The following is a 72089-nucleotide window of genomic DNA, read 5'->3' as shown; positions in this document are numbered from 1 at the left end:
AGGACACGGGGGTCGAGTATTGGGTCTCATTAAGATAAGAGAGACCTATGGCGAGAGAGAAGTCTTATCTCTTCTTGTAGGAGCCTACATCAAATACCCTATAATAATGTGGACTTTGTCAGAGTCATAGGGCGCGTTTTGGAAAATACCTTACCGGAGCGCATGCACTCGCCTATTAGTTTGCATCTGAACGCAACTCGCCCGTATCGTAAAACTGGCGAGTAGTGCATATTTGCATAATCCATACCATCTCGGTCCTACAGCGCTCGCTCCTCGTTTTGTGTTCATTAAGTTCAGATACCTATAAGAGCTACATCTGGATACATCAGGACATTACCAGAACAGATACATGCCCTTTTTACGGACAATTGGACTTATACTTTCCTGAACCAGACTGAACATATTCTACCCACCTGCCTCCACCCAAACCAAGCGGGGTTGTCATTTATCCACAAACACTGAATTAACACCACACTCCTGCAAGGCGTCCTGCTACATATGTGCCGTTCAGTAAGTTGCATTTTTTATATAAAGTTTTTATATAAACGCACCTTCCATTCAATGGCTTTTCTTTATTTGCATATTATATTTTCTATGCGTAAATTGAAAGTCCTACTGAACACATCAAAAGTATGAAAGAACATATCTCTCAGAAACCAACTATATGTCCAAAAATCTGCATTTTTTTTATTATTATGAGGAAAACAGACATTTAATATATTCCAACGTTCAGTGCTAAAAACACATATTTTTTAACATATGTTTATTGATTTTTCTTTACAACATAGTAATTTCAAAGCAATTATTCACATATATTCCCCCCCCCCCCCCCCCCCCCACATCCCCATGGCAGCACAAATACAAAATCAGGAAATGTCCATAAATACAGAACAAATTAATTTTTTTTACTAAAAGTAAAAACACAAATCGTTAATCGCAATCGTACTGTGAGTCTGTGACAATTAAATGTGTATTCATTAAAGTGGAGAAGACTAAAAAGTTGTGGAGAAGACTAAAAACGTTGTTTTGTCCATCATTGATTAGAATGATCTTTCAGATCTGAAACATATATTCATATGTTTAAGGCGGGAACCCCTTTTGGTGCTTGTAGCAGATCTACAAGCTCACAGCGCGCCACCGAGTGGCGCGCTACGAGCTTGTAGGTCTGCTATTTTTGAAAAATCGTGAAAATATTTATTTAAAAGTTTTTTTTTTAATTTTGAGGTCAGGCCTACTAAATGGGTTAAAGTGGAGAAGACTAAAAAGTTGTGGAGAAGACTATAAACCATCATTGATTAGAATGATCTTTCAGATCCGAACACATATTAATATGTTTAAACTTCCATGGCCCGCGATGATGAATTAGAATCAGCATGTTGTGTAATCAGATGATCGCATGTGCATTTTGTTTGTTTGGTCGTGACCCAAAAATGAATAATAATAATCATAAAATAATCACATTTGAACTGGGGACCCCCCCCCCCCCCCCACCCTGACAAGCCCTTGGAATTCAGGAGTTGAGCTGGTGCGACATTACATTTTGCTTTACTCGGTCCCATGAAAATAGCAGATCTACAAGCTCACAACGCCTCGCAGTACTAATTAGTTTGTTGCATTATTGCTGGCGGTTACTACTTTTTCTGTACAATAATTGTTCTCTATTGATGTTACAGGATGTGTGGGTGCTCTGTTTATCCTGAGGTCCGGGGGCATAATACACACACAGAGATTACCCACTACCCAAAGCTTTGATCTTCTAAATCATTCCACCGTACAATGAAAGGCAGAACTCAGTGTTACCGATTAGCCCTAGACTGGCGTATATTTATTGATTACACGGGGGCATTCCCCTGAAACGAATAAGAACAGCATTTGAATATGAGTAACATATATACGACCTGTTATATCGCGAATCAGATTCGCTCCATATCAGCTCGTCAGTCGGGGCCCCTGGAAGCAGGACAGAAGGCTTGGTCTGTCATGGAGAATTCTGACGTGTCTTCACTTTTTCAGACACTGTATAGAAATCTCTCTGTCCCTCTGTGACCTTGCTTGAGCACAGCTAGGGTGTACACTCTTATAAGTAACGGTACTTACTTATAAAGGTCACTTTTATCCCACCACTATCCACAGTGGCGTGCACAGACATTTAGAGGGGCAGGTGCTCAAGTTAAAAAAGGGCACCTTGTGCAGCGCGTGGAACCGGCCGGTTGCCTTAATCCATTTTGGGCGGGAACCCCTTTTGGTGTTAGCATTATGTTATGCTTTAGCTATTGAAAAATAGCAGATCTACAAGCTCATAGCGCGCCACCGAGTGGCGCGCTACGAACTTGTAGGTCTGCTATTTTTGAAAAATCAAAAAAAAAGAAGAAAAAAAAAAGTTTTTTTTTTCTTTTTTTTTCAAAAGGGCACATTGCCAAAAGGGCAGGGGGTGCTCTAGCACCCCCTAGTGTCTATCTGTGCACGCCACTGACTATCCATACGTGTATGCATGCAGTGGTGGAAAAGTAAAAGTATCAATATTGCATTGTATTGTCACAATTTGTGACAATACAATGCAATATTGATACTTTTACTTGTGAGCCAGTTGAGTAATTTCTTTACAGCATAACATGTGTTTTAGGACATAATGACCTCTCAGATTGGCCTCACATGCAGGACACAGTGTGAACAAGACAACACATCACTCTAATGTACATCATTGATCGTCACATTTCTGTGCCGATGAGACACAGACGATTTTCAAACAATTGTGGAATAAAAATGTATAAAATACGTTCTCCCTGTAATGATATGGCAGTTGGTCACCCTGAGATATCCTACACCAGGGGTGCCCAAAAGGTAGATCGTGATCTACCAGTAGATCACAAAGGCTGTGCAGGTAGACCACATGACATGCCCCTGGCCTAAAATATAAATAATTTAAATGAAATTTAAAAAACCCCACAATGCAATACTTTGTTTTCGACAAACTACGAGCGCCACGTGCTGAAATTTAAAGTGTACAGTATGTACACCACCACCACCACCACACAATCTGGATTGTTATACCGCAGCAGCCTTGCATCTTTATTGAGGGCATGTCTTAAAAATAGGGGAACATTCGGCAAAAACCAACATTAATCTACCTATTTTCACTATTATGCATGATTTAAGTGGTTAATGGAAGCCAGTCATCCAAAATGGAACAACAAGAAACCGGCATTGAAGGAAATGAAGGACACATGAAGTGCAACTATGCAAATATTAATATTCCATTGCGGGCGTTGTGTTGTCTGCACCATTCAGAATATCAAAGCATTCCAGTCTTGCAAACCGTACGTTATTCAAATCTTTATTCAAAGTGAGTGGCATATTCAAAGAGGGTGTACACTCACGCACACACACTAACTGATCTAACCTAAGCCCTAATGGATAGATGTAGATGTTAAACCTAACCCTAAGCATAAAACCTTGGGGACACCAATTTGTGTGTTCATATTTGACATGCACTCTGGCCTGTGTAAGGTACACACACAAAGACACGCACGCACGCACGCACGCACGCACGCACACACACACACACACACACACACACACACACACACTCCAAAGCCCCCACAGGTAGATTTTTAAACTATTTTCAGCAATGGGATAATATAATTTTTGGTGGGTAGATCTTGTTGAGCTGGTCATTTAGCAAGTAGCTCTCAAGTCAAAAAAGTGTGGGCACCCCTGCTATAAACCATCATTGATTAGAATGATCTTTCAGATCCGAAACACATATTCATATGTTTAAACTTCCATGGCCCGCGATGATGAATTCAGGAGTTGAGCTGGTGCGACATTACATTTTGTTTTACTCGGTCCCATGAAAATAGCAGATCTACAAGCTCACTACGCCTCGCAGTACTAATATAGTTTGTTGCATTATTGCTGGCGGTTACTACTTTTTCTGTACAATAATTGTTCTCTATCCATACCTGTATGCATGTAGTGGTGGAAAAGTAACAGTATCAATATTGCATTGTATTGTCACAATTTGTGACAATACAATGCAATATTGATACTTTTACTTGTGAGCCAGTTGAGTAATTTCTTTACAGCATAACATGTGTTTTAGGACATAATGACCTCTCAGATTGGCCTCACATGCAGGACACAGTGTGAACAAGACAACACATCACTCTAATGTACATCATTGATCGTCACATTTCTGTGCCGATGAGACACAGACGATTTTCAAACAATTGTGGAATAAAAATGTATAAAATACGTTCTCCCTGTAATGATATGGCAGTTGGTCACCCTGAGATATCCTACACCCTTAGATATTTTAGGTTTTCTCAGCTATTTCCTTTTTGAGCTCACGTCAGATACGAGGTGCGGAAACCAAAGAAGATGGTCAAATAGATAAGTAGCCTACCACTTCTGGTCTGCCATTTATAGCTTATGACAGTTGGGGGGGGGGGGGGGGTATTTACCCTAATATAAGCCCTCAATGGGTTTTTGTGCTAATTCACTTATTTCTATCGAAATTAGAAAGTGTGCCGCTTGGGATACTATTTACATTATGAAGAGAATATATATGTATACAAAAATCGATGGAAATAGGCGAACACCCCAATGCCCCATTCAATTCATTGAGGGCTTATGTTAGGGGTAATAGCCAATAATGTGCTTTTGCACAAAATAACAACTCTTTGGTGGGGACGTAACGACTACAAATAAAGGTAAGAAAGCCTTCTAGCATGGAATTCTCCTTTAAAGACGTTTACGCTGTGGACAAAGCCAACTCGGATCGTGACAAATCATGACAACAAACGTATTATATTTTATAAAATATTTTGGGCCGAACAAATAATTACAAAGAAGAAAAACAACAAAAAAAGTGTTGTACCCTGCCCTTTTTTTCTTCTTTCTAATTATTTGTTCGGCCCAAATGTTTTTATTTGTTATGATTTGCATTAATAATTGCGCTTTGGGCTTTAACGTATGTTCCTTAATTTGTGTCTGTAGCGGCTCTTAAAGAGCCTGAGATCTGCTACGTGTTGGATGCCATCTTACTTATCTACGGAGTCATCCTGACAGCCCTCTACAGCAGACTCAAGGTACGTCAAGCGGTGTTCATTTCGTCGACTAAAACTAAGACAAAATGTTCGACTACCTTTTTCCACTGACGAAAACTAAATGGAAACTAAATAAAAACTAAGCTATGATGACTAAAACTAAGACTAAATATACTGACAAAACGTTAGGAAGGGACTAGTGGACAAGAGATCCAGTATAAGTCATTGTACACTTGGTTGCATGCTGAAAATAGCCGATCTACGCGTTGTGAGCTTGTAGATCAGCTATTTTCGTCATTACGACAGCATTTTATTACATTTTAGTGGGCATTTGCAAACCGTTATCAGTCACAGCTAAATCCTATGGATACGTTTATGTTTGAATCTATTTGGAATTGAAGTGGGTGAAAGTTTGAAGTTAGAACTGCCAGTTCTAACCTGTGGAAACGGCCCTTTAACTGAATAAACTGCCAGTTCTAACCTGTGGAAACGGCCCTTTAACTGAATAAACTGCCAGTTCTAACCTGTGGAAACGGCCCTTTAACTGAATAAACTGACAGTTCTAAGCTGTGGAAACGGCCCTTTGACTGAATAAACTGACAGTTCTAAGCTGTGGAAACGGCCCTTTAACTGAATAAACTGCCAGTTCTAACCTGTGGAAACGGCCCTTTAACTGAATAAACTGACAGTTCTAAGCTGTGGAAACGGCCCTTTGACTGAATAAACTGACAGTTCTAAGCTGTGGAAACGGCCCTTTGACTGAATAAACTGACAGTTCTAAGCTGTGGAAACGGCCCTTTGACTGAATAAACTGCCAGTTCTAACCTGTGGAAACGGCCCTTTAACTGAATAAACTGCCAGTTCTAACCTGTGGAAACGGCCCTTTAACTGAATAAACTGACAGTTCTAAGCTGTGGAAACGGCCCTTTGACTGAATAAACTGACAGTTCTAAGCTGTGGAAACGGCCCTTTGACTGAATAAACTGACAGTTCTAAGCTGTGGAAACGGCCCTTTGACTGAATAAACTGCCAGTTCTAACCTGTGGAAACGGCCCTTTGACTGAATAAACTGACAGTTCTAAGCTGTGGAAACGGCCCTTTAACTGAATAAACTGACAGTTCTAAGCTGTGGAAACGGCCCTTTGACTGAATAAACTGACAGTTCTAAGCTGTGGAAACGGCCCTTTGACTGAATAAGGAACAGAAAAGGATGCTAAAACTGAACGAAAAGGAAACTTCCACTTTCTGAAAGTTCTGTGTAAAACAAAGAAAGGAATAAAAAAGCACCTTTAATCTTGTCAATATGCAGTTTTTTCTTTGAATTTGGACACTGGCCTACTTGGAACGATGCAAGTTGGAAATGAATGCCCCACCCAGTTATAATGTCCCTTTTATGCCCATATATGGAGTTCTTTGTCAGGCATGCCCAAATATGGAGTCAGTCTGTCAGAACATCATTGTGATGTCAGAACAGGCCAGCTCCATATACATTATGGAGCCTGGTCAGGGGCCCTGCCCAGAGCCCGGGCAGAGGCCCTTTGTGGGGAGGTTCTGGACAACCGTGTGTCCAAACCAACTCAAGGCCGGGCACTGTGGGGGTGTGGAACGGAACGCGTGTGTCGAATCATTTATTGTATTTGTGACTCACAAATACAATAAATGATTCACAATGTACTTGAGTAAAAGTACAAAAGTATTGTCATATAAATGTACTTAACATACCTAAAGTAAAAGTACTCATTATGCAGACTGTAGACAAGTTTTCAAATGTATAAAAATAATTTTCAAATTTAATGTATGTTTTGTAATAATAATCAGATTCAAAACATTTTGGCTTTTCTGCCTTTAGTATCAAGTGGAGATGGACAGGAAAGAGGTAGGCCTCACTCAGACCTTTACTGCATTGCTGTATGCTTGTTGGATGAATGTTGTTTAGTGCCATGGCCGCCCCAATGCATTTCCAATGGGAGTCACATGGTTTGACACAACATTTGTGTTGTATGAGGGGGAGGGGCGCAGTCGAAACACAGCCAAAAGCCATACAACAGCTTGTAGTCCAAAATGTGGACTACAAACCATGTGACTTCCATTGGAAATGCATTGGGGCGGCCATGAAACTACACAACATTCATCCAACAAGCATACAGCAATGCAGTAAAGGTCTGAGTGAGGCCTAGAGAGAGAGAGGGGGAGGGACATGCAGCAAAGGTCGTCATGAACGGGACTCGAACACGCGACACGCTGGAAGGCCAGAGCCTATATGTGGCATGATGCGCCTGGACCGCTAGGCCAGCAGGCGCCCTCATAATAATCTAATTCAACATCTACTAAAGTAACTAGTAATTAAAGTTTTCAAATATATATAGTGGAGTAGAAGTACAAATTGGAAATACTCAAGTAAAGTGCAAATAACCTACCTCAAAATTAACCCCTTTTGGTGTTTTAAGCATTATGTTATGCTTTAGCTATTGAAAAATAGCAGATCTACAAGCTCATAGCGCGGCGCCGAGCTTGTAGGTCTGCTTTTTTTAAAGAATCGTGAAAATGTGACGCAAATCTTTGAATTTATATTCTTTCAGAGCGAACGTTTTTACTCAAATCTCTGCTTTTCTGGGGGGGTCCCTGGAACAACATATTTTCAGATGGGGGTCGGTGGACAATTTCATATATTTTTGGGGCTCCTTGACATGAAAATGTTTGAAAACCACTGACATAGAAACATGGGTTTTTCGGAAAACTGTCAGAATTTAGAAGACATTTGTAGAATCGTCCTCGGGTCTAAATGGTTAAGTACAGTAAGCCTTGAGTAAGTACTTAAGTACTTAGTAACTTTCCACCACTGCCTGTGTGATCGTTTTATCCTCGATCACTTCAGTGCTGCTATGACAGCTAAATATAATAATATCTTGGCGCACCCATCAGTGTATTCAAATACGCCTAAACAAACCCGTTCGGTTATTCAAAGTTAAGTGTTTCATTATTCAAAGAGAAAGGGATTAGATCGTGTGTGTGTGTGTGTGTGTGTGTGTGTGTGTGTGTGTGTGTGTGTGTGTGTGTGTGTGTGTGTGTGTGTGTGTGTGTGTGTGTGTGTGTGTGTGTGTGTGTGTGTGTGTGTGTGTGTGTGTGTGTGTGTGTGTGTGTGTGTGTGTGTGTGTGTGTGTGTGTGTGTGTGTGTGTGTGTGTGTGTGTGTGTGTGTGTGTGTGTGTGTGTGTGTGTGTGTGTGTGTGTGTGTGTGTGTGTGTGTGTGTGTGTGTGTGTGTGTGTGTGTGTGTGTGTGTGTGTGTGTGTGTGTGTGTGTGTGTGTGTGTGGAAGTGTGTGGGGGCGCAGCCATGGCGCCTTTGGCAGGGCAGCCGAAACTGAGGAGCCTGAAGTGTCTGATGTGCCTGAGTCCCGTCATCACCATCCTCTCTCTCCCGCTCCTGCTCTGGGTCTACGGGTATGTCACACACGGACGTGTCGCAAATCATAATGAATATCGACATTTCAGGCAGTGTTAATTTTGTTGACTATAATATAAGACTAAAAGACTTAAGATTTTAATATTTAGTCGACCAAGACTAGACTGCAAGACTAAACAATTTCAGATGACTAACTAGGACTAGAACTAATTGGTGTGTCATTCAAAAGACAAGACCGTCTGTTTCTGTCAAAATTAACACTGACTTGAGGAGACATAGATACTGTATAGTGTTGTAGTCCAGTCCACCTAAAGCCTATAGTGTTGTAGTCCAGTCCACCTAAAGCCTATAGTGTTGTAGTCCAGTCCACCTAAAGCCTATAGTGTTGTAGTCCAGTCCACCTAAAGCCTATAGTGTTGTAGTCCAGTCCACCTAAAGCCTATAGTGTTGTAGTCCAGTCCACCTAAAGCCTATAGTGTTGTAGTCCAGTCCACCTAAAGCCTATAGTGTTGTAGTCCAGTCCACCTAAAGCCTATAGTGTTGTAGTCCAGTCCACCTAAAGCCTATAGTGTTGTAGTCCAGTCCACCTAAAGCCTATAGTGTTGTAGTCCAGTCCACCTAAAGCCTATAGTGTTGTAGTCCAGTCCACCTAAAGCCTATAGTGTTGTAGTCCAGTCCACCTAAAGCCTATAGTGTTGTAGTCCAGTCCACCTAAAGCCTATAGTGTTGTAGTCCAGTCCACCTAAAGTCAGTGCAAGTCCTATCATCTAAGCTATATATGCTTAGATGATTTTGATTTATATTAGGATAAATTTGCGCGACTGTAAAGACGAACCGGAAGTGGGGAGGAGGCTCCACTTCCGCTTTATACTTTACTCATGATAGAACTCCCGTTGCTCCAGACTGTATATGATCTGGAAGCATTTGGAAATTGCGAGAAAGGCAACAGTCTGACAACGCGAGACTATAGTTCAGACCTGTTCTCATTGGACCTCCTGTACTGAATACAGCCCTCCTAGAACTGGCTTCCAGGCCATGCGGAACCCAGCCACGTTACCTCCAGGACCTGTCCCTCAGGAACCAGGACCTGTCCCCCAGCAACCAGGACCTGTCCCTCAGCAACCAGGACCTGTCCCACAGCAACCAGGACCTGTCCATCAGCAACCAGGTGATGTCCCTCAGCAACCAGGACCTGTCCCTCAGCAACCAGATGATGTCCCTCAGCAACCAGGACCTGTCCCTCAGCAACCAGGTGATGTCCCTCAGCAACCAGGACCTGTCCCTCAGCAACCAGGTGATGTCCCTCAGGAACCAGGACCTGTCCCTCAGCAACCAGGTGATGTCCTTGTTTCTTCGTGTGATGACAATTAGGCAGTGGTTGAAAAAGTACTGACATTTTTTTTTTCACTCCAGTAAAAGTAACAATACTGCAACGCAGATATACTCTACAAGTAGAAGTCCCGTGTTGAAAATGTTCTTGAGTAAAAGTACAAAAGTATTGCTATCAAAATGTATACTTAAAGCACAAAGTATAATAAAAGTACTCATTGTGCAGAATGTCCCATTTCACAGGATTTTCGAATGTATAATGCCATAAAGATAGCCTGATGAAGGGGGGGGACACTGGGCAGACAGAGTTGGGACAGAGTAAAAAAAAAAACCCCCATGGCGCTCGAAGCCGCTGCTTCGTCGGCCTGTAGGAAGAACCTGGCCTGGAAGGCCGCATAGGGTTAGGGTTATAGGGATAAAGATAGCCTGATGAAGGCCGGTTAGGGTTAGAGATAAAGATAGCCTGATGAAGGCTGCATAGGGTTAGGGTTAGGGATAAAGATAGCCTGATGAAGGCTGCATAGGGTTAGGGTTAGAGATAAAGATAGCCTGATGAAGGCTGCATAGGGTTAGGGATAAAGATAGCCTGATGAAGGCTGCATAGGGTTAGGGTTAGAGATAAAGATAGCCTGATGAAGGCTGCATAGGGTTAGGGTTAGGGATAAAGATAGCCTGATGAAGGCTGCATAGGGTTAGGGTTAGGGATAAAGATAGCCTGATGAAGGCTGCATAGGGTTAGGGTTAGGGATAAAGATAGCCTGATGAAGGCCGCATAGGGTTAGGGTTAGGGATAAAGATAGCCTGATGAAGGCTGCATAGGGTTAGGGATAAAGATAGCCTGATGAAGGCTGCATAGGGTTAGGGTTAGAGATAAAGATAGCCTGATGAAGGCTGCATAGGGTTAGGGTTAGGGATAAAGATAGCCTGATGAAGGCCGCATAGGGTTAGGGTTAGAGATAAAGATAGCCTGATGAAGGCTGCATAGGGTTAGGGTTAGGGATAAAGATAGCCTGATGAAGGCCGGTTAGGGTTAGGGTTAGAGATAAAGATAGCCTGATGAAGGCTGCATAGGGTTAGGTTTCTGGTTTAAGGACTTCAGTGTTTTGTACCAAACTATTGTATGAGTACCGAACAAAGAATGTTTGCTTTCGCCATCTTGGTTGAAGAAGAGTCTGGGCAATTAATTAGTCGTATACCTCTGAGGTCAATGATTAAAGTGTTGATTGATGATTCAACCTTGATGATGAGACTTTTGAGGGGATTAGGTCCACCCATCAAGCCCATTAGTGTCAACCTCAGACCATATTGGTCTGATTTTGAATCTGAATGGCTTTGTGTTACTGCTATTGTCCTGGCTCTGTTCTAATTAAGGGCCATTTAGGAGTTTAGCATTTAAGGGTTTGTATACTAAGCTGTTCCCTGTGGGCCTATTGGATTGGTATTGTTTAAGCCGTGTGGAAATTTGGTGTTTAATTTTAAAATCCACTGCTTCTCGGCATATCTCCTTTCCCCCTCTGTCCAGGTTTGATTAGATTCTAATCCACAAACCTCCAAGGCACTAATCCCATGGGTCATGAAATGTTGAACAATTAATAAAGTTGTTTCTTTTGCATTATTTATATTATATCTATGTTGGTTTAGTCTATCTGCTATTGTGTTTCTAGTTTCACCCACATATTGTAGGTTGCATTTGTTGCATGTAATTAGATAGACACAGTTACTAGTATTAGCCTGTATGATTTGATTTATTCCCACCATTCTCATTGTGGTTCTATTTTTCACTTGTTGTTTAGGTCTGAAGTAATCCGGTTTCTTGCGTATCGGTCTGTCTGTCTCCTTTAGTTTGCTATGTACAAGGTAATCTTTCAAGTTTTTGTTCTTCCTATATGCTGGTATAATTTTGTATCCGTTAAGTAGGTCATCCGTCCTATTTGCAAAATTCCTCTTTATTTTCATGTTTGTTAACCTGCTTAGGGTCGAAAAGGTAGTAACCAAAGCTAGTTTGGGACTCTGGTCCCTTTCTTTCACCTCTAGAAATGTGTCATGTGTTTTTCTAAGGAAGGTTCTTGTGTAACCCCGTTTTCGCAAGGCGTTAAATAGAGTTTGACATGCTATTTTAAAATCACTTTGTTGTGTGCAGATTCTGTGGAATCTCAACAGCTGTGATTTGACTATGCCTCTGTAAGTGTGTGGTGGATGAAAGGAGGTTTTATGTAGGAGAGCGTGTGTGTCGGTTTCTTTAAAATACACTTTGAAATCTAATTTACCACTTGTGTTGAAATTTGGGCCTTTGAAGACAGTAACATCTAGGAAATCTATTTTTTCGGTGCTCGTCACATATTTGATTGTAATTGATCTATGGTGTGTGTTTAGTATATTAATAAAATCTTGGAAATCCTCTTTGGTGTGTTCCCAAACACCAAAGATGTCATCCAAAAATCTACAATAATGTGTTGGTTTGAGATTGCATTTTTTTAGTGCTGTCTCTTCCCACAGGGCCATGTAGATATTTGCATAGGAGGGGGCAAACCTTTTCCCCATGGCTGTGCCTTTGGTTTGGAGATAGAATTTCTTGTTAAATTCGAAATCATTTTTGGTCAGATTTATGTTCAATAGTTCCAGTAGTTCTGCGTCAGGGCGTTTCCCATCTGGATATTTATTAAAGACTTCCTTCACTGCCTGTAAACCCGCTTCTGTTTCGATGTTTGTGTACAAACTATCAATGTCGATTGAAAATAAAAATGCATTTTGTGGTACAGTTATGGCTTTGATTTTATTGACAAAGTCATAAGTGTCCTTGATATAGCTGGCATGTTTTATAGACAGTGGGTTCAGAAAATGTTCAATATATTCAGCTGTTTGGTACGTTTCACTACCACAGTCCGAGACAATAGGTCTCCCTGCTGGAATCTCGTATGGTACAGTCCATGTGCTTGCATCCTTATGTATTTTTGGTAATAGATAGAAGATTCTGGCACGTGGAGTGTCTTGTCCTATTAAGTATTTGGCCTGTTTGTAGTTTATGTACTTTTTTTCCCTAAGTTTGTATATTATTTCTTTAGCTTCTGCGGCTGTTTGATTATAAATAGGTTGTCCTAGTTGTCTATAGTGGTTTGGGTTGCTAAGTTGTCTTTCTCCCTCAATTAAGTATTGATGTCTGTCCATTATAACTATTGCGCTTCCTTTATCTGCTGATTTAATAACTATGTCCTCATTTTTAGCTAGTGCCCTCAGGGCTCTTACCTGTTCCTTGCTAAGGTTGTCCTTTTCTTTGATGTGTCCTGGTAGACTCCCAACTGTGTTTGTGTCCTCCAAGATTATTTGTTTTAAACTTTGCGGGAGGCCTTCCACCGCTGGTTCCCTGTTTGATCCAGGCTGGAAGGGTGGGATCTCTTTTCCGTTTCCCGGTCCGAAGTGTGATGCTAGTTTAAGTCTTCGGTGATAGTCGGAAACGTCCTTCTTTAATTTGTTCCTTTGCTGTTTGTAGATGTCCAGGGTTGGGACAAATGATAGGCCTTTTTCTAGCAAATCAACTTGGTGTTGGTCTGGTAGGAAATAGTTAGACAAATTAATTATGTTGGTCTTTGTGAGCCCCTGCCTATCTCGGCATCTGGGGCTACCTAGTTTAAACTGGACATCCAATTTTCCAGCATTGCTTGGGCTGTTTCGCTTTCCCAGTGTATGTTATCCCTACCTGTTTTGAAGTCCCGTTCGTTCAATTTTGGGAGGTGGCTCTGTGTTTTTATTATCCCATTTAGGCTTTCTACAATTAGTTTCTCCATTGGTGGGAGGTTTTCTGAGTAGTTAATTATAGGTACGTGTATACGTGCGGTAGGGAATGTTCTTTGGGCTGCTAGGACGGCTGACCTCATTGTCTTCTGTCCAGTTTCAGCTGTCTCCTGCTGTCGGTGGTTTATTCCTACGGACAGGATGCAGTGTGCCACTTTGGTGGTGTTTCCAGTTTTCTTTAGTAGATGCCTCAAGTGATCAAACTTCATGCCTGGATAGCACTCGATCTGTACGTCACTTCGTGAGAAAGGTGGGATGTGTCCCACATTACTATCTCCTATGATCAAAATCTTCTTCCTTGGGCGTAGTTCCCAGTCTACGTTCTTCCTAGTTGTATTCTGGTGTCTGTGTGGTTTCTCCAAGGCACTTGGCCTCTCTTCTCGTGTCTCCATTCTTCCTTCTCTCAGGGTTGGTTGGTTGGTTGGTGTGCGGTTGTTCCTGGTCCGAATGGTCCTCTGTGGCTGGGGTGTGATTCCTAGGTTCTGTGGTTCTCCGGTGTCCTGGGTGGAAGCCAGTGTGATCTGGTCTGGGTCCTCCTGTGTTCTGGTAGTCTTCCTGGTGCGCATGGTTCTTCGGGGTGGCGTCTTCCGGACTGGTGCTGCAAGTTCCGGAAAGTTGTCCTGTGTAAGGTCCAGTGGTCCTGTTTGGGCTTCTGGAGTGGTTGGTCCTGATGTTGTCTGGGCTAGTCCTGTGGTTCCATTTCCTGTAGGTAGACAGAGAGGGTAGAGGCATGGGGGGATAGGTGGGGAGGGGGGGAGGGGGGGGGTGGACGGGGGAGAGGAAGGGGTGGCCCTGTGTCTGCTAGTGTGTAGCTCAGTTATCATCTCATGGACTTTGTTTGTTTCTGTTTGTTTTAATCTTTTTCCTAAATTTTTTTGTGCCCATTTGTTTGCTATAGAGAAGGCATTTTCCCAGTCCTTTGTTAAGCAATCGGACAATTCTTGTTTTGTTGTGCTCAAGAGTGTCGTGTAGTGTTCTGTGAGGACTAAAAGTGTTGTGTAGCACCAGTTTCTGGCATTCCCTTCCAGCATCAGGGATGTGTGTTCTGTCGGCTGAGCAGGTTTAATTAAATTAATTAGTTCTATTGTTTTTCTGGCTATGCTGGCTGGTCCTCTGTCAGAAGCGGTTACATTCTGCAGATGGTGTGTGGCTACAATCAGTTTGTTCATGACTCTAATCATTTTCAAAAAGTTGTTTCTTTCCTCGTGTGTGTATGTGCCCTGACTTACCATACCTACCGGTGGGTTCCTTTCCTGGCTCCTCCATGGTCTGTGATTGCTCCTGTGGCGGTCGTGGCTTTGTCCGTCTCCGGGCCACGCTTCTCTGTTGTTTGAGCCCCTCTGGGTCCTCTGGTTTCTCCTCTGATACATGCTGTTGCAACGTTTCGGACGAATTGTCCTTGGAAGAATGAGATAAAGATAGCCTGATGAAGGCTGCATAGGGTTAGGGATAAAGATAGCCTGATGAAGGCTGCATAGGGTTAGGGTTAGGGATAAAGATAGCCTGATGAAGGCTGCATAGGGTTAGGGTTAGGGATAAAGATAGCCTGATGAAGGCTGCATAGGGTTAGGGTTAGGGATAAAGATAGCCTGATGAAGGCTGCATAGGGTTAGGGTTAGGGATAAAGATAGCCTGATGAAGGCTGCATAGGGTTAGAGATAAAGATAGCCTGATGAAGGCTGCATAGGGTTAGGGTTAGAGATAAAGATAGCCTGATGAAGGCTGCATAGGGTTAGGGTTAGAGATAAAGATAGCCTGATGAAGGCTGCATAGGGTTAGGGTTAGGGATAAAGATAGCCTGATGAAGGCTGCATAGGGTTAGGGTTAGGGATAAAGATAGCCTGATGAAGGCTGCATAGGGTTAGGGTTAGGGATAAAGATAGCCTGATGAATGCTGCATAGGCCAGAACGTTGCTGTTTCCCTGTTAAAAGTTGGTCACTGCATTTGAAGACAGTGTGCGGGTGTTTGTTCCTTTTTCATTGTCTGGCACCGTACCCTCTCCTACGCACCTGTCGCCTGTAGGTGTGCAAAAGCCTTGCTTTTTAATAATAAAATGAATAAAAAATCCTTTGAAAATAGCAGATCTACATGCTCACAATGCGCATTGTGAGCATGTAGATCTGCCATTTTCAAATGGCCGAAATGTATATTAAATGGGGCTGAAGTGGGTAGTGTATGTTTTTTAATAATAATCAAAATCTACAAAGTAACTAGTAATGTTTCCCTGCCAGACAAGAGCGCACGCACGCACGCACGCGCGCGCGCGCGCACGCATGCGCACACACACACACACACACACACACACACACACACACACACACACACACACCAATGGAAGAATAAAGTATGTCTGGCTAGAAAATCATGTGAAAGCTATAATGTCTTCCTGCAGGGTCAGAGTTCAATGCACGCCCGCATGCAGAAAAGGTGCCCCTAGTGGCGGTCAATGGGACACATACACTGCTGCTGTCGGCATACATGGACCACCGAACACAACAGGTAGGTCGACAGACCAGAGACAAATGCTTGTTTTAATTTCTTACTGAAAGACAATATTCTCTGACCCAAAATGCAGTCCTCCTCCTACATGTATATGAATGATTTTATTTAAGCGTTATGATGCCACCTTGTGGCCATCATCCCTCATGGGATTACATGACACGTTTTCACTAGGACCACAAGGCCACTGTGCTGTTGGATGAACTGTTTGAAAAGGTGTCATATAATGCCATGAGGGATGGGCTACGAGGCAACATGGACCTTAAATAAAATCATTCATTCATTCATTCATTCATTCATTAGCCCCTTAGATAGCACTTTATGATAGCATTTTATACAGACTTATAGCATGTTACGTAGACAGCACTAGAATTGCATTTTATGTAGTCATAGCACTTTATAGTACATATGTATAGTATAATATAGTATAGTATGCATAGTTTATATATATATAGTTTTATTATAGATATTCCACTGTTACGTTCTTAGCTTACCCATGTTTCATGATAACTACTTTTTATGTATGTGATGTACATATGCCATGCTTTTTTGTTATTGCTTAATGTAAATGAATACGAGACGGCTCGCCCCTTTTCCAACTCGCCCAAAGTGGCGAAGATCGGTCGCCTCAACGGGAAGAGCGGTCGCCCCAACGGGAAGAGCGGTCGACCCAACGCGCGGAGAATTCGCCCCCAAAGGTCCGGAGAATTCGCCCAAAAGTCCGGAGAAGTCGCCCCAACAAAGAGAGAGAGAGATTTTTTACATGTAGCTGTTATGTCTCACTGACAGCTGTTTGATTGTGCTGCGCTCTTGCATATTCCTGTGTTGTTTGTGATGATTGGGGGGATTATCTGGGATCGACTACTTCAGTCTTGACATACAACATGATGTGTGATGATGTTGCTTTGCCTTATTATTGACTCTGAGTTTTGAAAGTAAAGAAGAGTTGTGTTTAAGCTGTCATGGTCCACTGATTCACAATAGTAGCCTACTTTTAAACAGAGAGAGAGAGAGAGATTTTTACCTGTACTATATTTGTACATGTACTTTGAGATTTTCCTGTACTTTTAAACAGAGAGGGGGGGGGGGGTAAGTGTCTAGTTATAGTGAGAGTGGAGGGGGCCCAAGGGGGGTCATCAGCCTCTTGTGTGCTGGGTCGTTACTACAACAAGAACAACAACAACAGATCAACTGTAGGAATGTAACCATTTATTTGAGAGAAATAATATATACAGATGCCACTTTAAAAAATAGTTGAACAAAAAAAATATATACAACGCTTCTTCAATACTAGAAGAAAAAAAGTTGAACAAATATATATATATACACACAACGCTAGGTAGGCCTATATTATTATTATGTATATTAGTACAACAACAAAATTGCAGGTAGGCCTACCATGACATGCAACATAAACATGAGTGCATATGACATGCAACATAAACATGAGTGCATATGGCTAGTAGTAGTAGACTAGTATGAAAGTCTGTGAAAGAGTCCACGTAAATTGCCTTCATGATTTGAGTCATTTTCAAAAATCCACCTGTTGGTGGCACTGTAAGTCTGTGAAAGATTTCACAGGCTCCAGGTCCCCCAGCTAAACAATGAAATAAGCAACTCCATACCATGACATGCAAAAACGAATGTTACTGGATAACATTATGTAAACATGAGTGCATATAATTTCAAGTACTGTACTTATGTAAACATGAGTGCATATAATTTCAAGTACTGTACTTGGAATGGAATTTCCAGAACAATGGAGGGGAGTAAGCCATTCATTATCCATGCATTGACCAACAACAAACAAACGGGTTCTAACTGGTTCTTAATGTTCTCCTTTGACAAACAATGTTCTAATATGATAAATAAGGTAAAATAAACATGAAATAAACACGGGCGAGATATCCGTGCGTTGGGGCGAGAGATCCACGCTGTGGGGCGAGCCGTCCACACTATGGGGGCGGTCTCTCCACGGCTCGGGGCGAGCCGTCATCACTTTTCGAAATTCTTTGGCGAGCCGTCTTCACGTTTCGAAATTCTGTGGCGAGCCGTCTTCACTTTTCGCGAGGGCGAGTTGGAAAAGGGGCGAGTCGTCTCGGTACCATGTAAATCGCTCTGGATTAAGAGCATCTGCTAAATGCCTAAATTGTTCATTCATTCATTCATTCACTTAAGTACATGTATTTAGTTACTTTACAGAACTGCTAACTAAGCTTTTTTCCCCTCACTCCCCCCTTTTTCCCCCTCACTGTATATATTTCTTTTCCCTTTTTACCTCCTTTATGATGAATTCCTGTTCTGTCTATAGAAGTGTCTATTTGTACGTCTCTAAATGTTTTGATGATTTGAACATGGTGGACCCCATTGGAAACAAGTGTAATGCTTAATTGGGTCGTCCACTCACAGTTAACAGCCTTTGTATTGAGTTTGTGCTTGAAATGTACTGTAATTCTGCAAACTGTTAATAAATTCCTCAATCAATCAATCAATCAATCAAAGTCTAATGACTGCAGTCAGCTGGTTTAATTGGCTGGGATGAAAGCCTTTTCATCGCACATGAACGGACAGCACTGAGCGAAACGTCTTCATTTCATTCCGTCTCCCTCGTCCTCTCAGGTCCGAGTCATTGCCGTGGCGAAGCGGACAGAAGCCGTGGCCTATCGTTGCATCCTCTCGTGCCAAGGAAGACCATGGGAATGGAATAATGGGCGTGCGACGCCCAAACAGAGTGCTCCACAACAGAGTACGTTAAATGTGGCCAAGGGCCCCATTGCTGCTTCCTCCCTCTCGTCCCACCACCCGCAAAACCAGAAAACTCCAGACTTGCCTCCTCCACTTAATCTAATTTCCCTATAGAGCGTCGCAGTACCGCCTCCAACCCTGGACCAGGAAATGAAACCCAATGCATTATTCTTTTTTAAAGAGTATATAAAAGTATTTATTTAAAGACGGTTCCGCCGCGGAGAAAGCCAACTCGAGTCGTGACAACTCATGACAACACAAACAATATTTTGGACCAAACAAATAATTACAAAGAAGAAAAACAACAAAAAAAGTGTTGTAACCTGCCGTTTTTTTCTTCTTTGTAATTATTTGTTTGGTCCAAAATATTGTTTGTGTTGTCATGAGTTGTCACGACTCGAGTTGGCTTTGTCCGCGGCGTAACCGTCTTTAAATAAATACTTTAAGAAATGTCTATGAGAATAATGCATTGGGTTTCATTTCCTGGTCCAGGGTAGGAGGCGGGACTGCGGCGCTCTATAGAGCGCCGCAGTCCCGCCTCGAGAGACCCGGAAAAGAATTCCCCGTTCATTTTCCTCATAGACTTTTAAAAAAATATTTATTTAAAGACGTTTACGCCGCGGACAAAGCCAACTCGAATGTTTTGGGCCGAACAAATAATTAGAAAGAAGAAAAAAACGGCCCTTTTTTTTGTTGTTTTTCTTCTTTGTAATTATTTGTTCGGTTCAAAATATTGTGTTTGTTGTCATGATTTGTCACAACTCGAGTTGGCTTTGTACGACGCTTAAAAGGTCTTTAAATCAATACTTTTTGAAATATCTATGGGAAAAATGCATTGGGAATTATTTCCTGGGCCTGGCGTCGTCATGAAAGGGGGCGGGACTGTGACACTCTATAGGGATATCTTTATAACTGTTTAAGTTGTATTGATTTGTTTTAGCCTTCTTTTTTTTTATCTTCCTTACTCGTTATTTTGTTTTGATATCATGTTATCTTCTCCTTTTTTTTAGTGGTTCCCAAACTTTTTAGCCCGTGGCCCAAAAGAGAAGTTAAGCATTTCCGTCCCGGGACCCAAACTAGTGAAAATAGCAGATCTATAAGCTCACAACACGACAACACGTTGCTTCGCCCCACGTTGTGAGCTTGTAGATCGTCTATTTTCACTACTATTTGAACATTTGTTTTCTATTTCTTTGTGGAAATTCTTAGATTTTTCTTTTATTTCTTCATGAAATTACTGTAAACACCCCAATCGCCCAGGACGAAGTTCACCGTCCTTTCAATTAGTCACACCCAGCACCCAGGACGAAGTTCACCGTCCTTTCAATTAGTCACACCCAGCACCCAGGATGAAGTTCACCGTCCTTTCAATTAGTCACACCCAGCACCCAGGACGAAGTTCACCGTCCTTTCAATTAGTCACACCCAGCACCCAGGACGAAGTTCACCGTCCTTTCAATTAGTCACACCCAGCACCCAGGACGAAGTTCACCGTCCTTTCAATTAGTCACACCCAGCACCCAGGACGAAGTTCACCGTCCTTTCAATTAGTCACACCCAGCACCCAGGACGAAGTTCACCGTCCTTTCAATTAGTCACACCCAGCACCCAGGACGAAGTTCACCGTCCTTTCAATTAGTCACACCCAGCACCCAGGACGAAGTTCACCGTCCTTTCAATTAGTAACACCCAGCACCCAGGACGAAGTTCACCGTCCTTTCAATTAGTCACACCCAGCACCCAGGACAAAGTTCACCGTCCTTTCAATTAGTAACACCCAGCACCCAGGACGAAGTTCACCGTCCTTTCAATTAGTCACACCCAGCACCCAGGACGAAGTTCACCGTCCTTTCAATTAGTCACAGCCAGCACCCAGGACGAAGTTCACCGTCCTTTCAATTAGTCACACCAAGCACCCAGGACGAAGTTCACCGTCCTTTCAATTAGTCACACCCAGCACCCAGGACGAAGTTCACCGTCCTTTCAATTAGTCACACCCAGCACCCAGGACGAAGTTCACCGTCCTTTCAATTAGTCACACCCAGCACCCAGGACGAAGTTCACCGTCCTTTCAATTAGTCACAGCCAGCACCCAGGACGAAGTTCACCGTCCTTTCAATTAGTCACACCCAGCACCCAGGACGAAGTTCACCGTCCTTTCAATTAGTCACACCCAGCACCCAGGACGAAGTTCACCGTCCTTTCAATTAGTCACACCCAGCACCCAGGACGAAGTTCACCGTCCTTTCAATTAGTAACACCCAGCACCCAGGACGAAGTTCACCGTCCTTTCAATTAGTAACACCCAGCACCCAGGACGAAGTTTTATCCAAAAGACGAAGATTATTGATATCAAAACCGATCGCACCGCATTAACCCATTTAGGCCTGAGGCCTTCTAAATCCTGACCTAAGTTTTCTGAAAAACTTCAAATATTTATATAGCATCACATTTTTTTTAACATTTTTGAATACTGTACATATACTTTACAGAACCCAAAAATGGGTTCCCGGCCTGAAGGGGTAAAATACCAAAAGGGGTTCCCGCCCAGAGTGGGTACACTAATGTATGTAATGACTGCAACGCAATGTTCTAGGGCGAGGCTGTTCTCTTTAATCATAAAATAATGTATTTTAATTCATTCATTCAAGGACGGTATCACATTTCTGTGGGTGACAGCAGCTTTCACTCTGACCACTACGGCTTTGAGTACGGAACAGTGGATATCCTGTGTCCCCTGCCCGCGGGCTGTGTGTCGCCCTTTCACGTCGCTGTGACTTCTACTGGCAAAGACGGTACAAGAGTCATATGTCTTCAAGTGAACAAGATAAATTGTCAAAGTGATGCATTTGATGAACACTTGATTCAATTGAAAACAACAGTATGGAATTGGTCTTTAAATGGACACTTCACCCCTTTTGCAACCAGATCTTATTTTAGTTGTTAGATGTTTGGGAGACAAGAAACACTTTCCTGGGGTTTTTATGTGGGTAATTTGTGTTTTTAGACATGTTGTATTTCCAAGTGTCCATGATGTCATGGACACTGGGCTCACACCTTAGAGTATATATGAATAGAGACGGCACCCGGATGAAACCCTGAGGCGAAATGGACATAGTGGCCGAATTTGATATTGCAGCGTGGGCCCAAACACATGAACGCGCTGGTCCGTTGACTATCATTGTGCACGTTCACGATGACACGTGAACGCTGAATGCCTGCAATGATAGTCAGCGGCAGCGCGTTCATGTGTTTGGGCCCAATCCATCCCAGAATGCACTCTGTTCCTACCCAGAATGCACAGTGAAATCGCCTCATGCGCTTTTGAGCAACTTAATGCAAGTGGATGGGAGGAGAACTCGGGTGCTGTCTCTATTCATATATACTCACACTCACAGCCCCTATCCACAAGGAGGAGCAGTGCACCAAAGCATTATGGGAATTGTAGTCCAGGAAGGAAGTGACATCTGGACACTTTGAAATACTAAGGCCTCACTCACACCTTTCGATCTAGCATACAACATTGATGCATGCTAGATGTAAGCAAGATGTAAGTGTCATGGCCGCCCCAATGCATTTTCAATGGAAGCCACATGGTTTGATACAACATTTTGGACTACAAGCTGTTGTATGGCTTTCGGCTGTGTTTCGACTGCCCCCCTCCCCCTCATACAACACAAATGTTGTGTCAAACCATGTGACTCCCATTGGAAATGCATTGCGAGCTTGCATCAGCTATACATCTCATACAACAAGCATACATCAATCTGTTGCGACCGTGTGAGTCGCCCCTAAAATATCTAAAAACACATGATATTACCCACATAAAAACCCCATGCAGGAAAGTGTTTCTTGTCTCCAAAACGTTAAAATAACATTAAAATAAGATCTGGTTGCCAAAGGGGTGAAGTGAAGTGTACTCCTTTAAAGATTTTAGCTGTCAGGAGTTGATTTGTTTGTGTCTGTCCTTCCAGTGAAGCGTGGAGAGCAGCATCCAGAGTTTCTGGAGGTGTTGAACCGGCAGATGAGACGTGACTCCTTTCCTCACAATTTCACCGTCTGCTTCTCTGCCATGTTTAACTTCGACAACGTGCTGCAGGTACACTGGCCAGTGGTGGAAAGTAACTGAGTACATTTACTTAACCCATTTTGGACTGAGGTCGATTAAAAAAAAGGCTTCTAAATCCTAAAAACAATCTGAAAAAACATGTTTCTATGTCAGTGGTGCTCAACCTTTTTCATGTCAAGGACCCCCAGAATTATCTCTATTGGGCCACGGACCCCCATCTCAAAATATGTAGTTCCAGGGACCCCCCCAGAAGCCAATATTTTAGTTTGCTCTGAAATATATATTCAAAAATAGCAGACCTACAAGATCGTAGCGCGCCACTCGGTGGCGCGCTATGAGCTTGTAGATCTGCTATTTTTCAATAGCTAAAGTATAACATAATGCTTAAAACACCAACAGGGGTTCCCGCTCAAAATGGGTTAAGTACTGTACTTAAGTAAAATTTTGAGGTATTTGTACTTTACCTGAGTATTTCCAATTTCCAATAAGTTTCCTTCAGAGTAGGAGAGTAGCGACACGCTTTGATCTCGCCGCAAAGCGGGTGCCTATGGGCTATAGTTCCACACATTGGAACTATCCCATTGAGACAAAGCGGGTGCCTATGGGCTATAGTTCCACACATTGGAACTATCCCATTGAGACAAAGCGGGTGCCTATGGGCTATAGTTCCACACATTGGAACTATTCCATTGAGACAAAGCGGGTGCCTATGGGCTATAGTTCCACACATTGTAACTATTCCATTGAGACAAAGCAGGTGCCTATGGGCTATAGTTCCAAACATTGCTCCTATGGCTGGAACTATCCCATTGAGATAGAATGAGCACTTCCGCATTCCATTGTTACAATGGGAGTCAACGCTAGTGTCGCCGCTCTCTTACTATATTACTCTTGTTTCCTTCTACTTTTACTCCCAATACATTTACTTTAGTTACTTTGTAGATTTTTATTTTTATTATACAAAACATACGGTAACCACTTCAGCCCTGTATACATTTCAGCCATTTGAAAATAGCCGTTCTACAAGCTCACAATGCGTCGCATGACTCGCATCGCAAAGATAGGATTTGTATACATTTGGAAACTCGAAATGAGGTGCGCGATGCATAATGGGTATACTTTTACTTTTCAATGTCAATACTTTTGTACTTTTACAATGCAGTATTGATACCTTTACTCAGTTACTGAAGTAAAACATGCGAGTGCTTTCCCCACCACTGGGTGGGTACTGCTCCTCAACACCCAGCGTAAGGCCTCACTCAGACCTTTACTGCATTGCTGTATGCTTGTTGGATGAATGTTGTGTAGTGTCATGGCCGCCCCAATGCATTTCCAATGGAAGTCACATGGTTTGTAGTCCACATTTTGGACTACAAGCTGTTGTATGGCTTTCGGCTGTGTTTCGACAGCGCCCCTCCCCCTCATACAACACAAATGTTGTGTCAAACCATGTGACTCCCATTGGAAATGCATTGGGGCGGCCATGACACTACACAACATTCATCCAACAAGGTCTGAGTGAGGCCTAAGGCCTGACTCACACCTTCGCAACAGATTGATGTATGCTTGTTGTATGAGACTTATTGACTGATGCAAGCTCACAATGCATTTCCAATGGGAGTCACATGGTTTGACACAACATTTGTGTTGTATGAGAACACAGTCGAAAGCCGTACAACACAAATGTTGTGTCAATTTGTGCATTGGGGCAAGATGTAAACAAACCCTTTCATACATCTAGCATGCATCAATGTTGTATGCTAGATGCGAAGGTGTGAGTCAGGCCTAACTGTGCTGTCAAAGCTCAGGTGAGGGGCCGTGTCTTGTTGTGAGTCATAATTCACAGTGTGTGGCGAAACCTTTCAGCTGGTCCAGAGCATGGAGATGCTGAGACTACTGGGGGTGACCAGGGTGGTCATCTATAGGACCAGCTGTAGCCCACAGACGCAGAGGATTCTGGACTACTACACACACACAGGTAGGACATGCTTATGTTTTAACCAAATTCAGGGTGGTAGCTGCATTAAAAGGAACCCTGGCTAATATAACAAATATGCCTTAACAATATACTTGCCCTCTATAACTAAAATTAAGAATTAAAAACACTTTAAATATTTTATTTATTTCATAAATTTCACTCAATAGGAACTGCTCCCGTCGCAAGTTGATGATGTCATATGTCCACGTGTGGTCCAGACCTATGGAATATATGGAATGCACATGTTAATAAAAAGTATTTAAAATATTGCTTTGATGCTCATATTATCCTTAGGAAGCATAACATTGGTTTTTATTTGCATATGCACTCCATACATTCCATAGGGCTAAGACCACATGGACATGACATCATCAACTTGCGACAGGAGCAGTTCCTATTGAGTGAAAGATTCCCTAGTTATGAAAAAAATCACACCCGTGTGAACTGAGTGGTGCAACTCCCCCCCTTACGCCCCCCCCCCTCTCTCTCTCTCATTAGCAGGCAACAGTGCAACACTATCTCTCTCTCTGTTTCTGGCACGACAGCGCCCCTACTGGTACTCATGAGTCACACATGAGTCACACACATTAACACGAGTAACATAGGTGAACACGAGTCACATAGGTGAACACGGACATTGCTGTTCCTTGGAGTGGTTGCACCACTCAAAAATACAATATTTAAGGTGTTTTTATTATTTTATTTTAGTTGTAGAGGGCAAGTATAATGTTTTAAGGCATATTTGTCTTATTAGCCAGCGATCCTTTTAAGAGACTGTTCCAAAATGAAAGAAAACAGTTATGAGCTGAGGGGTCTACTGATCTTTGAAATCATAACATCAAGAACCAACATTAAAAAAAGATGCCCATTGGTTTTGGCAGCAGAAATATGGAATAGTTGTGACAAAAACCACAAAGAATGTTCAATTCAATCTATACATTTATGGAAATGTTAATATAGTTGATAAAATATAAAACATTATTATAATCCATTTATAATTTATTATCTCCACCATGTGAGTCGACTAAATGTCGACTTCCTTTGTTTTGCGTATCGAAACTGTGTTATTGTTTGTTTTATTATTACTTAGTATTGACAATACAAGATAAAAATCACACCCGTGTGAACTGAGTGGTGTAAGGTCTTATATAGACTGATCAGCTGTGGTCTGACGTAATGAAATCACACCCGTGTGAACTGGGTGACCATAGCAACCATGCTCATTTTTTGGTACGAACAGACAGACAGACAAACAGACAGACACGTAAACTAACAAAGCCAGTTGTAGGAGTGGTTTACACCACTCAAAAAGGTACTATAAGCTTTAAAGCTACGGCCTCAGCCTACTCCTTTTCGGTCAAATATTCTCTGTAAAATGTCTTGTAATTAACGCTGTATACATGAATTAAGACCGAAATAAACTATTCATTCACAGCCATCTAATAGAAGAGTTACGATATAGAGGGAGCAGAAACCGAGCGCTCGAGCGCTGTTCATGCAGCCTGAACTGAGACAAGCTGGAGTTGGAAATACATTGTTTTCAACGAGGACGGCGCAAATAAGAGCTATTTTAAGCATGTGTGCAACATGACAACTGTCTTAAAGTATTGTACAGTAACAACTAAAGTCTCTTTAATGTTTATGTTGTACTATTACTACAAAACAATCTAAAATAAAGACATTTAAGATCATTAAAGCTGGGCTGTTGCCCTGAGTCCAATGCATTTCTGCCTACTTCCGGTCCAGGACTTGTCCCTATTTGTTGTCCCCATGCTCAATAGAAGTCTTATGTAGGAGAGCCACCATTGGACTGAAGCCCCATGAAGTGAACGCAGTTTGCGTAACTCTGTCTATATCTAAGGCTCTTATTCATACATGCAACAAAATATTTTTCTTTCTTTCCGTCTCCCTCCAAAGGTCTGGTGGAGGTGATTCCTTGGTCTATGTCCAGCGTTCTGAACGTGTCTGCTGGCTGGAATGCTGACCGCAGTCCCGGGCAGATGCATTACTACGGCCAGATCCCTGCTCTGAATGACTGCGTCTACAGATACATGTACCAGACGCAGTACATCGCCCTGCACGACATAGATGAGCTCATATTGCCTCAGCAAGTGGACAGGTAATTATTTTTAAATATATGAGTGCTGTGATTTTTTTCTGTTTTGTATGTGTCTATGGAGTTAACATCTTAACCCATTCTGGGCAGGAACCCCTTTTGGTGTTTTAACCCATTTTGACCTGAGATCAGATTCTAAAAATGTCTTCTACATTCTGAAAAAGCTATGTTTCTATGTCAGTCGTTCTTCAATTTTTCAAAAATAGCAGACCTACAAGCTCGTAGCGCGTCACTCGGTGGCGCGCTATGAGCTTGTAGATCTGCTATTTTTGAGAAATCGCGAAAATGTGGTGCAAAACGTTCAGAGTGAACGTTTTTACGTCAAATCTTTGCTTTGCATGGCACTCCGTCTTTAAGCCTGGAACCAAGCCATCATGACCATACATTTATTATATTCTGTGTCGAAAGATATCTTAAAACCTAAAACCTAAAAAAGGGGTTTTATTAAATGTATAAAAATATTCCAACATTTGACAGAGAATCAAATGTTTTATGGTCATCATTCACCAGGAGCCTGGATGGCTTAATTGGTTCCAACCAGGCTTAAAATAATGAATATAAATATTTTCGGAAACCTCTATAGGAGGAATGAATGGACTTTCTATCTGTGGAACCATGCACTGCTACGCTGGATCTCCACCTCCAGTCTCCACGCTTCTAGTTCAGTTTCTCACATGGCTCTAAAGCAGTGGTTCCCAAACTGTTTCATGTCAAGGACCCCCAAATTGACCCGTGGACCCCCATTTGAATAGATAATGCCAGGGACCCCCATAAGAGAAGACTTTTACGGCTCTAGCAGAGATTCTCAACCCGTTTAATTTCAAGGACCCCCCCCCCAGTTTGACATGCATTAGTCTATACGGACCCCCCCATTTAATGACATTTCTATCTCTGGGACCCCCCAATTTATATTGTAAAATCAATGTTAATTTGGTTCCATTTGTCCACTCTCAGAGTTACAGACCCATAAGGGTCCATTTGGTTCCTAACTATCATTTAGCTGCGGACCCCCTGGAACTCCCTTTGGGACCCCTGGTGGTCCCCGGACCCCACTTTGGGAACCACTGCTCTAAAGTTGAGCTGACATTCACTGCCTTGCTTTGGGTCTGCTCTTGTATAATACTCATGGGGGGTTTCTGCCTTGCTTTGGGTCTGCTCTTGTATAATACTCATGGGGGGGGTTCTGCATTGCTTTGGGTCTGCTCTTGTATAATACTCATGGGGGGTTTCTGCCTTGCTTTGGGTCTGCTCTTGTATAATACTCATGGGGGGGTTTCTGCCTTGCTTTGGGTCTGCTCTTGTATAATACTCATGGGGGGGGTTCTGCATTGCTTTGGGTCTGCTCTTGTATAATACTCATGGGGGGTTTCTGCCATGCTTTGGGTCTGCTCTTGTATAATACTCATGGGAGGGGTTCTGCCATGCTTTGGGTCTGCTCTTGTATAATACTCATGGGGGGTTTCTGCCTTGCTTTGGGTCTGCTCTTGTATAATACTCATGGGAGGGGTTCTGCCATGCTTTGGGTCTGCTCTTGTATAATACTCATGGGGGGTTTCTGCCTTGCTTTGGGTCTGCTCTTGTATAATACTCATGGGGGGGTTTCTGCCATGCTTTGGGTCTGCTCTTGTATAATACTCATGGAGGGGTTTCTGCCATGCTTTGGGTCTGCTCTTGTATAATACATGGGAGGGTTTCTGCCATGCTTTGGGTCTGCTCTTGTATAATACTCATGGAGGGTTTCTGCCATGCTTTGGGTCTGCTCTTGTATAATACTCATGGGGGGGTTTCTGCCTTGCTTTGGGTCTGCTCTTGTATAATACTCATGGGAGGGTTTCTGCCTTGCTTTGGGTCTGCTCTTGTATAATACTCATGGAGGGTTTCTGCCATGCTTTGGGTCTGCTCTTGTATAATACTCATGGAGGGTTTCTGCATTGCTTTGGGTCTGCTCTTGTATAATACTCATGGGAGGGGTTCTGCCTTGCTTTGGGTCTGCTCTTGTATAATACTCATGGGAGGGGTTCTGCATTGCTTTGGGTCTGCTCTTGTATAATACTCATGGGGGGGTTTCTGCCATGCTTTGGGTCTGCTCTTGTATAATACTCATGGGAGGGGTTCTGCCTTGCTTTGGGTCTGCTCTTGTATAATACTCATGGGAGGGGTTCTGCATTGCTTTCCCTGATTTACTTTAGCATGCTGCTTGGCTAATTCAGGGAGCACCTTATGGACAGAGCGATCAACGGCAAGTATAGATCTGTATTCCATATATTCATTAAGATAAGTAACCTACCAGTATCTCAAAACAAATACAAATTCTCTCACCAGCTGGAGAGGAGCCAGGCAGGCGGAGACTCACTACTTGTACACAGACCAACGGTTAAAGATGTAGTGCCAATTTTTTTTGTATTTATGTGTCTATGAGGTGACAGTACTTCATTAGACACCCTGGAGTGGTTTTTATGTACAATGATGTCTTCCCTTTAGGGTTTCTTCCTGGAGGCTGAACCCTTGACAGTCAAACGTGCCAATGAAAAAAACAGTAATATAGTGACATCACATTATCAGCCCCTCCCCCTTTTTCATACAACTACAGCTGTGGGTGCGGCTCAAGTTCAGGTGGATTCACCACCCATCACCACCCACCAGGCAAACCAGGCATACTTAATGAACTAACTGGTGGGGGTGCCCACATAAAAACGGCATTTTAACAAATACTGTACACTTTTCTTTGGAAAAATTCTTCCTCCTTATATAATAAGACCTGATGATCATGTTTTAGGGTGGGGAAAAAAATCATGGCACTCCATCTTTAAGAGTAACATTCCCTGACCATAATAATGTGTCACCACCAGCTGGCCAGAGCTCCTTCCACTGCTGGAGCAGAAACACGGCGCAGACTTCGGTTATAAGTTTGAGAACAACGTGTTTCCCAACACCGTGGTCGTCGCCGCCGCCTCGCCTCCCCCCGCCTCCGGACCTCGAGGACCGCTACACGCCGCTTTCTGCCCCCAGTGGCGGGGCGTGTCCGGGGTCGACATCCTGACACACCTGCTGCACGAACCCCCCGTCTCCCACACCCATCCCAGCTTCAACAACTTCAAGATCATCGTCAACCCCCGGGCGGTGATCAGAGCCACGGTCCACGGCCTGCTGGACTCCAAGAAGGACTGCGTTTGGGTCGACAACGCGATGGCAAAGATCTATCATACTAGGTTAGGAAGAAGGATTGCTGCGTGGCTTTGTATGTGTGTTCTGTAATCTGTATGTACTTCACACCAGTGATGGAAAGTAACCAAGTACTTTTCCTTAAGTACTGTACTTAAGTACAATTTTGAGGTATTTGCACTTTACTTGAGTATGTCCAATTCCCAGTACTTGTACTTCTACTCCACTACATCTCAGAGCCAAAATATGTACTTTTACTTCAGTACAATTATTTGAAAACTTTAGTTACTAGTAGTTACTTTGGAGATTTAAATTTTTTATTAGAAAACATACATTAACCACTTCAACCCTATACATTTCGGCCATTTGAAAATAGCCGACCTACAAGCTCACAATGCGTCGCGTCGTGACGCATTGTGAGCTTGTAGATCTGCTGTTTTCAAAAGATTTTGTACACAGTTTGAACTTGTGAAATGGAACATTCTGCAATATGAGTACTTTTACTTTTAGTACTTTAAGTACATTTTGATGCCGATACTTTTGTACTTTTTTCAGTTCCGCACTATTACTTTTAACGAAGTAGTTCTAAATTGCACTATTGGTACTTTGACTTAAGTAAAACAATTGAGTACTTTTTCCACCACTGCTTCACACATAGCGAATTATGTGAAGGCTTATGAGACACTGCGGTGGCAGTGTATAAATTCAGGGCCGGATTAACACCTCTGAGGGCCCCTGGGCACTGAAGCTCGAAGGGCCCCCCCCTTCATGGTCGCCTACCCCCCCCAGAGTGACAGCCAATCTAGCGCATTGTTGCTGCTTTACACACAATTGCACTTTTTAGCTGCCCTTCTCACCAACAATAAAACACTAATCTTTTTAGACACCATTTATTTCATTGAGGGGCCCCTGGTGGCCAAGGGCCCCTGGGCACGTGCCCAAAGTGCCCATATGGTAGATCCGGCCCTGTATAAGTTAGAGAGTCTATTATGATTTGTAGCTACAGTACTTGTATATGTTCTCTCTCTTCGCTATAGATCTCCAGAGCAGACCGGTTTAACAGCAGACAAGCTGGTGTATGATGGCCGACTGCTACTCTACAGCACGCGTCTCATCCCTGCTGTTAACACTGTGCTCAGGCAGACTGGACTCATACCACTGGACCACAGCGAGTAGCAGGGAGACGGACTGGACTACCACTGGACCACAGCGGGTAGCAGGACTCATACCACTGGACCACAGCGGGTAGCAGGACTCATACCACTGGACCACAGCGAGTAGCAGGACTCATAACCACTGGACCACAGCGGGTAGCAGGATTCATACCACTGGACCACAGCGAGTAGCAGGACTCATACCACTGGACCACAGCGGGTAGCAGGACTCATACCACTGGACCACAGCGAGTAGCAGGACTCATAACCACTGGACCACAGCGGGTAGCAGGATTCATACCACTGGACCACAGCGAGTAGCAGGACTCATACCACTGGACCACAGCGAGTAGCAGGACTCATACCACTGGACCACAGCGAGTAGCAGGACTCATACCACTGGACCACAGCGAGTAGCAGGACTCATACCACTGGACCACAGCGAGTAGCAGGACTCATACCACTGGACCACAGCGAGTAGCAGGACTCATACCACTGGACCACAGCGAGTAGCAGGACTCATACCACTGGACCACATGCAGCGGGTAGCAGGACTCATACCACTGGACCACAGCGGGTAGCAGGACTCATACCACTGGACCACAGCGGGTAGCAGGACTCATACCACTGGACCACAGCGAGTAGCAGGACTCATACCACTGGACCACAGCGGGTAGCAGGACTCATACCACTGGACCACAGCGGGTAGCAGGACTCATACCACTGGACCACAGCGGGTAGCAGGACTCATAACCACTGGACCACAGCGGGTAGCAGGACTCATACCACTGGACCACATGCAGCGAGTAGCAGGACTCATACCACTGGACCACATGCAGCGAGTAGCAGGACTCATACCACTGGACCACAGCGGGTAGCAGGACTCATACCACTGGACCACAGCGAGTAGCAGGACTCATACCACTGGACCACAGCGAATAGCAGGACTCATACCACTGGACCACAGCGAGTAGCAGGACTCATACCACTGGACCACAGCGAATAGCAGGACTCATACCACTGGACCACAGCGGGTAGCAGGACTCATACCACTGGACCACATGCAGCGAGTAGCAGGACTCATACCACTGGACCACAGCGGGTAGCAGGACTCATACCACTGGACCACATGCAGCGAGTAGCAGGACTCATACCACTGGACCACATGCAGCGAGTAGCAGGACTCATACCACTGGACCACAGCGAGTAGCAGGACTCATACCACTGGACCACAGCGGGTAGCAGGACTCATACCACTGGACCACAGCGAGTAGCAGGACTCATACCACTGGACCACAGCGAATAGCAGGACTCATACCACTGGACCACAGCGAGTAGCAGGACTCATACCACTGGACCACAGCGAATAGCAGGACTCATACCACTGGACCACAGCGGGTAGCAGGACTCATACCCCTGGACCACAGCGGGTAGCAGGACTCATACCACTGGACCACAGCGGGTAGCAGGACTCATACCACTGGACCACAGCGGGTAACAGGACTCATACCACTGGACCACAGCGAGTAACAGGACTCATACCACTGGACCACAGCGGGTAACAGGACTCATACCACTGGACCACAGCGGGTAGCAGGACTCATACCACTGGACCACATGCAGCGAGTAGCAGGACTCATACCACTGGACCACAGCGGGTAGCAGGACTCATACCACTGGACCACAACGAGTAGCAGGACTCATACCACTGGACCACAGCGAGTAGCAGGACTCATACCACTGGACCACAACGAGTAGCAGGACTCATACCACTGGACCACAGCGGGTAGCAGGACTCATACCACTGGACCACAACGAGTAGCAGGACTCATACCACTGGACCACAGCGAGTAGCAGGACTCATACCACTGGACCACAGCGAATAGCAGGACTCATACCACTGGACCACATGCAGCGAGTAGCAGGACTCATACCACTGGACCACAGCGGGTAGCAGGATTCATACCACTGGACCACAGCGAGTAGCAGGACTCATACCACTGGACCACAGCGGGTAGCAGGACTCATACCCCTGGACCACAGCGGGTAGCAGGACTCATAACCACTGGACCACAGCGAGTAGCAGGACTCATACCACTGGACCACAGCGGGTAGCAGGACTCATACCACTGGACCACAGCGGGTAGCAGGACTCATACCACTGGACCACAGCGAGTAGCAGGACTCATACCACTGGACCACAGCGGGTAGCAGGACTCATACCACTGGACCACAGCGGGTAGCAGGACTCATACCACTGGACCACAGCGGGTAGCTGGACTCATACCACTGGACCACAGCGAGTAGCAGGACTCATACCACTGGACCACAGCGGGTAGCAGGACTCATACCACTGGACCACAGCGGGTAGCAGGACTCATACCACTGGACCACAGCGGGTAGCTGGACTCATACCACTGGACCACAGCGGGTAGCAGGACTCATACCACTGGACCACAGCGGGTAGCTGGACTCATACCACTGGACCACAGCGGGTAGCTGGACTCATACCACTGGACCACAGCGGGTAGCAGGACTCATACCACTGGACCACAGCGGGTAGCTGGACTCATACCACTGGACCACAGCGGGTAGCAGGACTCATACCACTGGACCACAGCGGGTAGCAGGACTCATACCACTGGACCACAGCGGGTAGCAGGACTCATACCACTGGACCACAGCGGGTAGCAGGACTCATACCACTGGACCACAGCGGGTAGCAGGACTCATACCACTGGACCACAGCGGGTAGCAGGACTCATACCACTGGACCACAGCGAGTAGCAGGACTCATAACCACTGGACCACAGCGAGTAGCAGGACTCATACCACTGGACCACAGCGGGTAGCAGGACTCATACCACTGGACCACAGCGGGTAGCAGGACTCATACCACTGGACCACATGCAGCGAGTAGCAGGGAGGCAGACTGGATTCATACCACTGGACCACATGCAGCGAGTAGCAGGGAGGCAGACTGGACTCATACCACTGGACCACAGCGAGTAGCAGGGAGGCAGACTGGATTCATACCACTGGACCACAGCGAGTAGCAGGGAGTGAGCTGTGTCCCTAATCCGGGGCTGCATCCTGGGAGGCATCCTTTGGTTAGACATAGCATTGATTAGACATAGCATGCGTTAAAACGACCGGATTAAGGTTGGTGAGGGGTGCGTTAAAACGACCGGATTAAGGTTGGTGAGGGGTGCGTTAAAACGACCGGATTAAGGTTGGTGAGGGGTGCGTTAAGACGACCGGATTAAGGTTGGTGAGAGGTGCATTAAGAAGACCGGATTAAGGTTGGTGAGGGGTGCGTTAAGAAGACTGGATTAAGGTTGGTGAGGGGTGCGTTAAGAAGACCGGATTAAGGTTGGTGAGGGGTGCGTTAAAACGACTGGATTAAGTGGTTTGATTGGGGGGAGGGGGCAATCAAACACAAGTGTTTGGTCAAACCATGTGAATTCCATTGGAAAAGCATTGGGGTGGCCATGAAACACAGGCAGAGCACAGAACATTTGTTCTTTATGTGTGTATGAAGACACACACACACACACACACACACACACACACACACACACACACACACACACACACACACACACACACACACACGCGCACAGACAGACAGACAGACAGTTTGGTACTTGAATTTGATTAAGTGATATTTGAAAGATTTAACAAACAGTGGTTCTCAACCAGTGGTCCAGGGACCACCAGTGGCCCTTGAGGGGGTTCCAGGTGGTCCCCAGGCGCTAAATGATGGAGAGTTGGTAACCAAATGGACCATTATAGATCTTTAACTCTTGAGAGAGTGTAAAATGGACCAATAATTTACAAGAAGTCTACACAATTAGAGAATGTAGAATAATTGTTATTTTGTCTGTTATCTCCTAATGGTACCAACATCAACACAGCATGGAATTGTGGACAACATCTTATCCAACGACAGCAACAATATTCTTTAGTTTTTGGGGTCAGGATAAATCATGTCATCAATTGGAACAATTTACCAACGATTTCATCTTTTAATATGTTCAAAAGTGCACTGTCTTGAAGTCTTCTTATATTACGATCTCTTGTACATGCCCATGACTATCGCACTCCATTTTATTCATACACTATTACTTAATATACTCTCATGTAAACAACGAACATATAAGCAATGAGATTAACTAAATATTTATTTGTATCAAAGTACTCTAATGCTGACCTAAACCAAATTAACTGCTGACCATGGTATAGTGACAATGATATTTGACGGAACAAATGATCCATCTTGTTGCTATTATGCATGTAATACCGTTTTTGTGTTGTTTTGTTTTGTAACTGTTTGTTTTGTGTTTTGTTTTTTTCCTTTTTATTTTTCTGTTAATTACCTTTTATTGACTATCTATGTGAGGACCCTCTCGAAAATGAGATATATATTGTATCTCAAGGGGTATTCCAAAATAAAGAATTTCAATCATCAAATGGTGGTTCCGTGGCTCAAATGCCGAATAAATAAAATAATGGACCTTGATATGAAAACGGTTGAAAACCTCAGTCTGGTCTGTTCAGTTCCATATGATGCAATATTACAATATTTGCATGCAAGCAGTGCGACTGTGATATGGGATGATCCCTGATTCCCAGTAAATCAGGTGACACAACAAACAGCACACCTCCTCCACTCCAGACCAGAGCCTTAGATGTAGACAGAGTTACGAAAACTGCGTTCACTTCATGGGGCTTCAGTCCAATGGCGGCTCTCCTACATAGACTTCTATTGAGAATAGGGACAACCAACTGGGACAAGTCTCAATGCATTGGACTCAGGCAACAGCCCAGCTTTAATGATCTTATAAATCCCTTTATTTTAGATTGGTTTTGTAGTAATAGCACAACATAAACATTAAAGAGACTTTAGTTGTTACTGTACAATACTTTAAAACAGTTGTCATGTTGCATGCACACATCATTTTAAGCATGTGCGACACATGTTCAAAATAGCTCTTATTTGCGTCGCCCTCGTTGAAAACAACGTAGGCCTATTTGATATATGTGTGCATCATGTATGCCTCTTTAAAGTGTAATCATGTCACTTATTTTGCTTTCACACTGAAAATAAAAAGATGAACTGAGAGAAAATGAACATGTCTTATAAAATGAAACAAATTGCCTGTAAATGAGCTTATAATGGCAATAAACAAGTTTAAAAAAAAAAAAGAAAACAATGTATTTCCAACTCCAGCTTGCTTGTCTCAGTTCAGGCTGCATGAATGAACAGCGCTCGGTTTCTGCCCCCTCAATGTCGTAACTCTTCTATTAGATGGCTCTCCTCCACTCCCACCATTGCTCTGCTATTGTCGGTCACGTCTCTCACGAGAGTCACGAGTCTTTTATTGTATTTTTCTTCTGACTGACACACCTGCTGCAGCAGCACGTCTCAAAGGATAGTTTGTAACTTTGCAACAAGGATCAGACTCGACAATTAAGTTTCAGCGCAACGAAACACGCTATAGAATAGATAGATATGATGATGTCAGTCAGATCATGGCTGACGAGGGGGATTTATTTCCTGATATTGACAACAAGCATCTTCTACAATGCTGTGGAAGGTAAGGTTATTATTACATTTAACCTGTTATTTTAATTACTTATGAGAGTTGAGAGACGGTATCCGGAGAACTCGCCAGTTTACCAACTCGCCGCGATTTAGTGCATTTTAGTTTTTACTTCACCTTCATTTAAATTGCATTGAATTGAGAGAGTTGTTTAGAGTTAACGCTAGAGAAAGTTTGGAAATTAACTATAACATCTGTGGGTTTGTTTGACATACTGCACTGATGAAGACAGAATGTTAACATAACGATGAAGACATTGATGAATAATTTTCTCCGTGGCGATCTTGGTAAACTGAGACAGCCTGGTAAACTGTCTTTAAAGATGGCCGGAGGTGTTGGACAACGGAAGGGAAGATATATGAATGAATGAATGAATGGAGTTGGACAACTTGGACTGATACTGATAACTTCTGATTTACTGACATTTCCTTTTGAGAATCGATCCCCTTTTTGAAAACGTAGCCTACAATGTGGGAATCTTCATGTATGCGTACGTGCGACTTATGGGATTGTTTTTCACAGGTAGGGGGGACAACTTTAAAATAATAATGTCGATCCCCAGATGATGATGAAATCAAATGGAAGAAAGCATATATACTGGCTATAAAAACATGTGTATCCTCATGTAGTTCCATACAGATTACAGAGCGTGATAGGATAGGACAGGACAGCGTGTACATGTTTGTTTACACTCCATACTCCATACCACATGTTTGTATACACTCGAATACACACACATACAAAACAACGCGCACGTGTGTGTGTGTGTGTGTGTGTGTGTGACAACACCGTACCACGTACACTCACTGCTGAATGGAAATAATTCAACCGCCACACAATATAGCATTAAAGTCTAAAGAAGAGCATTAACGTTGCATTGGGTGACCTTGAAGGGGTTGCTGTTTATTGTTTTCTTCCTGCTTATCGCTCTACAACTGCGCCTCTCTCTCCCTAGCTGGAAAATCCCTTGTGGACGGTTCCCAAAGTGGGGTCCGGGGACCCCCAGGGGTCCTTGAAGGAGTTCCAGGGGGTCCCCAGCTAAATGATAGTTTGGAACCAAATGGACCCTTATGGGTCTGTAACTCAGAGTGTTTAGGGTCCATTTGGTTCCATTTGTGCACTCTCAGAGTTACATTAACATTGATTTTACAATATAAATTGAGGTCCCAGAGATAGAAATGACATTAAATGGGGGTCCGTAGACTAATATATGCATGTCAAACTGGGGGTCCTTGAAATTAAAACGGGTTGAGAATCACTGCTAAAGCCGTCAAAATCTTCTCTTCTCTTAAGAGATACTGGCATATCTCTTCAAATGGGGGTCCTTGACATGAAGTTTGGGAACCAGTCCCGGCCTAGTGTACCTTTTCTGTATCTGGGACGTGGTATAGGGCAGTATATGGTTTAACCATTTTCATATCAAGGCCCATTATTTATTCGATGTTTGAGCCACGTACGGACCACCATTTCATGAGATTTAGCCTCTCAGACCCCAAAAATAAAGAATATTTTGTTATCGTTGGATAAGATTTTGTCCCACAATTACATGTTGTATTGATGTGGTAACCATAGCAGAGATAACAATTCTTCTACATCTTGTAAATTAAGTAAATGCAGAACAATAAGTGAACTACGTAAAATGAAACCATTCATTCATTTTACGCTCTCAAGAGTTAATGATCTCTACAAGGTCACATTTTTGGTTACCAACTGTCCATCATCTAGCTGCATGGGGACCACCTGGAACCCCCTCAAGGACCACTGGTGGTCCCCGGGGCAGGACCACTGGTGGTCCCCGGGGCAGGACCACTGGTGGTCCCCGGGGCGGGACCACTGGTGGTCCCCGGGGCGGGACCACTGGTGGTCCCCGGGGCAGGACCACTGGTTGAAAACCGCTGGTATAGGGAGTCGACGTGGTAACTAGGCAGATCCCAATCCCAAATACAGAAAAGGTAAACTAGGGTAAATGGTAAATGGTGCATTTATATAGCGCCTTTTATCCAAGGCGCTTTACATAGATTGTGCATTACATTCACCCATTCATACACACATTCATACACCGATTGCGGCGGAAGCCATGCAAGGTACCAACCAGCACATCGGGAGCAATTTGGGGTTCAGTGTCTTTGCCCAAGGACACTTCGACATGTAGCCAGGAGGAGCCGGGATTCGAACCGCCGACCCATGGATCATTGGACGACCTGCTCTACCTCCTGAGCCACAGTCGCCCCTAAAGGGCTAGGAAAGGAAAGGGCTAGGAAAGGAAAGGGCTAGGAAAGTCCCATGGCTAAGACATCCGCTCCTATACAGTATATGCCAGTGGTTCCCAAACATTTTCATGTCAAGGACCCCCAAATTGACACTAATTAGCCCCTCGGACCCCCATTTGAAAAGATATGCCAGGAACCCCCGTAAGAGGAGATTTTTACGGCTCTAGCAGTGATTCTCAACCCGTTTAATATCAAGGACCCCCAGTTTAACATGCATTAGGCTACGGACCCCCATTTAATGGCATTTCTATCTCTGGGACCCCAATTCATATCGTAAAATCAAGGTTAATTTAACTCTGAGAGTGTACAAATTTTCATTTGTACACTCTCAGAGTTACAGACCCATAAGGGTCCATTTGGTTCCTAACTATCATTAGCTAGGGACCCCGTGGAACTCCCTCAAGGACCCCTGGGGGTCCCCGGACCCCACTTTGGGAACCACTGGTATACGCCCTACCAACAGCTATTAAGACACATGAATCCCTTGACTCCTTCAAAACCGCTCTCAAAGAGCACCTATACAGATGGCTGCAATTCGAAACTGGCCCCCGTAAATAGTCTGAGTTCCCACACCCCATTTTTACCTATAGGCTACTATACTGTACCTATCATTCTGCATACTGTGGAATAAAATGTTCAATCAATCAATTTCATAAACTGCTGTTTGTGTCTCGCATACTTGACAAGTATCAATGGAAAGTTTGCCTTTAGCCTACAAATAAATGACTTGCAATGTATTATGGACAAAAAAAACTAAAAACTAAAATGTTTTTCAGGGAAGAGAGACCAATAGCTCGCAACACTTTAGCTATTTTGTTTTTAAACGAATGACTGACCTAGTATGAACAACAAAAACTAATTTCACCCACTGTGTTTTACACATGTAAACCTGTGATGCGACAGTAAAGATGATTCTGAATTTCAGATTCTGGCCTAGCGGTCCAGGCGCATCATGCCACATATAGGCTCTGGCCTGACAGCGTGTCGCGTGTTCGAGTCCCGTTCATGACGACCTTTGCTGCATGTCTCTCCCCTTCTCTCTCTCCCTCTTTCCTGTCCATCTCCAATTGAAACTACCAATAAAGAGAGAAAACCCAAAAACATATCTTTAATCAAAAATAAATAATAACTTCTGATTCTGTTTTAGGGCGATAGCCCCATTTATGTCCAGCTTTTAGTGTGTGCAAATACAGACGTTGTCCTAATCACAAACGCCATCAAATGCCATTGACAATGAATGGACAATTTTCAGTGCTTGTGGAAACACAAACATTGTGTAAGACAAGCATTGAAGACAAGGGTGAGGACACAAATTGTGATTGGCCGGAATGAGATGATGTAGACGATGTATAAGATGTATAAGATCGCCCCTCACTTCACACGGGTGTGTGTGTTTGTTGTTTCTTTCAAGGAGAGCATCACCAGGTGACGGGCTCCTCTCAGGCCATCCTGGCCAGAGCAGGGGAGGACGTGACCCTCCCGTGCCGCATCGAGCCGTCCCGCCGTGCGGCCAGGCTGACGGTGGAGTGGTCGAGAGCGGACCTGGAGCCGGTGTACGTGCACGTCCGGCAGCAGGGCCACGAGGCGTCCCACTCTGTGAACCCGCTGTACCGACGCAGGACTGCCCTGTTCGTCCGGGAGCTTCCTCAGGGGAACATCTCACTGATGCTGTCCGGGGCGCGGCTCTCGGACGAGGGCTCGTTCAAGTGCTACGTTCCCAACCTGCACAGCAGCACTTTGGTCCAGCTCCGAGTTGGTGAGGCTTTTTGAATAGCCAGCGCAATAATCTAATACGACACAGATACTTTCTCGGTTTTAATGAGCTAACTGTAGAGGGAGAGAGAGTGAATCAGACTCGGTGAGCACAGTCTTGCGATCGAGAACCATCTGTCCACTGTACCAAGACATCAGAGACACATACGTCCCACAGATTACAATCACCCACGGAGATTTTGAAAACATGACAAATTACAAAAAAACTCCCATGTCCCAAGTACAACAATGTGCAAACACAGCAGCAAGATTTGTGAGTTGCTGTGATAGAAGGATATCAAATGGAACACAACCACCCTAGCTAAAGACTAATCATTGTGTGTATTCTTGGTACATAGAAATGTATTTATTGGAGATTCTGACCTTCAATATTGTACTGTTTGTACATACATTTTGTTTTGACTGCATTGTTCCACTTTTTTGCTTTCGTGAGGATGTGAGGAGGGATTGGTTGAATGATTGGTTTATTGATGTGATGTGTTTTTTGCAGGGCTCGTGTCTCAGCCAGTGATCTTTATAACTGGACCAAAACAAGACGACGACGACGGCTTTGCTTTGACCTGTGATTCCGGGTGCTGGTATCCACGGCCCGAGGTGTCTTGGCTGGACAGCGGGGGAAACCTCCTCCCCTCTGCTGACCCCTCGGTGACGGGCGGAGGTCCCGGCGACTGTTACACTGTCCGCAGGAACGTGACGGTGAGGGCTGGGGCGGGGCGCGTGACCTGCAGGGTTCACCTGCCCCACATCAACCACACTGTGGAGACGCACCACGTCATCCCATTCCCAGGTAATGAATGCTTCCGTTGCTCATTAAAGATCACTTCTGCCCAACTGATTTGTTCATTAAAACACATTCTGTACATACAGTAGGACGTCTGGAAACGTCATAGGGACTCTAACCGAGGGGTACATACGACGTCTGTAGACGTCCTAGCGCATCCTCAATGATACCGGGCGAGAGAGGAATATTCTGAATTTTTTCCTTTTTTTTAATTTGTCAGTTCGCCTTTCGGCTACCGTATGCTACGCTCTGCACTCATGTTAGCTTACCGTTGACTTAGCTGTTAGCGCGGCAGAAAGAATGACTCGTCTCTCCTAATCCAGGGCGCTCTCCGTGGTTTTGAACTGATCGATATACTAGCGCTTCATTTCTGCTCCTCATCCGTCTCTCCCGCAAAACATGAACGCTTTTTGGATCATATATCGTATAAATTAAAACGATAGCAACGTAAGCTAGCAATGTAAAGTCAACTTTTTTTAGCGGATTGTTTCCGGGTCGTGGGGTTCAGAGTAAAAGCGGCCATGTCTTTCCGGCACCCCAGAGCTCCTATTTTGAAGGAATCCCGGCAACGGTTGTGTTAAAACTTTGGCATGCAAGTTCACAAATAAGAGTTGTGCTTCAACATCCTTAATAAACAATAGTTCCTATCATGACAGTGGGAAAAGCAGCACTGCATCAAAAACTTGACATTTCCATCTGATTTGGGCTTCTCAAAGTACTGCGTGAAATTAATACGTTATCAGATTTTGTTAAATGTTAGACAACAAAACTCCGTCAGCATATGTTTCTAATGATTTTATTTTTCATTAAGTTGATTTAAGTTAACATTTGTTCAATAACATAGATGATAATGATATAGTCGTCAGTCCATCAATGAGTCAGGAAATCAGTTCTTCATATGCTCAAACTATTGCTGATGGTGTTATATTTTGGCTAAACATGAATTAGAAACGTTCAGAATAAAAGTAAGTCAACGTCCTAATGGTAACTGGAACAGACTTGTATGTAACTACCATTTCCTTCTGTCATTTCAGATCATAATTCCACTCAACCCACCAGTGTTGGCGTCATGACTGTCATTCGCATTCGCAGTATCGTCATTCGCAATGTCATCATTGGCAGTGTTTTGGCATCTGTCTGTTGCATTGGCGGTTGCATTGCCTTACTTGCCTATTGCCTCCTGCGTAAAAAGGCTGTACCTGACAGCAAGACCTGTAAGTATGCATTTTTTAAATCATATTTATTTGTCCTTAAACTATTTCACTAAAGCTCACAACTATTGTTGTGAGCTTGTAGGTCTTCTATTTTCTGAGCATAACACCAGAACACAACCAAGCTTATAATTACTTGTCTTTTAGTTCTACTGGATCTCTTCTCCACTAGTCCCTCCCTAACATTTAGTTCTACTGGATCTCTTCTCCACTAGTCCCTCCCTAACATTTAGTTCTACTGGATCTCTTCTCCACTAGTCCCTCCCTAACATTTAGTTCTACTGGATCTCTTCTCCACTAGTCCCTCCCGGACATTTAGTTCTACTGGATCTCTTCTCCACTAGTCCCTCCCTAACATTTAGTTCTACTGCATCTCTTCTCCACTAGTCCCTCCCTGACATTTAGTTCTACTGCATCTCTTCTCCACTAGTCCCTCCCGGACCCTAACATTTAGTTCTACTGGATCTCTTCTCCACTAGTCCCTCCCTGACATTTAGTTCTACTGGATCTCTTCTCCACTAGTCCCTCCCTAACATTTAGTTCTACTGGATCTCTTCTCCACTAGTCCCTCCCTAACATTTAGTTCTACTGGATCTCTTCTCCACTAGTCCCTCCCTAACATTTAGTTCTACTGGATCTCTTCTCCACTAGTCCCTCCCGGACATTTAGTTCTACTGGATCTCTTCTCCACTAGTCCATCCCTGACATTTAGTTCTACTGGATCTCTTCTCCACTAGTCCCTCCCTAACATTTAGTTCTACTGGATCTCTTCTCCACTAGTCCCTCCCTGACATTTAGTTCTACTGGATCTCTTCTCCACTAGTCCCTCCCTGACATTTAGTTCTACTGGATCTCTTCTCCACTAGTCCCTCCCTGACATTTAGTTCTACTGCATCTCTTCTCCACTAGTCCATCCCTGACATTTAGTCCTACTGGATCTCTTCTCCACTAGTCCCTCCCTGACATTTAGTTCTACTGGATCTCTTCTCCACTAGTCCCTCCCTGACATTTAGTCCTACTGCATCTCTTCTCCACTAGTCCCTCCCTGACATTTAGTTCTACTGCATCTCTTCTCCACTAGTCCCTCCCTGACATTTAGTTCTACTGGATCTCTTCTCCACTAGTCCCTCCCTGACATTTAGTTCTACTGGATCTCTTCTCCACTAGTCCCTCCCTGACATTTAGTTCTACTGGATCTCTTCTCCACTAGTCCCTCCCTGACATTTAGTTCTACTGGATCTCTTCTCCACTAGTCCCTCCCTGACATTTAGTTCTACTGGATCTCTTCTCCACTAGTCCCTCCCTGACATTTAGTTCTACTGGATCTCTTCTCCACTAGTCCCTCCCTGACATTTAGTTCTACTGGATCTCTTCTCCACTAGTCCCTCCCTGACATTTAGTTCTACTGCATCTCTTCTCCACTAGTCCCTCCCTGACATTTAGTTCTACTGGATCTCTTCTCCACTAGTCCCTCCCTGACATTTAGTTCTACTGGATCTCTTCTCCACTAGTCCCTCCCTAACATTTAGTTCTACTGGATCTCTTCTCCACTAGTCCCTCCCTGACATTTAGTTCTACTGGATCTCTTCTCCACTAGTCCCTCCCTGACATTTAGTTCTACTGGATCTCTTCTCCACTAGTCCCTCCCTGACATTTAGTTCTACTGGATCTCTTCTCCACTAGTCCCTCCCTGACATTTAGTTCTACTGCATCTCTTCTCCACTAGTCCCTCCCTGACATTTAGTTCTACTGGATCTCTTCTCCACTAGTCCCTCCCTGACATTTAGTTCTACTGCATCTCTTCTCCACTAGTCCCTCCCTGACATTTAGTTCTACTGCATCTCTTCTCCACTAGTCCCTCCCTGACATTTAGTTCTACTGGATCTCTTCTCCACTAGTCCCTCCCTGACATTTAGTTCTACTGGATCTCTTCTCCACTAGTCCCTCCCTGACATTTAGTTCTACTGCATCTCTTCTCCACTAGTCCCTCCCTGACATTTAGTTCTACTGGATCTCTTCTCCACTAGTCCCTCCCTGACATTTAGTTCTACTGGATCTCTTCTCCACTAGTCCCTCCCTGACATTTAGTTCTACTGGATCTCTTCTCCACTAGTCCCTCCCTGACATTTAGTTCTTCTGGATCTCTTCTCCACTAGTCCCTCCCTGACATTTAGTTCTTCTGGATCTCTTCTCCACTAGTCCCTCCCTGACATTTAGTTCTACTGGATCTCTTCTCCACTAGTCCCTCCCTGACATTTAGTTCTACTGGATCTCTTCTCCACTAGTCCCTCCCTGACATTTAGTTCTACTGGATCTCTTCTCCACTAGTCCCTCCCTGACATTTAGTTCTACTGGATCTCTTCTCCACTAGTCCCTCCCTGACATTTAGTTCTACTGCATCTCTTCTCCACTAGTCCCTCCCTGACATTTAGTTCTACTGGAAGGCCGCATAGGCTGAAACGTTGCTGTTTCCCTATTAAAAGTTGGTCACTGCATTTGAAGACAGTGTGCGGGTGTTTGTTCTTTTTCATTGTCGGGCACCGTACCCTCTCCTACGCACCTGTCGCCTGTAGGTGCACCGTACCCTCTCCTACGCACCTGTCGCCTGTAGGGGGCACCGTACCCTCTCCTACGCACCTGTCGCCTGTAGGTGCACCGTACCCTCTCCTACGCACCTGTCGCCTGTAGGTGTATGTTCACTAAATTTGTCCTACACAAACATTAAATGCCATTGACAATGAATTAACAATTTTGAGTGTTTGTGTAAACACAAACATTGCGTAACAAAAATATTGAAGACGAAGGTGAGGATGCAAATTCCTGGAATGGGATGATGTTTGAAATTCTTTATTTAGGAATACCCCATTGAGAGAGAGTATCTCGTTTTCGAGAGGGTCCTAAATGATGTATGATTAATATGTACGATGATAAGAGCGCCCCTCACTTCACACGGGTGTGATTTTCTTTTTTTAAATCTTCTACTTTTTTTTTGCGGCTTTCGCATATTTATGTATGTAATATCGGAAGCAGTGTCTTCCATATTTATGACGGTTGTACCGTCGAAATTATATTTATCAGTGACAGGGTTCACTATAAATGGTTTGTTATTTATTTAAAAATATCGGAAGCAGTGTCTTCCATATTTACGACGGTTGTACTGTCAAAGTGTTAAAAGCAGCATCCGCTAAAACAAGCATACGTACCTGCCGACAGGCACGTACAAGTCTAGTCCGCTAAAACAAGCATACGTACCTGCCGACAGGCACGTACAAGTCTAGTCCGCTAAAACAAGCATACGTACCTGCCGACAGGCACGTACAAGTCTAGTCCGCTAAAACAAGCATACGTACCTGCCGACAGGCACGTACAAGTCTAGTCCGCTAAAACAAGCATACGTACCTGCCGACAGGCACGTACAAGTCTAGTCCGCTAAAACAAGCATACCTGCTGACCAGCAGCCAGTACCAGTACTGGACATGGACCAACCCAACCAGCACTTCTAAGCTATTAGAGCCCCGCATCTATCTATCTATACATGCACCAAGTCTCTCTCTGTGTGTGTACGTAGTGGCCAGTATTCACTCAGTTACTACAGCCCCCAGTCCTTAGTTTAAGCTATATGTCACGTGCACGGTTGTGACAAAGAACAAACAAATTATCCAATTAAACTCACCGTAGAGTTATAAAAGGATAGAGTGCGAACGGGTGACTACTGCCCCGCCCCGTGCTATTCATTTCAAAGGAAGTTGCTCCGTGGCGTTTTGAAGCACCCGGAAGAACGCTCTACTTCCGCATTTGAACACCAACATTTGGTCGGCAAAATGCGGAAGTGCAAACGAGCGCTCCATGTTAAGCCCCACCTGCTGTGGCGCGGTGTTTCCTAGTGCTATATGCACACATGTGTGCATATAGTGCATATAGCAATCTTTGACACCCCAAAGATTATGGAGACCACGGTGACGAGCAGGAATTGTAGGAGTTTAGAGGCATTACATTTTGACTCGGCGGATACATGTTGTGAAAATAGCCGGTCTACATGCTCACAATGCCTCCCATGAGACCAGCTGTTTTCAATGTTTCTCTCTTTCTTCGGTATTATTTTGACTACTATACTATTTTTGAGCGGTGCCTCCTCTCCATTACGCAGCTATGTCCGTCCGTATGTCCGTATGTCTCTGTGTCTATGTCCGAGCACGGAAAGCTGCAACACCTAAAGTGGCCAGTAGAGTAAAGCACAGAGTAAAGTGGCACAGAGTACACTACAGTACGAGCCCTGGGTCGTTATGTTCCGGGGACCCCCACACAGACTCCCCGGGGACCCCCACATGATAACTCTGTCATTTCTCGACCGTTTCGGACGTGCGGCAGCTCGCCAGGAACTGAACCTGCCCCCTGGCCGTGGTCCTGGGGGTCTGGATGTTTGCGGGGACTTCCTGGGGACCCCCACATGGGTTTCGGGGGACCCCCCCAGGGACCCCCACACGATAACTGTCATTTCTCAACCGTTTCGGACGCGGACCCCCACACGGTAACTCTGTCATAGTTGCACCGCTCACTCGTAATGGTAAACATTTTTCTTTTTTTGTTTCTTTGGCAGTGTTAAAAAGGTTTATAAATGTGCAGACACCCTAACTGTACACTTAAAGTTACACTGTATGTTTACTGCTTCACTGTTACAAATCATCTAGGGCAGTGGTTCTCAAAGTGGGGACCCCCGGGTGTCCTTGGGGGAGTTCCAGGGGGTCCCCAGCTAAATCATAGTAATGAACAAATGGACCCTTATGGGTCTGTAACTCTGTTGGTTCCACTTGTACACTCTCAGAGTTAAATTAACACACTCCCATCGCCCAGGACGAAGTACTTTGTCCTTTCTATTAGTAACGCCCGACGCCCAGGACGAAGTATTGTCCAAAAGACGAAGATTATTGATACGAGAACGGATCGCATGGCTCTATAGCCCAAGCGCGCCTCCTGGGCAATCCTCGGTGACGCGCAAGAGTGAGACGTCATCGAAAAACTCCCTCCCCTGTTTAGCTGATGAAAACGAAAATCTTAAAACGTTCATAACTCGCGATCTAAATCATCCCGTCTTTTTCTGAAAAAAGATCCTGTGTTAGACGGAGCTCCGCGGTCCAGTCGCTAGTCTCGATGGATTTATTCTTGTCTCCCGTTGTTGTCGATCGACTCTAGAGTGGTGTGGCTATTGTTAGCTGCTACACACACAGCAACAACTTCCGCCGGTCCGTCCGGAAAAGGGGTCCGTGTTTATAAATCGAATGGGCGCATGAATGTAATGGATTAAATAACCCTGGGCAATTAAAGTGTTTTAGCAGTGATTTTACAATATAACTTGGGGGTCCCAGAGATAGAAATGCCGCGTCCGTAGCCTAACTGGGGGTCCTTGAAATGAAAACGGTTGAAAAACCACTGCCTTAAACTGCACAGTGCATGTTGAACCACAGCCTTAAACTGCACAGTGCATGTTGAACCACAGCCTTAAACTGCACAGTGCATGTTGAACCACAGCCTTAAACTGCACAGTGCATGTTGAACCACAGCCTTAAACTGCACAGTGCATGTTGAACCACTGCCTTAAACTGCACAGTGCATGTTGAACCACTGCCTTAAACTGCACAGTGCATGTTGAACCACTGCCTTAAACTGCACAGTGCATGTTGAACCACTGCCTTAAACTGCACAGTGCATGTTGAACCACTGCCTTAAACTGCACAGTGCATGTTGAACCACTGCCTTAAACTGCACAGTGCATGTTGTCCAAAATGTTCACAAACCATCTGTGCCGTTTCACTGTCATGTTCTCGAGTGCAGTGGTCCCCAAGGGGTCCGGGGACCCCCAGGGGTCCTTGAGGGAGTTCCAGGGGGTCCCCAGCTAAATGATGAACCAAATGGACCCTTATGAGTCTGTAACTCTGAGAGTTCCATTTGTACACTCTCAGAGTTAAATTAACATTGATTTTATAATATAAATTGGGGGTCTCAGAGATAGAAATGCCATTAAATGGGGGGTCCGTAGCCTATAATGCATGTCAAACTGGAGGTCCTTGAAATTAAACGGGTTGAGAATCACTGCTAGAGCCGTAAAAATCTTCTCTTATGGGGGGTCCCTGGCATATTATTTTCAAATGGGGGGTCCGCGGGCTGATTAGTGTCCATTTGGGGGGCCTTGACATGAAAAGGTTTGGGAACCACTGCTATAGATAAATGTGGGGAAACATATAAAGGGAAAACTTCATTTATATACGAGTTCATATCTAGACAACTATATGAATTGTTTTTTTTAAATGATGTAAATGACTCAGTGAGATGTTGTGAATTAAAGGGTGGCTGTACGGGTATCGGAATGGAATGAACATCTATAGGGCTGTCACAATTATTACGCAATCGTCTGATCGCAATTACCGGTATTTGAGAAAATTTGGAATTATTTTAGCACAATCGTCATATGTAAAATGAAAAAGCACAAATGGCAAAATGAAATACCGGTATGTCAGTAATGTCATAGTATATTTAAGTTGTCATATCTGCCCTGTGCAATTTTTTGATTGCGAGGCCTTGAACTTTAAAGGCAATCTGAAATGAGAATTGTATTCATATGGTGTCCAATGTTTAACGCCAAAAACGTGCTAACCGAAATTGTTTGTAAGACAATTAATCGTTAACTTAAATGTGTTATCGTGACAGCCCTAAGATGACATCATGAGAGGAGGAAGTAGCTAGATTTACATAATCTTACATACTGTACTTCAATATTTGCCTCCAAATGATAATGTGACACTTTCTCATTCAAAACCAGCTTTATTTTACACTGGAATACTTTTGTACTGTTACGTAACTTTGAAATAAAATGTAGTTACATTGATGATATGTGTATATATATTTTTTTAAGGTTTATTTCCCTTTGGCGAAGGAGACAGGCCGGTTGGGGGAGTGAGTTAGCGCTCTGGTGAGACTCAGATGGTGGCCGTTGACAGTCAGGTAGTTTGTACCAGAGTAATCTAGTAAGAGAGTGGCGACACTATAGCGTTGACTCCCATTGTAACAATGGAATGCGGAAGTGCTCATTCTATCTCAATGGGATAGTTCCACTCTGTTTTTTACTAGGCACATTATTTTTTGACCTCTGGCTCCCTCTGGTGTCCTTTCTGTGTCATGGCCTTTGAGGAAAATGCCTTTTAGCTGGTTTTGTTCAACCAGACCTTTGTATTTCATATGACAGTCCTATATAGGCAATAGCAGTTAGATGATCACATATTAATATTCATGTGTAGCTAGACCTAATATATGATAACCCTTCCACAGTAGTAGCTTTCTAATATTTTCTATTTTTTGCATATTTTCCTATATAATGCCTCATTTGCATATTTAAACTTTTTTTGGTAATACAATAAATCATTGTCTTCGTGTAAGTAATCGACTAAGTTTCATGGTGATAACAATCTAATATAGGTATAGTTTAGCCCACTCAATAACGTTCCAATTTTGGAGCTCTGGCTCCTGGACTAAGAAGCACATAAAGAACTGAACCGGTTCCCATTGGGAACCAACCGGTGGAAAAGGGGTCTCAGAGTTACAGACCCATAAGGGTCCATTTGGTTCCAAACTATCATTTAGCTGGGGACCCCCTGGAACTGCCTCAAGGACCCCCTGGGGGTCCCTGGAGCCCACTTTGGGAACCACTGGTGTAGTGTTTAACCATCTCCACCTGTCACACTTTGCCTAGTGTGGGTATAAAGTGTTTGGACGAAAGGCACAAAGCCACCAGAGTCCTTGATGCAGAGAAGTGGTTTCTTCATCCACCTTTTTACCCAGGCAATCAGTGATCAAAATGCGCTTGCTCGCTCACTCAGGCCTCATTCACACGTACACAACAAAAGTTTGGTCCGTGTGGGATGTCTGATTGCTTTTTGATTGCTGCTCCAATTCATTTTCAATGGGAGTCACATGGTTTGACCAAACATTTTTGTTTGATGAGGGGGGAGAAATCAGCAATCAGCGATCAAACACAAATGTTTGATCAAACCATGTGACTCCCATTGGAAAAGCATTGTGGTGGCCCAAAAAAACGACCAAACATTGCTTGATTGGTGTTTGGTACGTGTGAACTAGGCCTCACTCACTCTCACTCACACACAGACACACGCGCACACGCACACACAGAGTAAGGAAAACCATACTTTTTTTTACTTCACATACCAGGGTTTCCTGGACAGTGTTATTGGCATGGCCATAAATCGCGCCATGCTTAGCTGCAACAAAAAAAAAGCCTCCCCAGTGTCTTCCCAGTGTCTTCCCAGTGCCTCCCCAGTGCCTCCCCATGCAGTGCCTCCCCAGTAGGTGGTGAGTTGACCTCAGAACTGATGAGATGATTGGTCGTTGATGAAGTAGGTGGTGAGTTGACCTTTGCCCTTGACCTGGACCACTCCCCCCAATGTGATGCTGTAGCCCAGACTCTGGACCACCTGGGCTGTCTCCTCTGTCACCTGACCGGGGTCAGAGGTCACAGAGGGGGGGGGGGGGGGGGGGGGGGGGGGGGTCAGAGAGAGAGAGGGGGGGGGGGGGGTCAGAGAGAGAGAGAGAGGGGGGGGGGTCAGAGAGAGAGAGAGAGGGTTTTACTTGTATTTCTCTTTTTTAACATAACGTTTACATCGATCAATCAATCAATCAATCAATCAATGGCCAACAATTGATGTGCTCTTGAACCTAAGAAATGTCTCTCGCCCACCTGTATCTTGTCCAGTTCTCTCTCTGTCTCTCGCCCACCTGTATCTTGTCCAGTACTCTCTCTATGTCTCTCGCCCACCTGTATCTTGTCCAGTACTCTCTCTATGTCTCTCGCCCACCTGTATCTTGTCCAGTTCTCTCTCTATGTCTCTCGCCCACCTGTATCTTGTCCAGTACTCTCTCTATGTCTCTCGCCCACCTGTATCTTGTCCAGTACTCTCTCTATGTCTCTCGCCCACCTGTATCTTGTCCTCTATGTCTCTCGCCCACCTGTATCTTGTCCAGTTCTCTCTCTATGTCTCTCGCCCACCTGTATCTTGTCCTCTATGTCTCTCGCCCACCTGTATCTTGTCCAGTACTCTCTCTATGTCTCTCGCCCACCTGTATCTTGTCCTCTATGTCTCTCGCCCACCTTTATCTTGTCCAGTTCTCTCTCTATGTCTCTCGCCCACCTGTATCTTGTCCTCTATGTCTCTCGCCCACCTGTATCTTGTCCAGTACTCTCTCTATGTCTCTCGCCCACCTGTATCTTGTCCAGTTCTCTCTCTATGTCTCTCGCCCACCTGTATCTTGTCCAGTACTCTCTCTATGTCTCTCGCCCACCTGTATCTTGTCCAGTGCTCTCTCTATGTCTCTCGCCCACCTGTATCTTGTCCAGTACTCTCTCTATGTCTCTCGCCCACCTGTATCTTGTCCTCTATGTCTCTCGCCCACCTGTATCTTGTCCAGTACTCTCTCTATGTCTCTCGCCCACCTGTATCTTGTCCAGTACTCTCTCTATGTCTCTCGCCCACCTGTATCTTGTCCAGTACTCCGGTGCTGTCCATCCTGCTCGCCACGTTGACGGCCATTCTGCCAATTCTGACAACTCTTTAAGAGAACACAGAAACATATATTTAAAGTGCACTGTGTAAAAGTGCGGGTGCATATTAACTAGCCAACTATGCCACCCTTTGATTTAACAACAGAGTGAAGGGAACTCTGACACTTGTCTTTCAAGGTTAACGCAGGTTCGAGTTTAAAACCAGGTAAAATAGCTAAAACGCAGGGAAGGACTGAATACTGAAACAGGATGTTGGGGGGGGGGGGGGGGGTTACAAAAAGGATAAGAAACTTTATTGGGCTAATACAGGGGGCACTCTAATATAATACTATTGTATATATAATTATATAAAATGGCCATAGCAAAATACAATGTTATATTAAAAACGCCCTAAGCCTAAAATCCCTATACAATCCTAAATAACTAACTAAACTAAATTCTAAAAATAAACACTTAACCAAAATAAACAAAACCAAACAACTTTTCTCACAATGTGCAAAATCCACAATACTGTGCAAATCTGCAATTGTGCAACAAGTTAAGGAGGAGGTGCGGGGACAGTCACAAAGGTTCAGTTCGTTTCTTCTATGCTTCTGGTCACTGAAACACAAAAGGCCTGCAGGGCACAGTCCATCTGTTTCACAATGTCCTACTATAGAGGGTATGCACGTGACCTCATCAAACACGGAAGTTATGCAGGGATACCTACTGAGTGACAAAAAACTACTTTCTGGCCTTGACAGCCCATACATCCAAACAGAACAGTCCTATCTGATTGCATTAAACAACGTTAAACAATGTTAAACTCACTTTGCATGTTGCTTTGCCACTCGATGTGCCATTCACATTCGCATGCGCATACCCTCTATATGATGGGAATAACAGGTCGGTCTACACGTCGGCAACACTACAAAGTCAGGTACTTACAGGTGTCTGTAAGAATCATGTGGTTTGCCTGAGGGGGAGGTCCTTCCTCCTGGTATAAAACAGACAACGATTGCATAACGTCCTCTTTCTTCACCGTCCTCTTCTCATACTGTAAGTACCTCGCTTTGATTGCTCTGTTTTGTAGATCTTATGTTTTGTCTTCCATGTTGTTTAACCCATTTGGACTGAGACCAGATTCTATCAAATGTCTTCTAAATCATGACTGTTTTCTGAAAACAAAAACAAAAACTATTTTCTATATCAGTGGTTCTCAAAACTATTTCTTGTCAAGGATATTTGGGAGTTAGAGAACGGAGAGAACTAAGAGAAACTGGTGACCACCAGGCGCTCTGCCTGGACGAAGGCCTTAATGTGCTATACTATGGAAAGATGACTTTGTTATGCTGGTAACCTGATGTAACTATATGGAAGATGCCTTGTTTGAATAAATGATGGACTTTGCCTGGGATTTCTCAAACTCATTTCATTTCAACTGCTACATTAGGAAAATAAGGAAATAATCCACCGACCCCTGTAAGAAAAGAGACATAAGTAGAAACGATTATACCAAATGTAACACATTTTAAACTAGGGCAATCATTTTGGAGGCGCACGGCACCAGAGGTTCAGGTTGTGTGTTCGGACCGCCCACCTGACGTAAAATTATATTTCTGCTCCGAGTCCGACCGGATCAGAAACCTGAAAATGGTATTGATCCAAGGATAGTAGTCTATCTGAGGTAGTTAAAATGGTATTGATCCCAGGATAGTAGCCTATCTGAGGTAGTTAAAATGGTATTGATCCAGGCTAGTAGCCTATCTATCTGAGGTAGTTAAAATGGTATTGATCCAGGCTAGTAGCTTATCTGAGGTAGTTAAAATGGTAGTTTGGTATAGTTAAAAAGAGATAGTTTGTTATTTTGTTTTGATAAGAGTTTTATAACACCTCCGTCAGGGTTAGGGTTAGGGTTATTAATTAATTGGGAATGTAGTGCATTATGATATGGCCCAGTTTAGCCCGTCTACAGCATCTTGTGTACTGTATGTATAGGCTATAATATCATTTAGGCTACAGTATACGTACAGTACACAAGTACACATGTGTTAAATCAATTCAGACTCTGATTTTGGAATAATATGGAATTTTGGAATAATATGCAGCCGTCGGAGACTGAAGTGCAGTGTCCAGAATTCCCCAAACAGTGGCCATTCTTCATAATAATAATAATAATAATAATAATAGTAATAATAATAATAAAATGTACCCTGGTTTTCAAGACACCACAGACATGAACACCGTTTCAAAATACAGTTCTCACCTCTAATGAATACTACCCTTGATTAGAGGTCATTTAATTTGAAATTAATTAAATATCGTTTGCATAACATGATCACATATCACAATATAATTAATTTTAATAACGACATACACTGTTGTCTCTCTCTGTGGTCCTATAGAATCAGTCATCTCCATGGATCATCAGTCCTAAACTAACATTACCATGGATCCCAATAAGAGGAGGAAACGTGGCGATGGAGAGGAACGGAAGAGGAAAAAGAAGACATCGACCCCTCATCCGGTTCCAGACAAAAATCATAGAGTGGATGATATGTTCAAGGCCTTCAACGCAAAGAAAGTGGTTGCAACAAGAAGTAAGTTAATATAATTATAAATAACACTGGTTCTTCCAGCCGGGTAGTCGGGGATGTGCTAATTGAACACGCATTCTGACAACATTTAATGTCTACATCCCAGTAGACATTGTAAAATGGAAGACATTTCAGAATATTCATCTATGTTTCCTATGCAAAGGTGGATCCAATACCAGGGCTGGTGCTTCAGTGGGAGAGTCCAGTGTTCGCTCAGAGGAACTAGCAGGTACAGAGCAACAACCATACAGTGGTAGTAAATTCAAGTAAATTCATTGTATTATGCTGGGTTTCCCAGCATGAGATTGACTAAGGTCACATTCCCACCTAATACTTCGGTAGACTCGATGCGAATGGGAGGAGAATTGGGACTTCTTGCATATTTAATTTGCTGCGGGTTGCCTTCACACTGTCATCCGCAGCTATTGGAAACGCAGCAGGGGGACCTTTATCAATGTGTTCCATTCATAAACTATAGCCTACACAGTGAAATCTATGGTGATACAATTATACTCATAACGTGCATGTGTCGTGCCGTCTGGGACTGGACCCCCCCTCTCTCTCTCTCTCTCTCTCTCTCTCTCTCTCTCTCACACTATACGCATGCAGCCACGCACTGTTCTTTTGGGCATGGAGGCACAGCGCTGAGCGCACTGATATAACAGACAGCAGCGCAAAATGTTTACAAGTTTATCGAGATAAAAGTCCCTACTCCCCAGTCCCCACACAGTGACAGCACTCCATGTTTACGGCACGCACAGACAGACATACAGACAGAATATTCTGTAGGCTATAATACACTGCAGTGTTTTTATGTGTTTCCTTAAGCAATTGATTAATGTACTCGTCCTAATTTCGATCAGGGCTTCAGACTCATTCCACCACGTCTATCCACGGTAACGGGACATCTTTGCGCTGCGTAAAATATGCCTTAAGTTCTCCGTCTCCAACTGTGTTCAGCTCCTCACCCGCCACATTGTTTGCTTCATTTCCTTTATTTACTGCGGATTGCATTCACACCTGCACCAAATCGTAATCTAGTGCGTTTGGAAGCGAAGTGAAACCCCCGTTTTTGCTCGGAGTAGAATGCGGTTCTTTGATACGCATTAGGATTCGAATGAGCCTTCACACCTGCCAAACGAAGTGCACTTTCTGACAATGCGCAGCAGGATTAGTTTTAATCGCAGCAAAGCTTTCTGGTGTGAATGTCACCTAAGTGACCAGATTTCACTGAGCTAAAGTGGTATTGCAGGCAAATGAGGCAATTCAACGGGGTGCTCGAACAAAATAATAAACTGCAAAAGAAGGATGTGTAGAATGTATAGAAAATCTATTGAAAATAGCCGATCTACAAGCTCACAATGCGTCGCAACGCGACGCATTGTGACATTAAATGTTGACATTAGATGTCAACATTTAATGTCTACATCCCAGTAGACATTGTAAAATGGAAGACATTTCAGAATATTCTTCTATGTTTCCTATGCAAAGGTGGATCCAATACCAGTGCTGGTGATCCAGTGGGAGAGTCCAGTGTTCGCTCAGAGGAACTAGCAGGTACAGAGCAACAACCATACAGTGGTAGTACATTAAAGTAAATTCATTGTATTATGCTTGGTTTCCCAGCATGAGATTGACTAAGTGACCAGATTTCACTGAGCTAAAGTGGTATTGCAGGCAAATGAGGCAATTCAACGGGGTGCTCGAACAAAATAATAAACTGCAAAAGAAGGATGTGTAGAATGTGTAGAAAATCTATTGAAAATAGCCGATCTACAAGCTCACAATGCGTCGCAACGCGACGCATTGTGACATTAAATGTTGACATTAGATGTCAACATTTAATGTCTACATCCCAGTAGACATTGTAAAATGGAAGACATTTCAGAATATTCATCTATGTTTCCTATGCAAAGGTGGATCCAATACCAGGGCTGGTGCTTCAGTGGGAGAGTCCAGTGTTCGCTCAGAGGAACTAGCAGGTACAGAGCAACAACCATACAGTGGTAGTAAATTCAAGTAAATTCATTGTATTATGCTGGGTTTCCCAGCATGAGATTGACTAAGGTCACATTCCCACCTAATACTTCGGTAGACTCGATGCGAATGGGAGGAGAATTGGGACTTCTTGCATATTTAATTTGCTGCGGGTTGCCTTCACACTGTCATCCGCAGCTATTGGAAACGCAGCAGGGGGACCTTTATCAATGTGTTCCATTCATAAACTATAGCCTACACAGTGAAATCTATGGTGATACAATTATACTCATAACGTGCATGTGTCGTGCCGTCTGGGACTGGACCCCCCCCCTCTCTCTCTCTCTCTCTCTCACACTATACGCACGCAGCCACGCACTGTTCTTTTGGGCATGGAGGCACAGCGCTGAGCGCACTGATATAACAGACAGCAGCGCAAAATGTTTACAAGTTTATCGAGATAAAAGTCCCTACTCCCCAGTCCCCACACAGTGACAGCACTCCATGTTTACGGCACGCACAGACAGACATACAGACAGAATATTCTGTAGGCTATAATACACTGCAGTGTTTTTATGTGTTTCCTTAAGCAATTGATTAATGTACTCGTCCTAATTTCGATCAGGGCTTCAGACTCATTCCACCACGTCTATCCACGGTAACGGGACATCTTTGCGCTGCGTAAAATATGCCTTAAGTTCTCCGTCTCCAACTGTGTTCAGCTCCTCACCCGCCACATTGTTTGCTTCATTTCCTTTATTTACTGCGGATTGCATTCACACCTGCACCAAATCGTAATCTAGTGCGATTGGAAGCGAAGTGAAACCCCCGTTTTTGCTCGGAGTAGAATGCGGTTCTTTGATACGCATTAGGATTCAAATGAGCCTTCACACCTGCCAAACGAAGTGCACTTTCTGACAATGCACAGCAGGATTCGTTTTAATCGCAGCAAAGCTTTCTGGTGTGAATGTCACCTAAGTGACCAGATTTCACTGAGCTAAAGTGGTATTGCAGGCAAATGAGGCAATTCAACGGGGTGCTCGAACAAAATAATAAACTGCAAAAGAAGGATGTGTAGAATGTGTAGAAAATCTATTGAAAATAGCCGATCTACAAGCTCACAATGCGTCGCAACGCGACGCATTGTGACATTAAATGTTGACATTAGATGTCAACATTTAATGTCTACATCCCAGTAGACATTGTAAAATGGAAGACATTTCAGAATATTCATCTATGTTTCCTATGCAAAGGTGGATCCAATACCAGTGCTGGTGCTTCAGTGGGAGAGTCCAGTGTTCGCTCAGAGGAACTAGCAGGTACAGAGCAACAACCATACAGTGGTAGTAAATTCAAGTAAATTCATTGTATTATGCTGGGTTTCCCAGCATGAGATTGACTAAGGTCACATTCCCACCTAATACTTCGGTAGACTCGATGCGAATGGGAGGAGAATTGGGACTTCTTGCATATTTAATTTGCTGCGGGTTGCCTTCACACTGTCATCCGCAGCTATTGGAAACGCAGCAGGGGGACCTTTATCAATGTGTTCCATTCATAAACTATAGCCTACACAGTGAAATCTATGGTGATACAATTATACTCATAACGTGCATGTGTCGTGCCGTCTGGGACTGGACCCCCCCCCTCTCTCTCTCTCTCTCTCTCACACTATACGCACGCAGCCACGCACTGTTCTTTTGGGCATGGAGGCACAGCGCTGAGCGCACTGATATAACAGACAGCAGCGCAAAATGTTTACAAGTTTATCGAGATAAAAGTCCCTACTCCCCAGTCCCCACACAGTGACAGCACTCCATGTTTACGGCACGCACAGACAGACATACAGACAGAATATTCTGTAGGCTATAATACACTGCAGTGTTTTTATGTGTTTCCTTAAGCAATTGATTAATGTACTCGTCCTAATTTCGATCAGGGCTTCAGACTCATTCCACCACGTCTATCCACGGTAACGGGACATCTTTGCGCTGCGTAAAATATGCCTTAAATTCTCCGTCTCCAACTGTGTTCAGCTCCTCACCCGCCACATTGTTTGCTTCATTTCCTTTATTTACTGCGGATTGCATTCACACCTGCACCGAATCGTAATCTAGTGCGATTGGAAGCGAAGTGAAACCCCCGTTTTTGCTCGGAGTAGAATGCGGTTCTTTGATACGCATTAGGATTCGAATGAGCCTTCACACCTGCCAAACGAAGTGCACTTTCTGACAATGCGCAGCAGGATTCGTTTTAATCGCAGCAAAGCTTTCTGGTGTGAATGTCACCTAAGTGACCAGATTTCACTGAGCTAAAGTGGTATTGCAGGCAAATGAGGCAATTCAACGGGGTGCTCGAACAAAATAATAAACTGCAAAAGAAGGATGTGTAGAATGTATAGAAAATCTATTGAAAATAGCCGATCTACAAGCTCACAATGCGTCGCAACGCGACGCATTGTGACATTAAACATAAATGTTGACATTAGATGTGGATGATATGTTCAAGGCCTTCAACGCAAAGAAAGTGGTTGCAACAAGAAGTAAGTTAATATAATTATAAATAACACTGGTTCTTCCAGCCGGGTAGTCGGGGATGTGCTAATTGAACACGCATTCTGACAACATTTAATGTCTACATCCCAGTAGACATTGTAAAATGGAAGACATTTCAGAATATTCATCTATGTTTCCTATGCAAAGGTGGATCCAATACCAGTGCTGGTGCTTCAGTGGGAGAGTCCAGTGTTCGCTCAGAGGAACTAGCAGGTACAGAGCAACAACCATACAGTGGTAGTAAATTCAAGTAAATTCATTGTATTATGCTGGGTTTCCCAGCATGAGATTGACTAAGGTCACATTCCCACCTAATACTTCGGTAGACTCGATGCGAATGGGAGGAGAATTGGGACTTCTTGCATATTTAATTTGCTGCGGGTTGCCTTCACACTGTCATCCGCAGCTATTGGAAACGCAGCAGGGGGACCTTTATCAATGTGTTCCATTCATAAACTATAGCCTACACAGTGAAATCTATGGTGATACAATTATACTCATAACGTGCATGTGTCGTGCCGTCTGGGACTGGACCCCCCCCCTCTCTCTCTCTCTCTCTCTCTCTCACACTATACGCACGCAGCCACGCACTGTTCTTTTGGGCATGGAGGCACAGCGCTGAGCGCACTGATATAACAGACAGCAGCGCAAAATGTTTACAAGTTTATCGAGATAAAAGTCCCTACTCCCCAGTCCCCACACAGTGACAGCACTCCATGTTTACGGCACGCACAGACAGAATATTCTGTAGGCTATAATACACTGCAGTGTTTTTATGTGTTTCCTTAAGCAATTGATTAATGTACTCGTCCTAATTTCGATCAGGGCTTCAGACTCATTCCACCACGTCTATCCACGGTAACGGGACATCTTTGCGCTGCGTAAAATATGCCTTAAGTTCTCCGTCTCCAACTGTGTTCAGCTCCTCACCCGCCACATTGTTTGCTTCATTTCCTTTATTTACTGCGGATTGCATTCACACCTGCACCAAATCGTAATCTAGTGCGTTTGGAAGCGAAGTGAAACCCCCGTTTTTGCTCGGAGTAGAATGCGGTTCTTTGATACGCATTAGGATTCGAATGAGCCTTCACACCTGCCAAACGAAGTGCACTTTCTGACAATGCGCAGCAGGATTAGTTTTAATCGCAGCAAAGCTTTCTGGTGTGAATGTCACCTAAGTGACCAGATTTCACTGAGCTAAAGTGGTATTGCAGGCAAATGAGGCAATTCAACGGGGTGCTCGAACAAAATAATAAACTGCAAAAGAAGGATGTGTAGAATGTATAGAAAATCTATTGAAAATAGCCGATCTACAAGCTCACAATGCGTCGCAACGCGACGCATTGTGACATTAAATGTTGACATTAGATGTCAACATTTAATGTCTACATCCCAGTAGACATTGTAAAATGGAAGACATTTCAGAATATTCTTCTATGTTTCCTATGCAAAGGTGGATCCAATACCAGTGCTGGTGATCCAGTGGGAGAGTCCAGTGTTCGCTCAGAGGAACTAGCAGGTACAGAGCAACAACCATACAGTGGTAGTACATTAAAGTAAATTCATTGTATTATGCTTGGTTTCCCAGCATGAGATTGACTAAGTGACCAGATTTCACTGAGCTAAAGTGGTATTGCAGGCAAATGAGGCAATTCAACGGGGTGCTCGAACAAAATAATAAACTGCAAAAGAAGGATGTGTAGAATGTGTAGAAAATCTATTGAAAATAGCCGATCTACAAGCTCACAATGCGTCGCAACGCGACGCATTGTGACATTAAATGTTGACATTAGATGTCAACATTTAATGTCTACATCCCAGTAGACATTGTAAAATGGAAGACATTTCAGAATATTCATCTATGTTTCCTATGCAAAGGTGGATCCAATACCAGGGCTGGTGCTTCAGTGGGAGAGTCCAGTGTTCGCTCAGAGGAACTAGCAGGTACAGAGCAACAACCATACAGTGGTAGTAAATTAAAGTAAATTCATTGTATTATGCTGGGTTTCCCAGCATGAGATTGACTAAGGTCACATTCCCACCTAATACTTCGGTAGACTCGATGCGAATGGGAGGAGAATTGGGACTTCTTGCATATTTAATTTGCTGCGGGTTGCCTTCACACTGTCATCCGCAGCTATTGGAAACGCAGCAGGGGGACCTTTATCAATGTGTTCCATTCATAAACTATAGCCTACACAGTGAAATCTATGGTGATACAATTATACTCATAACGTGCATGTGTCGTGCCGTCTGGGACTGGACCCCCCCTCTCTCTCTCTCTCTCTCTCTCTCTCTCACACTATACGCACGCAGCCACGCACTGTTCTTTTGGGCATGGAGGCACAGCGCTGAGCGCACTGATATAACAGACAGCAGCGCAAAATGTTTACAAGTTTATCGAGATAAAAGTCCCTACTCCCCAGTCCCCACACAGTGACAGCACTCCATGTTTACGGCACGCACAGACAGACATACAGACAGAATATTCTGTAGGCTATAATACACTGCAGTGTTTTTATGTGTTTCCTTAAGCAATTGATTGATGTACTCGTCCTAATTTCGATCAGGGCTTCAGACTCATTCCACCACGTCTATCCACGGTAACGGGACATCTTTGCGCTGCGTAAAATATGCCTTAAGTTCTCCGTCTCCAACTGTGTTCAGCTCCTCACCCGCCACATTGTTTGCTTCATTAGTGTGGTTGCCTATGGGCAACCATACTATTGTTCCCCTTACCTTTTATTGTGGGCTCGCAACAGCGAGCACACACTAGTTATTGCCAGTTTATATTTATTCTTGCTTTATTCCAATTTCCGCCCTTTTTTCGAATTCCTACTACTTTCACACACTTTATGCTAGAAATTTAGTTCAAACTTCAAACTGTTCAGCTCTTTGCAGTTATGTGTGCTTGCATTTAGATTTTTACAATTGTTTATACTTTTTTAACTTTTTAACTTTTTAACTTTTTTTGACATTCTTTATAATGAGAGTCGATGGGAGAAACGTCCCATTTTTCACAGTTGACTTTTTTGTGCTCTTATTACTCTGTCATACTTTCACTTTGAAACTCCATTCAAACTTTAAAATGTTCATCAATCTTTGAATTTTCATTGGTGAAAAAGTTGTTTTGAAAAAGTTTATACTTTTTAAAATATTTAACTTTATTTATAAAATGTTTCTCTCATAGACAATGTATGGGATTTTATCTCTAAATCAACCTCACTTTTGCAGCCTCATTACTCTGGCATACTTTGTCGTAGAAACGTGATTTAAACTTTAGCTAGCTCACACGGCTGTGGACTTTTTCGTGGTTCAAACCGTATTCGAATATGTTACACGGTTTCTCCGATATCGCAGTTCAATCGCAGGCCGTATCGTCTAATTAGTGCGCCCTTAGAGTGCGGGGCCTCCTTGAGTAGAGTGTGGAAACTGAAATGCTTCACCTCGGAAATCTACCAAACAAATTGTCGTCCTGGCCAAAATATTCACTTTACACGGATGTTCTTTGGTCATTTTGTAGCCACACATGTCCTCTTTCACACAATGTAACCACCAAAGCACAGATACATACAGAATGTGAACTACGGCCTTTTAAGTGACACAAATACAGTCAAGCTGCCCATTGACCTCCATTGTATAATTCTTACGAGGAAAGTATCGTGAAGACAATTCTTAACTCGCTCTTATAACCACATTTTCGATCGTACCAACACCACCATCGCACATGTTGTACCTCAATGGCTCAGGCCACTCAAAGTGAAAAAAATATTTGCATTCGACTTTTACTTTTTGCGATAGAGCAATTTGTTCGGGCATAGGTTTTTCCCTATTCAGGCCCATTGAAATCTCCCAGTCATAGTGAAGCACTGTTTTACTCTCCCACAGCTGAGACATATAAGGGCTTAATTACAGGGCTGACATTAGAGTTACAAGATCTCAATGAGTTGCTCTGCGAAACCTTGTGAGCTTGTAGGTCTGCTATTTGTGCAGTCACAGACACACGCATGCATACGCACGCACGCACGCACGCACGCAGCTTGTAGGTCTGCTATTTGTGCAATTAGGCTCTACACACAGAGTCACAGACACACGCATGCATGCACACGCACGCACGTGCACACGCACGTGCACGCGCACGCACACGCACACACACACACACACACACACACACACACACACAAAAACCCTGTCTTTTGCTTGCAGCATGCTACAGTCTTGCAATTTGCTCCATGGGCTTAGACCACCAATAGGAGCACGCTGTACTTAATTAATTGCTTAAGCCCCGCCCTTCTGTCTTCCCATTGGCTGGCCTTTACACAGCTCTAACTTTTGTTTGCAGCATGATACAGTCCTGACAATTTGTTTATGGACTTACACCACCAATAGGAACACTAATATAAACTTAAAAAATATATATTTTTTAAACTTTTTTTTTTTTAAACTTTTTTTTTTTAAACTTTTTTTTTTTTAACTTTTTTTTTTTAAACTTTTTTTTTTTAAACTTTTTTTTTTTTAACTTTTTTTTTAAAACTTTTTTTTTTTAAACTTTTTTTTAACTTTTTTTTTTAAAAAACTTTTTTTTTTTAAACTTCTTTTTTTTAAACTTTTTTTTTAAAAACTTTTTTTTTTTAAACTTAAAAAAAAACTTAAAAATAAAAAACTTAAAAAAGAAAACTTAAAAATGAAAAACCAGTGTTCAGACTTGGTGGGTGGTCCCACAGACACAGCTATAACTTTATACATTGCGTTTTTAGCGAGCCCACGCAGTTTCTACAGGAACTGCTTTCTAGTTTCTTTCTTTGTTTTCTTTCTGTATAAACTTTATTTTGATGTGCTACTCCTCCCACAGTTTTTGCCGCACACACTTGAGCTATATGTCAAAACGACCGGCTTCATCGGGAATAGTGTGCTATCTCCTTGCTAAGACATCCGTTGTATAGTTTAATTGATATTAATTAATTAGTGGATTAAATTTCCCCATTGACATGAATGGGAAAATGCAAAAACTCACATTCAAGTATTTTTTCCTCTGAGACCGTATGGGCTACAGTTACAACACTTGGGGGGAAGGTTCATAATAATTACTAAAATTAATAACCTTATAAGTATATTGATCGGCCTCATGGTGGCGCTATAACAGCCCACTTTACGTTTTGGCGTATAACTCTTGAACCGTAGGTCGTAAAATCAAAATTATTTTTTCCTGGATTCCTTGGGTCATGATGCATCTCCCCATATAGGCCACGCCCATTTGCGTCTAGATAGATTTTCCGCCATTTTGAATTTTGTTCAAAACACACTTTTGGATCCTCCACCTACAGATTTTGTCCAAATCTCACAAAAATCGGTACACATGATCTCCGGACCTATTCGATTAAAACAGCACAGTCAGATTTTTGATCTTCCGTATCGTTCTTCCGTAATCGTCTTCCGAAGTTAGTGGGAGGGGCCTATTTTACAAAAAATGCCACAATTCACGCACGCAATGTCCGATCCATCCCAAATCCAAATCACATGTCGAGGGTGGCTTAATCAACGCAGTGCCAAAAGCAATTCCATTTTCATCCATAGGGGGCGCTACAATTGCAAAAACAATTACCCGTTTATTGCAAAAACATGATTTCAAGGGGGAAAAAACACTCTGAATTACTTACACATGATCACAAGGGTGACTTGACATTGTCATTGGCTAGCAAAATTACTGGGAGGGGCCTATATTAGCGAGTGAGGCAACCACACTTTGCAATTTCCCAGAATTGCTTCTTTCTAGTTTCCTTTATTTACTGCGGATTGCATTCACACCTGCACCGAATCGTAATCTAGTGCGATTGGAAGCGAAGTGAAACCCCCGTTTTTGCTCGGAGTAGAATGCGGTTCTTTGATACGCATTAGGATTCGAATGAGCCTTCACACCTGCCAAACGAAGTGCACTTTCTGACAATGCACAGCAGGATTCGTTTTAATCGCAGCAAAGCTTTCTGGTGTGAATGTCACCTAAGTGACCAGATTTCACTGAGCTAAAGTGGTATTGCAGGCAAATGAGGCAATTCAACGGGGTGCTCGAACAAAATAATAAACTGCAAAAGAAGGATGTGTAGAATGTATAGAAAATCTATTGAAAATAGCCGATCTACAAGCTCACAATGCGTCGCAACGCGACGCATTGTGACATTAAATGTTGACATTAGATGTCAACATTTAATGTCTACATCCCAGTAGACATTGTAAAATGGAAGACATTTCAGAATATTCATCTATGTTTCCTATGCAAAGGTGGATCCAATACCAGTGCTGGTGCTTCAGTGGGAGAGTCCAGTGTTCGCTCAGAGGAACTAGCAGGTACAGAGCAACAACCATACAGTGGTAGTAAATTAAAGTCAATTCATTGTATTATGCTGGGTTTCCCAGCATGAGATTGACTAAGTGACCAGATTTCACTGAGCTAAAGTGGTATTGCAGGCAAATGAGGCAATTCAACGGGGTGCTCGAACAAAATAATAAACTGCAAAAGAAGGATGTGTAGAAAATCTATTGAAAATAGCCGATCTACAAGCTCACAATGCGTCGCAACGCGACGCATTGTGACATTAAATGTTGACATTAGATGTCAACATTTAATGTCTACATCCCAGTAGACATTGTAAAATGGAAGACATTTCAGAATATTCATCTATGTTTCCTATGCAAAGGTGGATCCAATACCAGGGCTGGTGCTTCAGTGGGAGAGTCCAGTGTTCGCTCAGAGGAACTAGCAGGTACAGAGCAACAACCATACAGTGGTAGTAAATTAAAGTAAATTCATTGTATTATGCTGGGTTTCCCAGCATGAGATTGACTAAGGTCACATTCCCACCTAATACTTCGGTAGACTCGATGCGAATGGGAGGAGAATTGGGACTTCTTGCATATTTAATTTGCTGCGGGTTGCCTTCACACTGTCATCCGCAGCTATTGGAAACGCAGCAGGGGGACCTTTATCAATGTGTTCCATTCATAAACTATAGCCTACACAGTGAAATCTATGGTGATACAATTATACTCATAACGTGCATGTGTCGTGCCGTCTGGGACTGGACCCCCCCTCTCTCTCTCTCTCTCTCTCTCTCACACTATACGCACGCAGCCACGCACTGTTCTTTTGGGCATGGAGGCACAGCGCTGAGCGCACTGATATAACAGACAGCAGCGCAAAATGTTTACAAGTTTATCGAGATAAAAGTCCCTACTCCCCAGTCCCCACACAGTGACAGCACTCCATGTTTACGGCACGCACAGACAGACATACAGACAGAATATTCTGTAGGCTATAATACACTGCAGTGTTTTTATGTGTTTCCTTAAGCAATTGATTGATGTACTCGTCCTAATTTCGATCAGGGCTTCAGACTCATTCCACCACGTCTATCCACGGTAACGGGACATCTTTGCGCTGCGTAAAATATGCCTTAAGTTCTCCGTCTCCAACTGTGTTCAGCTCCTCACCCGCCACATTGTTTGCTTCATTAGTGTGGTTGCCTATGGGCAACCATACTATTGTTCCCCTTACCTTTTATTGTGGGCTCGCAACAGCGAGCACACACTAGTTATTGCCAGTTTATATTTATTCTTGCTTTATTCCAATTTCCGCCCTTTTTTCGAATTCCTACTACTTTCACACACTTTATGCTAGAAATTTAGTTCAAACTTCAAACTGTTCAGCTCTTTGCAGTTATGTGTGCTTGCATTTAGATTTTTACAATTGTTTATACTTTTTTAACTTTTTAACTTTTTAACTTTTTTTGACATTCTTTATAATGAGAGTCGATGGGAGAAACGTCCCATTTTTCACAGTTGACTTTTTTGTGCTCTTATTACTCTGTCATACTTTCACTTTGAAACTCCATTCAAACTTTAAAATGTTCATCAATCTTTGAATTTTCATTGGTGAAAAAGTTGTTTTGAAAAAGTTTATACTTTTTAAAATATTTAACTTTATTTATAAAATGTTTCTCTCATAGACAATGTATGGGATTTTATCTCTAAATCAACCTCACTTTTGCAGCCTCATTACTCTGGCATACTTTGTCGTAGAAACGTGATTTAAACTTTAGCTAGCTCACACGGCTGTGGACTTTTTCGTGGTTCAAACCGTATTCGAATATGTTACACGGTTTCTCCGATATCGCAGTTCAATCGCAGGCCGTATCGTCTAATTAGTGTGCCCTTAGAGTGCGGGGCCTCCTTGAGTAGAGTGTGGAAACTGAAATGCTTCACCTCGGAAATCTACCAAACAAATTGTCGTCCTGGCCAAAATATTCACTTTACACGGATGTTCTTTGGTCATTTTGTAGCCACACATGTCCTCTTTCACACAATGTAACCACCAAAGCACAGATACATACAGAATGTGAACTACGGCCTTTTAAGTGACACAAATACAGTCAAGCTGCCCATTGACCTCCATTGTATAATTCTTACGAGGAAAGTATCGTGAAGACAATTCTTAACTCGCTCTTATAACCACATTTTCGATCGTACCAACACCACCATCGCACATGTTGTACCTCAATGGCTCAGGCCACTCAAAGTGAAAAAAATATTTGCATTCGACTTTTACTTTTTGCGATAGAGCAATTTGTTCGGGCATAGGTTTTTCCCTATTCAGGCCCATTGAAATCTCCCAGTCATAGTGAAGCACTGTTTTACTCTCCCACAGCTGAGACATATAAGGGCTTAATTACAGGGCTGACATTAGAGTTACAAGATCTCAATGAGTTGCTCTGCGAAACCTTGTGAGCTTGTAGGTCTGCTATTTGTGCAGTCACAGACACACGCATGCATACGCACGCACGCACGCACGCACGCAGCTTGTAGGTCTGCTATTTGTGCAATTAGGCTCTACACACAGAGTCACAGACACACGCATGCATGCACACGCACGCACGTGCACACGCACGTGCACGCGCACGCACACGCACACACACACACACACACACACACACACACACACAAAAACCCTGTCTTTTGCTTGCAGCATGCTACAGTCTTGCAATTTGCTCCATGGGCTTAGACCACCAATAGGAGCACGCTGTACTTAATTAATTGCTTAAGCCCCGCCCTTCTGTCTTCCCATTGGCTGGCCTTTACACAGCTCTAACTTTTGTTTGCAGCATGATACAGTCCTGACAATTTGTTTATGGACTTACACCACCAATAGGAACACTAATATAAACTTAAAAAATATATATTTTTTAAACTTTTTTTTTTTTAAACTTTTTTTTTTTAAACTTTTTTTTTTTTAACTTTTTTTTTTTAAACTTTTTTTTTTTTAAACTTTTTTTTTTTTTAACTTTTTTTTTAAAACTTTTTTTTTTAAAACTTTTTTTTAACTTTTTTTTTTAAAAAACTTTTTTTTTTTAAACTTCTTTTTTTTAAAAACTTTTTTTTTAAAAACTTTTTTTTTTTAAACTTAAAAAAAAACTTAAAAATAAAAAACTTAAAAAAGAAAACTTAAAAATGAAAAACCAGTGTTCAGACTTGGTGGGTGGTCCCACAGACACAGCTATAACTTTATACATTGCGTTTTTAGCGAGCCCACGCAGTTTCTACAGGAACTGCTTTCTAGTTGTGGGCTCGCAACAGCGAGCACACACTAGTTATTGCCAGTTTATATTTATTCTTGCTTTATTCCAATTTCCGCCCTTTTTTCGAATTCCTACTACTTTCACACACTTTATGCTAGAAATTTAGTTCAAACTTCAAACTGTTCAGCTCTTTGCAGTTATGTGTGCTTGCATTTAGATTTTTACAATTGTTTATACTTTTTTAACTTTTTAACTTTTTAACTTTTTTTGACATTCTTTATAATGAGAGTCGATGGGAGAAACGTCCCATTTTTCACAGTTGACTTTTTTGTGCTCTTATTACTCTGTCATACTTTCACTTTGAAACTCCATTCAAACTTTAAAATGTTCATCAATCTTTGAATTTTCATTGGTGAAAAAGTTGTTTTGAAAAAGTTTATACTTTTTAAAATATTTAACTTTATTTATAAAATGTTTCTCTCATAGACAATGTATGGGATTTTATCTCTAAATCAACCTCACTTTTGCAGCCTCATTACTCTGGCATACTTTGTCGTAGAAACGTGATTTAAACTTTAGCTAGCTCACACGGCTGTGGACTTTTTCGTGGTTCAAACCGTATTCGAATATGTTACACGGTTTTTCCGATATCGCAGTTCAATCGCAGGCCGTATCGTCTAATTAATGCGCCCTTAGAGTGCGGGGCCTCCTTGAGTAGAGTGTGGAAACTGAAATGCTTCCCTCGGAAATCTACCAAACAAATTGTCGTCCTGGCCAAAATATTCACTTTACACGGATGTTCTTTGGTCATTTTGTAGCCACACATGTCCTCTTTCACACAATGTAACCACCAAAGCACAGATACATACAGAATGTGAACTACGGCCTTTTAAGTGACACAAATACAGTCAAGCTGCCCATTGACCTCCATTGTATAATTCTTACGAGGAAAGTATCGTGAAGACAATTCTTAACTCGCTCTTATAACCACATTTTCGATCGTACCAACACCACCATCGCACATGTTGTACCTCAATGGCTCAGGCCACTCAAAGTGAAAAAAATATTTGCATTCGACTTTTACTTTTTGCGATAGAGCAATTTGTTAGGGCATAGGTTTTTCCCTATTCAGGCCCATTGAAATCTCCCAGTCATAGTGAAGCACTGTTTTACTCTCCCACAGCTGAGACATATAAGGGCTTAATTACAGGGCTGACATTAGAGTTACAAGATCTCAATGCGTTGCTCTGCGAAACCTTGTGAGCTTGTAGGTCTGCTATTTGTGCAGTCACAGACACACGCATGCATACGCACGCACGCACGCACGCACGCAGCTTGTAGGTCTGCTATTTGTGCAATTAGGCTCTACACAGAGTCACAGACACGCATGCATGCACACGCACGCACGTGCATACGCACGTGCACGCGCACGTGCACGCGCACGCACACACACACACACACACACACACACAAAAACCCTGTCTTTTGCTTGCAGCATGCTACAGTCTTGCAATTTGCTCCATGGGCTTAGACCACCAATAGGAGCACGCTGTACTTAATTAATTGCTTAAGCCCCGCCCTTCTGTCTTCCCATTGGCTGGCCTTTACACAGCTCTAACTTTTGTTTGCAGCATGATACAGTCCTGAAAATTTGTTTATGGACTTACACCACCAATAGGAACACTAATATAAACTTAAAAAATATATTTTTTTTAAACTTTTTTTTTTTAAACTTTTTTTTTTATTTAAACTTTTTTTTTTTTAACTTTTTTTTTTAAACTTTTTTTTTGTAACTTTTTTTTTTTAAACTTTTTTTTTTAAAAACTTTTTTTTTTTAAACTTAAAAAAAAACTTAAAAATAAAAAACTTAAAAAAGAAAACTTAAAAATGAAAAACCAGTGTTCAGACTTGGTGGGTGGTACCACAGACACAGCTATAACTTTATACATTGCGTTTTTAGCGAGCCCACGCAGTTTCTACAGGAACTGCTTTCTAGTTTCTTTCTTTGTTTTCTTTCTGTATAAACTTTATTTTGATGTGCTACTCCTCCCACAGTTTTTGCCGCACACACTTGAGCTATATGTCAAAACGACCGGCTTCATCGGGAATAGTGTGCTATCTCCTTGCTAAGACATCCGTTGTATAGTTTAATTGATATTAATTAATTAGTGGATTACATTTCCCCATTGACATGAATGGGAAAATGCAAAAACTCACATTCAAGTATTTTTTCCTCTGAGACCGTATGGGCTACAGTTACAACACTTGGGGGGAAGGTTCATAATAATTACTAAAATTAATAACCTTATAAGTATATTGATCGGCCTCATGGTGGCGCTATAACAGCCCACTTTACGTTTTGGCGTATAACTCTTGAACCGTAGGTCGTAAAATCAAAATTATTTTTTCCTGGATTCCTTGGGTCATGATGCATCTCCCCATATAGGCCACGCCCATTTGCGTCTAGATAGATTTTCCGCCATTTTGAATTTTGTTCAAAACACACTTTTGGATCCTCCACCTACAGATTTTGTCCAAATCTCACAAAAATCGGTACACATGATCTCCGGACCTATTCGATTAAAACAGCACAGTCAGATTTTTGATCTTCCGTATCGTTCTTCCGTAATCGTCTTCCGAAGTTAGTGGGAGGGGCCTATTTTACAAAAAATGCCACAATTCACGCACGCAATGTCCGATCCATCCCAAATCCAAATCACATGTCGAGGGTGGCTTAATCAACGCAGTGCCAAAAGCAATTCCATTTTCATCCATAGGGGGCGCTACAATTGCAAAAACAATTACCCGTTTATTGCAAAAACATGATTTCAAGGGGGAAAAAACACTCTGAATTACTTACACATGATCACAAGGGTGACTTGACATTGTCATTGGCTAGCAAAATTACTGGGAGGGGCC

At 43.3% G+C, this 72089-nt stretch overlaps 1 protein-coding gene across 2 annotated transcripts; it reads left to right on the top strand.

Moving 5' to 3' along the window:
• The first annotated feature begins 36690 nt into the window (after positions 1-36690).
• Positions 36691-54968, top strand: LOC306913713 (butyrophilin-like protein 1). 2 transcript variants are annotated; one of them, XM_079490527.1, is made up of 5 exons: positions 36691-36890; positions 40578-40922; positions 41430-41726; positions 42755-42934; positions 54881-54968. In XM_079490527.1, coding segments are annotated over exons 1-5 (909 nt in total). In that variant the 5' UTR covers positions 36691-36805; the 3' UTR covers positions 54883-54968. The 2 variants fall into 2 exon arrangements, with proteins under 2 accessions (XP_079346653.1, XP_079346652.1); XM_079490526.1 differs by lacking the exon at positions 54881-54968 and having other exon boundaries at positions 42755-43041.
• The last annotated feature ends 17121 nt before the right edge of the window (positions 54969-72089 follow it).

The sequence above is a fragment of the Electrona antarctica genome (assembly GCF_951216825.1).
Source record: "Electrona antarctica genome assembly, chromosome: 21".
Taxonomy (NCBI): Eukaryota; Metazoa; Chordata; class Actinopteri; order Myctophiformes; family Myctophidae; genus Electrona; species Electrona antarctica.
This window is presented reverse-complemented; position numbering and strand designations above follow the sequence as displayed.

What these genes read in the sequence shown, in the direction of transcription:
- LOC306913713 (XM_079490526.1), top strand. Translation starts at nt 36,806, where the DNA reads ATGATGATGTCAGTCAGATCATGGCTGACGAGGGGGATTTATTTCCTG. An exon ending in CTTCTACAATGCTGTGGAAG is followed by an intron (nt 36,891 to 40,577) that starts GTAAGGTTATTA and finishes GTTTCTTTCAAG; the next exon opens with GAGAGCATCACCAGGTGACG. An exon ending in CCACGTCATCCCATTCCCAG is followed by an intron (nt 41,727 to 42,754) that starts GTAATGAATGCT and finishes CTGTCATTTCAG; the next exon opens with ATCATAATTCCACTCAACCC.